Source organism: Alnus glutinosa, chromosome 8 (genome assembly GCF_958979055.1).
Source record: "Alnus glutinosa chromosome 8, dhAlnGlut1.1, whole genome shotgun sequence".
Lineage (NCBI taxonomy): Eukaryota > Viridiplantae > Streptophyta > Magnoliopsida > Fagales > Betulaceae > Alnus > Alnus glutinosa.
This window is the reverse complement of record NC_084893.1, coordinates 17,198,703-17,270,791: the sequence shown is the minus strand read 5'-3', so window position 1 is coordinate 17,270,791 and position 72,089 is coordinate 17,198,703. Positions and strand designations below refer to the sequence as shown.

At 38.2% G+C, this 72,089-nt stretch overlaps 5 protein-coding genes across 11 annotated transcripts in view; 2 read left to right on the top strand and 3 right to left on the bottom strand.

Annotated features, from left to right (window-relative positions):
• Positions 1 to 30,036: 30,036 nt before the first annotated feature.
• On the top strand, positions 30,037 to 35,270 carry LOC133876408 (interactor of constitutive active ROPs 1-like). Of its 5 annotated transcripts, XM_062314688.1 has the most exons (4): positions 30,037 to 30,358; positions 31,996 to 32,023; positions 32,443 to 32,510; positions 33,769 to 35,270. In XM_062314688.1, exons 3-4 carry the CDS (start codon positions 32,497 to 32,499, stop codon positions 34,976 to 34,978), a joined length of 1,224 nt encoding a protein of 407 aa, XP_062170672.1. In that variant the 5' UTR covers positions 30,037 to 30,358; positions 31,996 to 32,023; positions 32,443 to 32,496; the 3' UTR covers positions 34,979 to 35,270. The 5 variants fall into 5 exon arrangements, with proteins under 5 accessions (XP_062170672.1, XP_062170670.1, XP_062170674.1 ...); XM_062314686.1 differs by lacking the exon at positions 31,996 to 32,023; XM_062314690.1 differs by lacking the exons at positions 30,037 to 30,358; positions 31,996 to 32,023 and adding an exon at positions 32,040 to 32,058.
• Positions 35,271 to 37,705: 2,435 nt separating this feature from the next.
• On the bottom strand, positions 37,706 to 41,228 carry LOC133875679 (protein FAR1-RELATED SEQUENCE 5-like). 2 transcript variants are annotated; one of them, XM_062313883.1, is made up of 4 exons: positions 40,666 to 41,228; positions 40,382 to 40,442; positions 39,344 to 39,492; positions 37,706 to 39,228 (listed from the first exon to the last, which is right to left on the bottom strand). In XM_062313883.1, the coding sequence occupies exons 3-4, from the start codon at positions 39,480 to 39,482 to the stop codon at positions 38,576 to 38,578; spliced, it is 792 nt and encodes a 263-aa protein (XP_062169867.1). In that variant the 5' UTR covers positions 39,483 to 39,492; positions 40,382 to 40,442; positions 40,666 to 41,228; the 3' UTR covers positions 37,706 to 38,575. The 2 variants fall into 2 exon arrangements, with proteins under 2 accessions (XP_062169867.1, XP_062169866.1); XM_062313882.1 differs by having other exon boundaries at positions 40,382 to 41,226.
• Positions 41,229 to 47,397: 6,169 nt separating this feature from the next.
• On the bottom strand, positions 47,398 to 57,132 carry LOC133875339 (E3 ubiquitin-protein ligase DA2L-like). Of its 2 annotated transcripts, none has more exons than XM_062313445.1 (10): positions 56,866 to 57,132; positions 56,641 to 56,757; positions 54,354 to 54,556; positions 54,028 to 54,079; positions 53,901 to 53,946; positions 53,746 to 53,827; positions 53,489 to 53,633; positions 53,244 to 53,358; positions 51,056 to 51,122; positions 47,398 to 48,174 (listed from the first exon to the last, which is right to left on the bottom strand). In XM_062313445.1, the coding sequence occupies exons 3-10, from the start codon at positions 54,543 to 54,545 to the stop codon at positions 47,632 to 47,634; spliced, it is 1,242 nt and encodes a 413-aa protein (XP_062169429.1). In that variant the 5' UTR covers positions 54,546 to 54,556; positions 56,641 to 56,757; positions 56,866 to 57,132; the 3' UTR covers positions 47,398 to 47,631. The 2 variants fall into 2 exon arrangements, with proteins under 2 accessions (XP_062169429.1, XP_062169427.1); XM_062313443.1 differs by having other exon boundaries at positions 56,641 to 56,743.
• Positions 57,133 to 64,161: 7,029 nt separating this feature from the next.
• LOC133876170 (VQ motif-containing protein 1) lies at positions 64,162 to 64,416 on the bottom strand. The gene has a single exon (XM_062314454.1). It carries the CDS (start codon positions 64,414 to 64,416, stop codon positions 64,162 to 64,164), a length of 255 nt encoding a protein of 84 aa, XP_062170438.1.
• Positions 64,417 to 71,757: 7,341 nt separating this feature from the next.
• LOC133876169 (exopolygalacturonase-like) overlaps positions 71,758 to 72,089 on the top strand; it is a 31,992-nt gene continuing 31,660 nt past the window's right edge. Inside the window, exon 1 of the mRNA XM_062314453.1 lies at positions 71,758 to 71,869. Within this exon, the coding sequence (XP_062170437.1) occupies positions 71,758 to 71,869 (112 nt within the window). The remainder of the gene's footprint in view (positions 71,870 to 72,089) is intronic.

The following is a 72,089-nucleotide window of genomic DNA, read 5'->3' as shown; positions in this document are numbered from 1 at the left end:
TTCAGTTTCCGTTTTTTAGTGTGAATGGTCCAAACGGTCTCCTCTAAATCTGGACAGGTGCAGCTCAGAGGGCCGGACAGTCAGGTGGGCGGTTTTGTCGTATGCTTATGTGGTAGACCGCATCCAGATGGGTAAGTGATATGCATCCGGACGGTTACCCTATAGGTTTAAGTATCACATTTCTTCCCTATCCGCCGCATCTCCCTTTTGTTTCTCTTGATTTTATCTTGATATTTTTGCCTTTTTACTTCCTTTTTCTCATGTTTTCTCACGTGTTCTTGGCATATTTTGTCCTCTTGTGCACTTTATCTCATTTCCAGGTATTTTTGTTTCATCTTTTACATTATTTTCAGTTTTATTTAACTGTTAATCTTTTTAATATTTTGGAACATATTTTGAGATTTGTTAGTTTGTAATTGGCCACATTCTGTTGGACAAAATCACTTTGTTGTAAAGATACTTTTTAACAAGGATTCCACTATTCAGAGTACTTCAAGAAGATTCTGCGCAGATTACAAGTCAGAAAATTCGATTCCCTGTCAGCCGTCCGGACGACGTGTCATACCGTCCAGACGCCCAGCTGTCCAAAGCTTCAACCGTCTGGACGACGTGTCATACTGACCGAACGCTCATCAGACTATAGCATCATCCGTCCGGACAACGTGGATTCCCGTCCAGACCTTCCTCTATGTCGAGAAGCTTCGAACTGCTCCAGCTTGCATCCGTCTGGACGTTTCAGCAGCCCGTCCGGACAACTCTCAGTGTTTGACCAAAGCTTCAGATTTTCTTTCCAAAATCAAATATGGGAAGATTGCTGCAACTGTCTGGATGACATGGATTCCCGTCCGGACGCGCTACTCCTTAAGGCAAGTTCGTAATTCAAATTCAACCGTCCGAATGCTAGCCTACCATGGCCCGGACGCTCGTATGATAGATATGGAAATTGTGTGTAGCAGATCACCCGTCCAGACAGCCATCCTCCGGGTCCGGACGGGCAAAGCCTTTATAAGGAAATTACTTGCAGCGGACGTGTGACCGTCCGGACGCAGCTCTCAAACAGGAAAGATCTTTAGCGAAATTTTTAGAATTTCGGTCGCACAGTTGTTTGTTCGGACAGCCTATGACCACCTTTCGGACGGGGCCCAACTTTATCAAGCCAGACGCTCATTTGAGCCCTCAGCTTATAAATAGAGGCCCCTGTGCTTGAGAATTGAAAGAATTCGGTATTGAATTCCACTATTGCTTAGAGAGTTATTTTGTGAGGTTATTGAGCTGAATTGTTCTCTCTAAAGCCGTTGCTATGTGTGCTGTTGCTGCGCTTAAACTGAAGTCTATCTTAGGGGTCGGCCCTAAGCTTAGAGTGCAAGGTACGACCACTGCATCAAGGATATGTGAGTGCTACTATCTTGTAACTAGTCTTGTCTTCTAAATAGTGGATATCCTGGGATTGGCTGCCCCGGAGTGGTTTTTCTCATCTTGAGTTTCCACTTCGTTAACAAAAATTCTTGTGTTGTTTATTTTTCCGCATTGTTAATTTTTGTTAACACTTTGTGCACACACTTGCCTTTATTTTAGAAGTCAATTTCATTTTTCAAGATTAATGTTGGATATTCTTGAGTTTTTTCTCTGCTGTTGTGATTGGAATATTTGCTATATCATTTATTTGGACTATGTTGGGATATTATTGCATATCTGTTTATTTTGGGAAGTCCATTTACTGTCATTATGGTTTTAAAATTTTTTTTGGGACTAACAGGAACTAACTTCATTGGTGTTAATTTTTTTTTGGAAAAATGGTTGAATTTGCTTTTACAGAATCATGTCTGCCGACAGTTTACAGTGCAGAGTTCACCAGAGGACATAGGAAGGTATTGTTGCTTCCAAAGCCAGAATAACAAACAAGTCAATTATTCCAGAGAGGAATGTTGTCAAGGTTGATGTTATGGTAGCACCCCTTGATGTTATCAATGACATCATTCAGACATATAACTAGTGTAATGTTGGAGATATTTGGTAGTAATTAAAATACAAAATTTAGGTAAATAATTGATAGCAATTAATTTAATGTTATTAAAAATGAAAAGAAAATAAAATTTTTAAAAAAAATTAAATAAATAAAATAATAATTATATATATATATATATATATATATATATATATATATATATATATATATAAAGAAGGATGAAGGGCCGTATGGCCCTTCATCTGAAACTGTGGGGCACACATTGCGCCCCATGTGAAGAAAAGGAGGGACAGCCCTCCTCAAAAAAGAAAAAAATATATAAAAAAAAAAAAAAATGGTAAGGTGCACTGGCGCCTCACCTTAAGAAAAAAAAAAAAAAAAAAAAAAAAAAAAAAAAAAAAAAAAGATAAGAAAGAGAAGGGCGCACAACCATTCTCTGTAGAAAAAGAAGAAAACAAAAAGGAAAGAAGGAAAGAGAGAAGAGAGGAGGAGGGTTTTAAGGCTTTTTTCAAATCTACGAAGATCTAAGCTCCCAATCTCAAATCTAACTTCGGAAATGTGATCTACACGTGTGGATCTACGTTTTGACCAGTTGTTTTGAGGTAAATTGCTAAATTTATATTTTTGGATTTTTGGGTAAAATCTCATAAATTGTGAGTTTAATCCTATTGTTTTTAGGTATTGGGCTACTAGGAGGTGGCTTGAGGCTACCCAAAGCTTGGATTTTGGTTTGGTGAATTTTAGGTAAGATTTCTCTAACCCTAACTTTTGGGTATAATTATTTAAGTAGTGTTTTATGTGATTAACCCTAAGTGAATACCCAAGAGTTAATATTATTGCAGTTAGATTAGCATTTTTAAATTATGGGTATGTGTTTAGAAACCCTAAAATTTTATGGGTAATTTATGACATAGCCTTTGAGTGATTCAAAGTGCTACTTAGTGCGATTAATAAAAATGAAGCTAAATTAGTGCAGTATATTGTGTTTTAGTGGCGCATTGCGAGTTAAAATTAGAGTCATCGGAATTGGTGTGCGAACGGCCTAAGGTGAGTATTCTACTTACTGAGGAACCCTAGGAACTTAGATTTACGTATTGTTGTGTTTGGTTGCATTTATGATTATAGAATTTGTTGGTGAAGATATATGTAATTGAATTGTGAGTTATTGAATTAGGAATTGTGATGATAAGTTGATATTGATAGTGTTTGGTTGTATTTATGACTATGGAATTTGTTCATAAAAATGTTTGTGATTGAGTTGGGATATTTTTTATTGTAAATTGTATTGATAAACGGATATTGATGAATCTTGGATGTTTATGACTATGGAATTTGTTGATAAAATTGTTTGTGATTGAGTTGGGATATATTGGATTGTAAATTGTATTGATAAATGGATGTTGATGAATCTTGGATGTTTATGACTATGGAATTTGTGGATAAAATTGTTTGTGATTGAGTTGGGATATATTGGATTGTAAATTGTATAGATAAATGGATGTTGATGAATCTTGGATGTTTATGACTATGGAATTTGTGGATAAAATTGTTTGTGATTGAGTTGGTATATATTGGATTGTAAATTGTATGGATAAATGGATGTTGATGAACCTTGGTTGTATATGGTTATGAAATTTTGATGAAGACATATATATATTGACGATTGAGTTGTGAAGTGTTGAATTAAGAATTATGTTGAGATGGTTGAAATTGATATGTGGGAATTATTAGGGATTGAATAACATGATGCTGGATATATATATAGATGTATGTGGTGGAATTGCGGATGTTTGTAGAAGGAAAAATTGTTTGGACATATATGTGTAACAATAGGGGTATGATGAGGTAATTTGGTATAATGAGAATTTGTAGTTGATAGATGGTAAGTCCAGTGTGGTAGTATCTGGCACAGTGGTAGGTCAGAGGGTAGTAACTCTTGGCTGAGATATGTGGTAAGCCTAGCATTGAAGTGCTAGCACACGTGAGATGTATGCCCTGCGGGTCGTAGCTTTACGGGTGGTGTTGATGGTAAGCCTAGCATTGAAGTGCTAGCACTTGTGAGATGTGTGGTAAGCCTAGCATTGAAGTGCTAGCACACGTGAAATGTGTGCCCTGCGGGTCGTAACTTTACGAGTGGTGTTGATGGTAAGCCTAGCATTGAAGTGCTAGCACTTGTGAGATGTGTGGTAAGCCTAGCATTGAAGTGCTAGCACACGTGAAATGTGTGCCCTGCAAGTCATAGCTTTACGGGCGGTGTTGACTGTAAGCCTAGCATTGAAGTGCTAGCACTTGTGAGTTGTGTGGTAACCCTAGCATTGAAGTGCTAGCACACGTGAGATGTGTGCCCTGCGGGTTGTAGCTTTACGGGCGGTGTTGACAGTAAGCCTAGCATTGAAGTGTTAGCACATATGAGATGTGTGGAATATTTTTATGGTATGCGTGGAATATTGTTAGTAGAAACCATGATAATATATAAGTGTGTGAACTTAATGATTTGTGAATAGCGCTATTGAACCCTGCATGTAATTATGTTTGTGTATATTGTATACCTAGTGAGTTTTATATTACTGAGGCCTCAACACTTCTTATTGAGGCGGTGAACTCACACTTTCACCTATATGGATGTGGCTACCACCACAACCGTATAGATGGAACTTCTTTGGATGCAGGTATTGATGATGCGGAGGATGACTCCGTTGCACACTATGTGGAGTACTACGACTAAGCACGTCGCTTTAGTCGTAGGAGTGTCTGACTCGGATAGTCCCTTTTGTGTATTTTGTATATGGCTAGTGTGACTTGTAACACATAGATGTAGCCATTCTTTTGTATGCATAATTTATGCTTAAGTCCTTTTTGTGTATTTTGTATATGGCTAGTGTGACTTGTAACACATAGATGTAGCCATTCTTTTGTATGCATAACTTATGCTTAAGCCTTAAACAGATAGACATTAATAGGCTCTTCTGTGTAATGAACAGTTTATGATTATAATGTTCACTTCCGCAGTTAGATTTTGTATTCCGCTGCATATATTATGTAACTATGATATATCAGGTACATGTTACAGAATGTGTACTACGAGTTGGCTTAGTGAAATGTAGTCATGCCACTATGATGACTCATTTGTATGTTTTCAAATATATATATATATATATATATATATATATATATATATATATATATATATATATATATATATATATTTGGGTCGTCACAACTGGGGCTACCTCTACAATTGTGCCTGCATTGTGCTCACCAGGCTGGTCAGAGAGTTCTATACACATCTGGAGGTTGTTTAGGTCGTCACAACTGGGGCTATCTCTATATGCGCGCTCATCTGTTAAGGAAATTGCCGATTTGACTTCAACCGTCCGGACGTCTTCCTCTCATGGTCCGGAAGCGCGCATAGCAGATATGGAAATTGAGTGTTGAAGTTCAGCCGTCCAGACGTTCATCCCCCTTGGTCCGGACACGCGAAAGCCTTATATGGAAGTTACTTGCAGCGGACATGTGACCGTCCGGACGTCAGTGTCTCACCGTCCGGACGCGGCTTTTAAACAAGAAAGATTTTCAGCGAGATTTTCAAAAAATCATGTCGCACTTTTGTCCGTCCAGACGGCCCAGGTTCACTGTCTGGACGGCGTCCGTACATATTACTGCAATCGCCCATTCTGCACCTCAGCCTATAAATAGAGGCCCCTGGGCATTGAGAACTGCAAGAATTCGGTATTGAATTCCACAAGAGCTCAGAAAAGTTCAAGATCCCTCTGAAGCCGTTACAAGTATGTTGCGCTACATCTGAAGTCTATCTTAGGGGTTGGCCCTAAGGTAAAGGATTCCATTAAAGACCCCATCAGGTAGGAGACCTGGTTGGGAAGCATTCGTGTTAGGTTACACATCAGAGAGCAAGGTACGACCACTGCATCGGGTTAATGTGAGTGTTACTATCTTGTATCTAGCTTTGTCTTCTGAATAGTGGAATTCCTGGGTTTGGCTGCCCCAGAGCGGTTTTTCTCTTGATTGAGTTTCCACTTCGTCAACAAAAATCTGTGTGTCTTTTATTTTCTGCTGTGCTTAAATTTTTGTTGACACTTGTGCACACACTTTATTTTTAGAAGTCAATTTCAATTTTCACTGTGCTTCATATTTCTACTAACCCATTTAATGTGGTTGTGGAGGCTTCCACTTTGGATGATCTTAGGGAGTTCTTTAATGCTATTTCTCTGGGTGAGGAGCGAGCTACAAATATTAGAATCGGTTTTTTTTCTCCCCTGCACCGCCTGCTCATGAAGATTGTCCAGTATAATCTTTGGCCTACTATTCGTAGGAGTGATCTGATTCAGAAGAGGGCTCAATTCTTATATGCCATTATCATGAGGTTCCCTTTTTGCTTGTGCAAGCTTATCTTCAATATTATGCTGGAGCCTGAAATGAGAATACTATAGGACTTCCTTTCGCATGCTTGATCACGCAGATTATCATTCAGTCTAGTATAGACATCTCTAGAGAGCCCAAGATGAAGATACAGGACCCCCTCGGCAATCAGACCTTGATGAAGTCCAATGCCCAACTAAGGCATAAAGGCCAAGATGAAGCTCCTCAGCCTCCTCTTATTCATGTTAAGATGCTTGCTGTAGCATCATCTTCACAAACTACTCATTTGCCTCCCTAGTCTGATGCGGTTTTTGCTCAGATTCTAGCTTCTCTAGAGTCACTTCATGGAGGTATGAGTTCGATGCAGCGGGTGGTTCACTCTATTAACCTCCATGTGGAGAAGTGCCAGCTGGATATCCAGGAGTATCTCTAGCACCATCATCTGTCTCGTGATGACAAGGATCATCCTACACTTGCTGAGGAGGATTGATTTTTTCGGTGTTTTGTTTGACTCATTTTGAGACATTTTTTAATATTTTGTTTTAGATTATTGTAATATTTTTATAACTCTGGATTAATTTACTCTATTTACCCTTGTCTTGTTGAGACATTAAGGGGGAGTAATTTTATTTGCTAGTTTTTCTTATGCTCTATTTTATCCTTTGCCCTTTTGAGACAAAAAAAGGGAGTATTTTTTGATTTGGACTAGGATTGTATTTTTAAACCGGTCAAGTGATTTTTGTCCCAGAATGTCCAAAAGGGGAGTTTGTTAGTTTGTAATTGGCTGCATTCTGTCGGACAAAATCTCTTCTATGTAATGTTGTTTTTTAATCAGGGATATTGTTTATATTCAGAGTCTACATGTCGGTTATGTGCTTCAAGAAGATTGTGTGCGGATTTCAAGACAGAGAAGTTGAATCCTTTGTATTCGTCCGGACATCCCTGTCACCCGTCTAGGCGCTCATCAGTCAAGCAACATCCATCCAGACGACGTGGTTATTCCGTCCAAACTCCCATCAGTGTCCAGAAGCTTCGAATCATTTAAGGTTGCATCTGTTTGGACGTCTCAGCAACACGTCCGGATGCCATTCAGTGTTCAACAAGTAAAAGGATTTCCTTCGCTGACACAAATATGGGAAGACAACTGCAACCGTACGGACGACAGGTCTACACCGTCCGGACGCTATCCTTGATAAAGTAAGGCATGGAGAAGATTTGCAATCATTTGGACGACAGGTCTACACCGTCTGGACCCCAATCCTTATTATGGAAATTGCGTGCAGCTAAAGCCCAACCATTCGAACGCTAGGGCAACACCGTCCGAATACGGTCCTATTCAAGATAGGATATCAGATATTTTGGAAAGCCGGTTGCACAGTTGTCAATCCGGAAGCTCTCAGCTACCATCCAGAGCTTACTTGAGGCTACCCAAACTTTGGATTGAAGTTTAGTGAACTTGGGTAAGTTTTTCCTCAAACCCTAACTTTTGGGTATTTGATTTTTGTGGTATTTTATGAGATTAACCCTTAATAAATGCCATTGGGTTAGTAATATTCTGATTGGGTTTAAGTTTGGGTAAACCCTAATTTGATGGATTAGATTAATTTAGAGTTTTTAAGTATTTAAAAACCTAGATTGTTAATTGTGATTATAGTGATGATTAATTCCAAATTAGCTTTGGGTTTTGTAACTTGGTATTTATGGGGTTAAGTTTTGATGTTAGTAATTTGTATTAAATTGGGGGGGAGTTTTATTTATAAACTTAGGAATATTGTTAAGTATGGGTTTAGGCAATTAACGGATAAAAATAGCATTTGAGGGATTCAAAGTGCAAATTGTTATGGTTGTTGGTTATATAGCTAAATGGTGCATTGTGTTGTGATTATAGCGGCACATTGCGGGTCAAACCTAGGATTGTTGGAATTGGGAGTACGAGCAATCCAAGATGAGTATTCTACTCACTGAGAAACTATTATTTTTATGTATTATGGATTTGCAAAATATATATTGTTTTATAAATCCGAACCGACTGTATGTTGAAATATATGTTCTAGATGATTTGAGTAGTTTGATTATGTTCAACTATATCAATGATGTTTATGAAATGATGCCTGAATGAAGGATGTTGAATTGATTTTAAGTGTTTGAATGTATGCTGCGGTTGGGACTTAAATTATGTAAAGTAGAATGATAACAATGCATGTTGATTGATTTATTGTTTGAAGAAAGCATAATTTGTAAAGAGTAGGTTATAGAGTTTGAATTATAAAGCATAAAGCATGAACATAATAACGAAAGAGAAGGTAAGCCTCATAATAATGAAGAGAGGGTAAGCTTCATAATAACGAAGAGAGGGTAAGCCTCGCAAAGAATAATAAGACTATCATGAGCATACATAGCATAGTTTACATGTGTGTGATGTTTTTATGGTATGTATATTTCTAGTTGCATGATTTGAGGCCATTGAACTTGGATGTACATGGGTATTCTTGTTCATCGGATATAAGTAATGCAGTGTCTTGGGAATAGGTAGGCATAATGTTATTGTTCTCTAGTAAGACGTGCTTGCATAATGGAGTCTCACTCTAGTTTTCGCATGATCATTTGGCGTTCAAGGCATGACGCCGTAATACCCTAGAATTTGGTGTTACCAGTATTCGGGCAATGATGGTATCTTTGTATTGAAGAGAAAAGTATCATTGTTTTAAGCTTGATATACCTAGATGTTGACGTTATTGGTTGAGGTATTAGTGTGTTTTGGGAGTAGGTAGATAGATTGTCGTTGGTACACCAGCAAGACGTACTTGTATATTGGAGTTTCACTCTAATACTCGCATGATCAACTATTGTGCCATAGTCATGAAGTCGTAATGCCCTGAGGCATGGTGTTATTGATGTTAGTAACGTTGGGTATTTGTGCGTTTGGGCTACCAACTTTAAAAGTAATATAGTAGGTCGGTTTGTATGTAGTTGCATCCAAGAAATTGGAACTCCTACATATGTTCCCAGCTACATAGTATGCTTTAAATGTTTTCTATAGTCTGTGTTTGCTATATCAGCTATGGAGACTTTTTTTAAAAAATGCTTATAAAATTGGTAGTTGTTATAATGTACGCAAGACTAAAAAGGAAGAGTTGGTTCTTTGCAAAAACTCAATCAGTTTTATACCACTAAGGTCTTGGTATGTTTTAAACTGAGACGGTGAACTCATCCTGTTAGTTTTTGTGTTGGCTGCAATCTGTTTGACAAAATCACTATTATGTATTGTTGCTGCTCTCACTGGGATGCCGTATATTTTAGAGTCTTTAGATATTCAGAGTTTATTTCTCTGATATGGAAATAGCCTTATTATGATAAGTTCCAGTGTCATAAGTATGAAGAAGGCTAAACCAGTCGAATGCTCATCAGTCAATAACATCCATCCGAACGACGAGAACTTTATGTCCAGACGCCCATCGGTGTCGAGAAGCTTCGAACTGTTCAAGATTGCATCAGTCCGAACGTAATAGCAAATCGTCCAGCCGCTTTTCAAAGTTCGAGAAGAATCCAGCTTTCAAGTGTATCCGTCCGGACGACGTGGTTATACTATCCGGACGCCATTCAGTGTTCGACAAGCATTAGAGTTTCTGGCTCAAGACACAGCTATGGGAAGACGGCTGCAACCGTCCGGACGATGTGTGTTCCCGTCCGGACGCTATCCTTGATAAGGTAAGTTGTGCATACATAGTTCAACCGTCCGAACGTCAATCTTCATTGTCTGGATACTCAAAGCCTTGATATAGAAAATGCGTGCAGCTAAAGTGCAACTGTCCGGACGCTAGGGAAACACTGTATGGATGCAGCTCAATTCAGGAAAGAATTTCAGTGAATTTGGAAAGTCGATCGCACAGTTGTTCGTTCTGACGCCTTATGTCTACCGTCCGGACGGCGCCTAGGAAAACCTAATCATACGCGATTTAGATCTTTTGTAGCCTATAAATAAAGGCCCCTAGACATGTTGATTGTAGGAATTCAGTGGTGAATGCTTTGTAAGCTTAGAAAGGGTGTTTAGGGAGATATTGAAGATCTACTAGCTCTCTAGCTGTTGCCAATGTGTGATTTGATCAGCTGTGAAGTCTATCTTAGGGGTTGGCCCTAAGGTAAAGGATTCCATTGAAGACCTTTTCATGTAGGAGACCTGGTTGGGAGGTGTTTGTGTTGGGTTACACGTCAGAGTTCAAGGTACGACCACTGCATCAGGGGTATGTGAGTGCTACTGCTTTCTAACTAGCTTTGTCTTCTGAATAGTGGATATCCTGAATTTGGTTGCCTCGAAGTGGTTTTTCTTTTAATTGAGTTTCCACTTCGTCAACAAAATATTTGTCTCCTTTAAATTCCGTATTTAATATTTTGATGCACACTGTTCACACACACTTGTTAAAATTAGAAGTCCTTTAATTTTCACATCCTTTCATCTATACAGATGTGGCAAACCCCCACAACTGTATAGATGATGTTCCTTTGACTGCAGGTACACCTGACTTGGAGGATGACCCCATAGCTATGTATTTGGGATATTACGACTAGAGCTCGACACGACGATTGTAATGTGATGGATCGTGGGTTGTCCATCCTTTTGGTATATTTTGAATATGCCTTGTGACATATGTGTCACTTTTCTTTTGGATAGCCATCCTTTTGTAGTAGTTGTAATGTTATTAAGCCTTAAATAGATAGACATGTGTATGGCTCTTTTGTGTAAACAACAGGTTTATTTTAGATATGCTTTTCCTCTGAGATAGTGATTGTATCATTATGTTTTCCGCTGCATAGATATAACTCCGATTATCAGGTGCATGTTATAGGGCATGTGCCATATGTTGGCTGAGCAACACGTAGTCGTGCCACTATGATGACTCGTTTTATATTTTATAAATTTTTTGTATAAAAAAAACAAAAAAAAGGGGTCGTGACACAATTGGTTGTTAGTGGGTAGAAAAGAAAGAGATACTACCCAAGATTCCACAAGATCACGAATGAAGTGAAGTCTGATGTCGATATGCTTGGTACGAGAGTGCTAAACTAGATTCTTAGAAATATTAATGGCAATTGTATTGTCACAGTGGATAACCATGGTATCCTAAGTGAATCCATAATCACACAACAACTTCTTCATCCATAACAGTTGAGTACAATAGCTTCCAGCAGCAATATATTCGACCTTAGCAATTGAGAGGGAAATTGAAGATTGTTTCCTACTCATCAAGCCACAAGATTATTCCCCACATAGAAGCATCCTCTAGAGGTACTTTTTCTGTCATTTGCATTGCCAGCCCAATTGGCATCAGAGTAACTTGCAACCACAAGATTTGTTTCCCTCGAATACCAAATGCCATGAAGAAGAGTATCATTTACATACCTGATGATACACTTGACTGTACTGAGGTTTGATTCTTTAGGATTTGCCTAAAATCAAGCACATACTCCAACACTGAAGGCAATATCTGGTTAGTTGGCAGTGAGGTAAAGAAGACTCCCGATCATACTTCTGTAGAGAGTAGGATCAACTTGTTTGCCTGTAAGATTAGCACTTATCTTGACACTTGTGCTCATGGGAGTACGAGCATGTAACGCCCCGCTTTTGCAAAAAGCGTAAGTGAAATTTTTTGAATTTTCACGTGACATTACGATCTCATTAGAGTTAAATATTGGCAATGGAATATATAAATATAATACAGACTTAAGAATTAAATAACACTTCAGAGCCTCTACTAAAATACCTCAAGATAGATTTAGTAAGTTAACATAATTATACAAAAGTAGTAGTAGTCATGCCTCACAGGGCATATATAATTATACAAGCCAAAATATTACATAACAGTAGAAATGCGTAAATATTGTCTCTGAAACTAGGTTAGCTAACTACATCATAGTAGTTCCCAAAAAGGAGGCAGTTTAGCCTCAAATACTAGTATCAGGATCCATCTAAGGGTCTGAATAGTCCTGATATTCTTCCTCTTCATAACCTGATTTAGCACATAATACAAGGAGAAAACAACAACACAAAATACTAAAGTGAGTCTGTTGTTTCCCATAATAATATGAATGTTGATTCATTTAATAAATGCAACATAATACAATGGCTTTATAATCACATTTATACACAAAATATAATCTGTGGTCGCGAAGCATAGACATAGATTGAATATAAACATAATTATAAAGTAATGCCAGTTTTAAATGCAGAGTTTTAGGTATTTTCCTTTTTCCACTCCTATGTTGGTCTTGATGCGGTTAGCGTTTTATTTGAAGCCTTGGCTTCCTCACTTTTACTTTTAATTATATTATTTTGGACCCTAGGCTCCTGGAAACCTTGGTTTCCCTGGTGACCTTGGTACACCAGTTTTTGTATTTATTATTCTCTTTTCAGGTACTTCCTCATTCACCGAGAACCTTGGAGCTCTAGTGAAGCCTCATGTACTCACTGTGGATCTTGATCCAACAGCTTGTTATTAGACAAATTATTAAAATAATAAAATATGCAAAGTCACATGTGCAAACAAGTAAATAAAGCAGTAGACATAATATTATAGAAAAAATCAACCAGCTTTGTCCTCAGTAAGTATAGAAATACTTGTTTGCTTCAACAGTTATCCTTAAAAACTACATAATTTAAGCCATGCAATAATAATAAATTAGTGAGAAGGCACTACAAAAGTATTTATTATTATTACAATAATTATTCTCAAGAAATTAGCGGCTACAGATTTAAATATATTAATCATTCTAATACTTTCATTTATAAAAATTGAATGGCATAACGGTATTGATGTTTTGTTTTCTTAACTAGAACGCCATTTTAAATTACTGAGTAATGAAATGACACTAATATAATCAAATATCTTCTTTTTATTAACCATTAGCTCCAACGAGTATATATATATTTATATACATATTAAAATAACTTACACACACATACACTACCACTCTTTTATAAACACATGCACATCTTAATGCCATATATATACTTTTATCAATCACCCATATTACCCACTCACACAATAACACACAGAGGTTACCTGCACTTATATATATATATATATATATATATATATATATATATATATATATATATATATATATATATATATATATATATATATATATATATATATATATATATATATATATACACAACCAATTAAAACATCCTATGATAGTAATACATGCAAAACTCTTCAAATGTCCTTGTAACTTCTTCTCTCTTTTCTATCCCCATAACCAGTTCTTTCCTTCAATATACATATTTATTCCTTAAATTATCCTATTCAATACTCATTGTTTTGCTATTGATGATCGGTTATGTCTCTAAAAGGAAAAACTCCTCTGTTGAAAATAAAAGAGAAGGTAAGGAGAATTATATCTATATCCGGATGTTACAACTTCAAGGGAGAAAGGAAAAACAGAGCATATATTAAGGGAATGATACACTAAATCCAGAGAAACAAAATGAAGAATTACTTACTGGAATTCGTACAGAAAAATCCAATGAAGAAAGAAAGCTGGTCTGAAATAGAACATTCAAGATTGAGTTTGGAGGTTGCTGGTTTTTGGTTCAAAAATAGGGAAGGAATTTAGATGTTGTTTTCTAATGTTTTGTTGGTGTAAGAGAGGTGGTTGAAGGCTTGATTTCTGGCTTCATGGGTACTGGGAACATAGAGTTATCAAGAGAATTCTACAACTCAAGTTTCTACATTAACAAAAAATAAAACAGAGGATGGTGTTCACGTAAGAGACTTGCTGTATTTTTTCTTGTTTCTTCACACAAACTGATCATCCAAGGCTCCCTTATATAATAATCTTGAATGGCTAAGATCATACTAGTACATACTCCTTCAATGGCCAGATTTATGACAGCTAGATTGAGAAAATCTTCAACATGATTTCAATATATATTTTGTAAGATTTCATATTGTATCTTATGAAATAATTTCACTGTTCAACCAAATCCAGTTTCTTTTGGACCAAACTGAGTTAACTAAGCTAATTAGATGAGGCTATGATCATCTGGAACCAAAAGCATGGTGTGGGTTCAAGTTTTAAGAGAATATAATCGACATTAATAACTTTCACGTAAACTGCATCGCACTGGATAATTAAGTCGCTCGATCGACTTCAACCCAGAATCACTCGATCGACTATAAAGTCGCTTGATCGATTCCATTTACCTACAATTATTATGTCGCTCGATCGATTTAATATTCGATCGATCGACTTTGGCTGAAATATTTTTATTCATTTGATATATATATATATATATATATATATAAATCTAATTAATCTATAATTAGGGTAATTAGGTATTAAACCTATGTACTCATATGTAAACATTAATATCTATTCCTGACTATTCTAAGTGTAGTATTTTTGGGGTATTACAGAGCATGACTCTTCCTATCTAGACCAAACCGCTTGACCAGATCCTTGGCATAAATGGATTGAGAGATGAATATTCCTTCAAAAGTTTGCTTGACTTGAAGCCCCAAAACGTAGTTCAACTCACTAATCATGCTCATCTCAAATTCTTGCTTCATCTCCTCAAAAAATTCATGGGCTTGGGAATCTAGAGTTGCTCCAAATATGATATCATCAACCTAAATTTGAGCAATGAGTTTTTGATTACCTTGATTCCTGATGAACAGAGTCTAATCAGCCTGCCCCCCTGTAAACCTTTTTGCCAAAAGGTATGTTGTCAGTCACTCGTACCATGCTCGAGAAGCCTGCTTCAGGCCATACAGTGCTTTCTTCAGCTTGTAGACATGATGGGGATGATAAGGATCTTTAAACCCTTTTGGTTGTTCTACATACACCTCTTCTTGAAGTATGCCATCCAAAACGGCACTTTTAACATCCATCTGATACAGCTTGAATCCAAGATGACAAGCAATGGAAAGAAGAATTCTGATGGACTCTAACTGGGCAACTGGAGGAAAGGTTTCATCAAAATCTACCCCGTCACTCTGAGTGTATCCCTCAGCTACGAGGCGAGCCTTGTTTCTGATCACTGTACCATGCTCATCTGATTTATTCTTGAAGATCCACTTGGTGCCAAAGGCATTGTGATCAGCAGGTCTAGGAATAAGAGTCCATATATTAGTTTGTGATTGGCTGCATTCTGTTTGACAAAATCACTTGTATGTAATGTTGCTACATATTCATGGATACCGTTTATTTCAGAGTCTTCGTTTCAGAAATGTGCCTCTCAAAGTTCAAAGAAGGTTCTGTGCAGTTTCCAAGTTAGAAGAAATCGAATCCCAAGCTTCCATTCGGACAGCCCAGTCATGCGTCTGAACACCCATCAGTGTCTACTGTTCAAGCTTCCATCCATCCAGACATTTTAGCAACACGTCTGGACGCTCTTCAGAGTTCCAGAAGAATCTAGTATCCAAGTGCATCTGTCCGGACGACATGGCACTACCTTCCGGACGCCAGTCAATGTTCGACAAGTAAAAGGATTTCCTTCGCAGACACAAATATGGGAGGATAGCTGCAACCGTTCGAACAACAGGTCTACACCGCCCAGACGCTATCCTTGATAAGGTAAGACGTGGAGAAGAATTGCAACCGTCTAAACGTCAGGGCAACACCATCCGGACGCCAATCCTTATTATGGAAATTGCATGCAGCTGAAGTGCAACCGTCTGGGCACTAGGGAAACACCGTCCATACGCAGCCTTATTCAGGAAAGAAAATCAGCGCTTTATGGAAAACCGGTTGCACTGCTAACCGTCCGGACGGCTTCAACTTCTGTCTGGACGCCGCCTAAAGAAAACCGAATCAGAGTCAATTTCAGTCTTCTTCAGCCTATATATAGAGGCCTTTAGGCATGTATTATTTACAAAATTCGGTATTGAATTCTTTAGAGCTTAGAGAGTATATTTTAGGAGTTGTTGTGTTGATCCGCTTGCTCTCAAGTCGTTGCTATTGTGCACTGTTGCTATGGTCGTCAATTAAAGTCTATCTTCGGGAGGAGCCACAAGGTAAAGGAATCCATAGAAGACCCCTTCAAGTAGGAGACTTGGTTGGGAGGCGTTCACGTTGGGTTACATGTCAGAGTGCTAGATACAATCGCTGCATCGGGTATGTGAGTGTTACTATCTATGTACTAGCTTTGTCTTCTGATAGTGCATTTCCTGGGTTTGGCTACCCTTGAGTGGTTTTTCTCTTAATTGAGTTTCCACTTCATTAACAAAATATTTGTATCATTTAAATTCCGCATTTACAATATTTTGTTACACATTGTGCGCACACACACAGTAAATTGGAAGTCATCTATTTTTCACCATACATTGTTTCCAGTAAACTGATGTAATCTTCATGCATGGCAGCGATCCAGCTTTAATCTTGTAAGGCTTCATCAACCTTCTTCAGCTTAGTTTGTGCAAGATAGCAGCTATATGATACTAGATTGGCTACTTCATTTGATGGCTAGATCACTCTGTTTCTCAACCGACGCCTTTCTTCAAGATTTCCAATGAGCTGCTGGGAACCCATGACGTTTTAGGAGGATTTGTGGATTCATCCTCATCTTCAGAAGCACTGGCAGTATTTCTAGATGTTACATTTACTGGAGGATCTGGAAGAGAATCAGCTGTTGCAGGAATGATAGAAGTTTCTTGGGTTGAGGAAGATGGCTTGACCATGTCAGCTGAAGGAGTAGGTAGCTCTTTAGCTCTTTAGGAGTGGGCTGAATTTCCTCCCCCTTGCTAGATGCTTCAACTTCTTCATCATCAATTACCACATTGATAGACTCCATCACAATTTCTGTTCTTTTATTAAACACCCTGTAAGCACAACTGTTGGTGGAGTACCCCAAGAATATCCCTTCATCACTTTTGGGATCAAATTTTCCCAGATTCTCCCTGTCTTGAAGAATATAACATTTACTTCCAAAGATCTAGAAGTACTTGACTGTGGGCTTCTTTTCTCGCCATATCTCATAAGGAGTCTTGTTGGTCTCTAGCCTCAGGTAGACTCTGTTGATGATGTGGCAAACAGTGTTGATAGCTTATCCCCAAAAGTGTTTAGCTAGATTCTTTGAGTGGATCATAACTCGAGCCATCTCCTAAATAACCTTGTTCTTCCACTCTACAACCCCATTCTGTTAAGGAGTAATGGGAGAGGAAAACTCTTGCTGAATGCTGTATGAGTGACAGAATTCTTCAAATCTAGCATTCTCAAACTCTCTTCCATGATCACTGCGGATTCTCATTATGGGGCAGTTTTGTTCAATCTGAATTTTCTTAAACAATTGTTGAGCTACATCAAAAGCATCAGATTTTTCCCGGAGAAGAAGAACCCATGTACTTTCTTCCAAATCACAACCACCAATATGTACTTTCTTCCACCTAGACTAGTAGTTCTAGTGGGACCCATAAGATCCATATGTAGTAATTCTAAGTTTCTGGAAGTGAGAATACCTAAGGTTTTCCTGTGAGCTGCTCGAGTCTACTTTCCCAGCTGGCATGGACCGCACACTCCTTTCCCAGGTTTCTTCATCTTGGGTAGATCTTTGACTATCTCCATGCTGGCAATTTCGAGAACGTTTGTAAAGTTTAAGTGTCCCAACCTTTGTTGCCATAGCTCATTGTCATCAATGTTTGCCTTGTTACAGATTGTTTGAGGCTCTAAAGTAAGGCTTGGGAGGCCATGGCAGTTGTCAACAATTCTTTCTCCTCCCATTAGCCACTTCCCACTGTTGTCAAAGATATTGCATTCCTTTTTGGAGAATTTAAGAACTAGGTCGTTGTCACAAAATTGACTGATGCTGAAGAGATTTGCCTTAAGTCCTTCCACATATAAGGCTTCTTGAGATACTCTCAGTCCCGAAATATTAATAAGTCCTTTTTCGATGACCTTGGACTGATTTCTGTCCCCATAGGTGATTCTTCCTCCTCTGCCCATCTGAACATCCTTTAGAAGTGTCTTGTCACCCGTCATATGTTTAGAGCATCCACTATCCAAATACCACAGACAAGTATCAAGTACTTTCAAGTCAGTATGAGCAACTAGACACAAGTTGTCCTATTTCTTAATCCAGACCTGTTTAGAGGTATTCTTCTTTTTATTAAGCAGAACAGATTTCTTCTCATTAGGGGTAAGGCTTCCTAGCTTTTCACTAATAAGTTTGACCTGTTCACTTAAATTCTTAACTTGGTTCTCAATACCAGGTTCATCTTTCCTAGGCACATGTTGTTTGTCCCAAGGTTTCTAAGAATGTATCTGAAACTAATTAGGCCGAATATGACCACTAACACTACACTGATGACAAGTAGGGATAGAATTGAGATTTTTATGCCTAGTCCCTTTAGTACTTTCCTTTTATCCCCACAAGTAGAATGAGTATGATGTTGAGACATGTTAGGTTTAACAAACATAGTTCTATAAGCAAGCATAGCATGTGAAGAAGAGACAGCACTATCAATACTCAAACTAGAGTCAAACGGTTTTTCGAAAGGAAGTTTTGATTTCACTATAGGATCTTCCAAAGACTTAATTTTTCCAATAAGAGTATCTTTTTCTATTTCAAAATTTGTAAGTCTTTGTAGATGATCAATGTTAGAATTTTTAAACTCTTCAAATTGATTGAATAGTTTGACGTACATCTTGAAAAATTGAAATGACTTCTAAAAGGAAAGTGTGTGCATAAGTGTCAACAAAAATTAAAGCACAGCGGAAAGTAAATGACACAGAGATTTTTGTTGATGAAGTAGAAACTCAGTTGTAAGAGAAAAACCACTCTAGGGCAGCCAAACCCAGGAATTCCACTATTCAGAAGACATAGCTAGATACAAGACAGTAACACTCACATGTACCGATGTAGTGGTCGTACCTTGATCTCTGACGTCTAACCCAACACGAACGCTTCCCAACCAGGTTCTCCTACCTGAAGGGGTCTTCAATGGAACTCCTTTACCTTAGGGCCAACCCCTAAGATAGACTTCACAGCTGATCAAATCACACACTTGGCAAGGCTTTAGAGGAAATATCACGTCTCTAAGCTGTAGAGAATTCACCACCGAATTCTGTGTTGAAAGCATGCCTCAAGCCTCTTATTTATAGGCTTTGGAAATCCAAAATCGACTCAAAAACGGAGTTTGAAACACGCGCGTCCGGACGGGAGCCAAGGCCGTCCGGACGAGTCAAGTTTTTCTTGTCCGGAAAGTAATTCTGGAATTTTCTGCACGCAAATATTTCCGTCCGGACGGAGGCCATCAGGAAGCTTCTAGGGTCCATCCGGACGCTCACATTACATCATTTTTTCTAAGCTTTCCAATGAAGCCGATTTCGTCCCAATCCGATATTTGAATAAAACGTTATGACCAAAATACCCGAGGGTGTCCGGACGGCTTGACCGAGCATCCAGACGGTCAACTGCAACTGCCTCTCCAAGATAGCGTTGAAAGCTTCCATAACAAGGCCGCGTCCGGACGGTGTTGCCCTAGCATCCTGACGGTTGCACTTCGGCTGCACGAAATTACCATAATAAGGCTTGGAGCGTCCGGACCTTGAAGGCTAACGTCGGGACGGTTGAACTGGTGCACACAACTTCCATATATGAAGCTTGATCGTTCGGACCATGAAGGCTGACGTCCGGACGGTTGAACTTGATATGCACGTTCTTACCTTATAGAGGACATCGTTCGGACGGGATCACACATCGTCCGGACGGTAGCAGCCGTCTTCCTATAACTGTGTCTTGAGGCAGAAACCCTATTTCTTGTCAAACACTGAATGGCGTCCGGACGGTATAACCACGTCGTCCGGACAAATGCGCTAGAACACTGGGATTTTCTCGAACTCTGAAGAGCATCCGGACGGATGCAATCTTGAACTGTTCGAAGCTTCTAGACACTGATGGGCGTCTGGACGTAAAGATCTCGTCGTCCGGACGGATGTTGCTGACTTATGAGCGTCCGAACGGAATACCACGTCGTCCGGACGACTGACAGGGAACCGAAATAAATCCTTGAAAACTTCACAGAATCTTCTCGAAGAACATAGCTGAAGAGTAGACTCTGGATAAAGCAACATCCCTGTGAAAGCAGCAACATTACATAGAAGTGATTTTGTCCAACAGAATGTAGCCAACACAAAAACTAACACATCCTTTGGAGTTCACCTTTTTCTATCAAATCAATATTGATAGACATGAAAAAGATATTAGAAGTCAAACAAAATCACACTCAAGAAATAAATCTAACCAGAGTGTACCAAGCTCTGATACTAATTGAAAATTAAAAGACTTCTAATTTGTCGTGTGTGTGTGTACAATGTGTAACAAAATATTGTATATGTGGAATTTAAAGAACACAAATATTTTATTAACAAATTGAAAACTCAATTAAGAGAAAACCCACTCCGGGGGAGCCAAACCCAGGAAATCCACTATCAGAAGACAAAGCTAGTACATAGACAATAACACTCACATACACGATGGAGCGATCGTATCTAGCACTCTGACACGTAACTCAACGTCAACACCTCCCAACCAAGTCTCCTACTTGAAGGGGTCTATTTGTTTGTAATTGGCCTCATTCTAATTGGACAAAATCACTTGTATGTAAAGATGCTTTTCAACAGGGATTCCGCTATTCAGAAGTGTTCCAGAGATTCTACACTGTTTGCAAGTCAAGAAAAATTAGTTCCCTGCCAGCCGTCCGGACGCTCATCTGTCCATAGTTCCAGCCGTCCGGACGACGTACCATACCGTCCAGACGCCCGATAGACCAAAGCATCATCCGTCCAGACGACATGAATTTTCGTCTGGACCCTCCTCTGTATCGAGAAGCTTTTGCTCCAGCTTGCATCCGTCCGAACGATTCAGCAGCCTGTCCAGACGACTCTCAGTGATCGATCAAGCTTCAGATTTTCTTTCCAAAATCAAATATGGGAAGATTGTTGCAATCGTCCGAGCGACGTGGATTCCCTTCTAGACGCGCTACTCCTTATGGCAGGTTCGCAATTCAAACTCAACCGTCCGGACGTCAGTCTGCCATGTTCCGGACACGCGTTCAACAGATATGGAAATTATGTGTAGAAGATCAACCGTTCGGACGCGCGAAGCCTTATATGGAAATTACTTGCAACGGACATGCGACCGTCTGGATGACAGTGCCTCACCGTCCGAACGCGGCTCTCAAACAGGAAAGATTTTCAGCAAAAATCTCAGAATTCTAGTCGCACAGTTGTCCGTTCGGACGGCCCATGTCCACCGTCCGGACAGCGCCCGTATTTATTAAAGTAGTCGTCCATTTGAACCCCTGGGCATTTAGAACTGTAAGAATTCGGTATTGAATTCCACTAGAGCTTAGAGAGTTATTTGTGAGGTTGTTGAGCTGATTTGTTCTCTTTAGAGCCATTATTGTGTGTACTGTTGTTGCTCTTAAACTGAAGTCTATCTTAGGGGTTGGCCCTAAGGTAAAGGATTCCATTGAAGACCCCTTCAGGTAGGAGACCTGGTTGGGAGGAGACCTGGTTGGGAGGCGTTCGTGTTAGGTTACACGTTAGAGAGCAAGGTACGACCATTGCATCAGAGGTATGTGAGTGCTACTATCTTGTATTGAGTCTTGTCTTCTGAATAGTGGATATCCTGGGTTTGGCTGCCCCGAAGTGGTTTTTCTCATCTTGAGTTTCCACTTCATTAACAAAAGTCTTGTGTTATTTATTTTCCGCATTATTTTGTTAACACATTGTGCGCACACGCTTGTATTTATTTTAGAAGTCAATTTCAATTTTTCAATTGGTATCAGAGCTTGGTACACTCTGAGAAGATTTATTTCTTGAGTGTTATTTTTGACTTCTAATCTTTGATATGTCTCAAACTCTTAATTATGTTCCTGCCTTTGATGGCTCGAACTATGGCTATTGGAAAGCTCGCATGCGGTTCTTTTTAAAATCTATTGACTGTTGGAGTATTGTTGAAACTGGTTGGACTAAACCAGAGGATACAACGCTTGAACTAGTCCCTCAGGAAAACGCACGACTTTCCAATGACAAAGCCCTCCATGCTCTGTGCCAAGCACTTTCACCATCTAAATTTGCAAAAATTTCAAATTGCGAATCAGCCAAAGAAGCATGGCAAATTTTGGAAACAACATATAAAGGCACTAAGCTTGTAAAATCTGCCAAACTTCAAATGTTGATTTCGAAATTTGAAGAAATTAAGATGTTAGAAGAAGAGACATTTGGAGAGTTTTACTCCAAGATGAGTGACCTAAGAAACTCCATGGTGAGTCTTGGGAAGCCTGTCTCGGATGTAAAACTCATCCGAAAGATTCTAAAATCTTTGCTTGAGCGTTTCAGGATCAAGGTGACCACCATTGAAGAAAGCAAAGATCTAGAAGAGATGAAGATTGAAGAGTTGGTGGGATCTCTTCAAACGTATGAGTTGTCTCTACCCCCGGTCAAGAAGCTGAAGACCATTGCCCTAAAGGCTTCCAAGAAGAAGGTAGAAGCTTCATCTGAAGATGACTCTGAGGAGGAGGAAAAAGCTGGGGCTATGTTAGCCAGGAATTTCAGAAGACTTATGAGAGACAACCGATTCAAAAAGAAGTTTTCTGAAAAGGTGAAGAAAGCTCCCAGAGAAGCTGAACCTGAGGAAGAAGAAAATAAGGATCCTAGAGGGCTCAAATGTTTTGAATGCTCAGGTTTTGGGCATATCCGAGCCGATTGTGGGAATATTAAGAAGGGCAAGGGGAAGGCATACAATGTGACTCTCAGTGATGAGTTAGAAGAAGAAGCTCCAGAGTCTGAGAAATTTCTGGCCTTTGTAGCCCCACACGCTGAGGAGGAAGACTCTTATTATTCGGAGTATAGTGATAATGGGGAAAAGCTCAAGGAGGCTTACAAGACACTCTACATAGAGTATGAGAAGCTAAGGGAAGGTCATAAGCAGCATCTTTATGATCTGAACAGTTTGCAGACTGAGAAGAGTTCATTGCTGCTCAGAATACAAGAGCTCGAGGAAAAGCTACTAAAGACGCAGCTCCAGTTAGAAAGTGTCACTGATGAGAAGTTGACTCGTATGCTGTCGATCCAGAAGAGCCCTACTGACAAGACTGGTCTTGGGTATGTAGCTCCCTCTTATGATGCTCCCTCTACTTCAAAGACTGTGTTTGTGAAACCTGCAGTCCTAGAGCCTCCTCCCACTACTGAAGATAAAAGGAAGGACAAGATCAATGATGATGTTCCAGGCACTCAGAAGCCTCATTCCATCAGAAGATCTCCGATATGCCATAACTGCGGTCTAAGTGGGCATGTTCATCCTTAGTGCTCCCTCCTGAAAGCACAGAAAGCCAAGGCCAAGAAATAAGTGCCCAGACAGGCTAATCATGGCACCAGACATATGGCCCAGTTTCAGACTCCATGGTTCAAGCTCCTTGGTCTCAAGCACCATAATACCAGGCATCTCAGCATCAGCGGCCTCAGCAGCGATTTGTACCAGCCAATCACAGTGGCAACTCCAAGAACAAATTCAAGCAGTTTAGAAGGCCTCAGAAGGTGAAAGAAGATCAATATCACAGTGAGCCACCTATCTGGATGCAGAGCATGATGGAGTGGATGATGTCCTGCCAGCAACCACCCTCAGGAAGGCAGGCTTGGGTTAAGAAGCATAGTCACCCCATGAGGGGGAACAGACGCACCTAGCAGGTTCGGGTGTTCATGCCTAGGATTTGGTTCCTAATCCTACGGCATCAGGTTTGATTGCTTATCTTCTTGCTATATTTTGTATGCAATTTAGGAACCAGTTGTGTTTTTACCCCCTATTTGTCTTGAGAGAACTATGCAGGTACTTGTTGGGGGAAGACATAAAAAGCAGGTCGAGCGACTGCTTTTCTGTATTGGCATCATCAGGTTTGATCTTGCATTGCTTATGATGTCATTTCCATATTGCATGTTTTTAATAAAAGAAAATAATAATTGGGGAGAATTTGCAGGATTTTTTTTCTTGGCATATCAGATAATTGCATGTATTTTCTCCTGATATCTCAATTCTTTGGGTATTAATTTACTTTGCTTAGATATAATTGAGAGTTCATGACTATAATTTGCCAAGTGTTTTCCTGTATATGCAAAAGTAGGATAGCTTCTTTCCTCATGCGATGAAAAGTGTGCACTATCCACGACTCCCCTAAAAGTACATCTTTCCTTCTCTGACTTTTTGTTTCTAGAAGTTTTGGATAAAGAGAAGAGGTCTTTGATAAGATGGCCAAATTGACCACATGCTAGTTGAACCTAGAACCTAAAAACTCTGGCATCCTCTCTAGGTTGCAACATCATAAGAATCAAGCAGTAAATCTTATATATTATGCGCTCTAAGTGTATATTCACTACTCATGTGTTGAATTTGCAATATGCCTTGCCCTTTACGTGCAAGTAAAAATTTACCTTGTCCTTCATGGTACAAGTAAAACATTTGTGTGCTGCATCCTAGGGGGAGTGTATCAGATGAGGGTCGCTAGGCCCTAGTAAGTTATAAGGTTTGACTTTTGCCCAATCTGTCATTGATTTTCTCTCTTGTCTAGAAAATCTGGTTGCTATCTGTCATGTCATTGAAAGTCATGCCTTGTGGGTTAAGTCTTCACACACACATGCATTGCATGAGTTGAGTCGTCTATTTAAATTTTCTGTGTCCAGAAAAATATTTGTGCTGATTGAATTCTCAACTCTCTTTTATATCTCTGCTTAGTTTTGAGATGCTCTCTGATTGTGTTATCAGTGGATTATACATGCGTGTTCTGAAACTGGCTTGAGAAAAATTAAATTCTGCAAATTTTTCTTTAGTTTTCTGTTTTTCAGTGTGAAGCGTCCGGACGGTCGCTATTGGCATCCGAACGGGTGGAGATTAGTCGTCCGAATGGTTCAGATTTCGTCTAGACGCGCGTGACCTGTCCTCTTGTTTCCAATGTAGTGCACGTCCGGACGGGGACCCCATAGACCCTATATATAGTTGGTCACCGCAATTTTACTCTACCCCACCAAAATCTCTCTTTTTGGCATCTTGTGAGTAATTCCTTGTGAGCTTTTGGACTTATCTTGCTCCTTCTTGTCTTTTTGCGCATTATTCTCACATACCAGGTATTTTTCCAGTTTTTTTTTTCTCTTCAATTTTTTTTTTTTTAAAATGTTAGAATATTACTGTCTTTTATGAATGTTTTTGATCATGAGACTACAATGCGATAATTTCTATCTATATTTTTGAAAAGTCCTTTTTACTGCTGTTATAATGCCCAATTTTTGTTGTGACCTAACAAGAATATTTTTGGATTATTTTTGGCTATCTTGTTGGTCTCTTTTTGCAGAATCATGTCTGCAGGCAGTCCACAGCGTAGAGTTCGCCAGAGGACTGAGGGAGACAGGGCCGCCATTAGAGTCAAGATCATGGACCGCCCAGTCATTGCCGAATGGAATGTGGTCCGCTCTGACATTATGGTGGCACCTCTGGATAGTATTCATGACACTATCCAGACTTATCATTGGGGGTATCTTCACTCCTGTGCCTGTGTTGTCTATACCAGGCTGGTCAGACTCTTTTATGCAAATCTAGAGGTGGTGCAGGACAACGACCATGGGTTGGTGATTCAGTCCACCGTTGCCGGCCATACCAGCACTGTTGATCCCCAGATCATCAGTCACTTCATTAGAGTACCTGTCCTTGAGCTGCCTGGCAGTCCTTATAATGAGGTAGTGCTTCCTCCTTCTATGGAAGATCTTCGAGAGTTCTTCCACGCAGTCCCACAGGGAGAGGAGCGTGCCACCACCATCAGGATCGGCGCCCTATCTGCTCCTCATCGCATGTTGGCGAAGATTGTTCAGCACAAACTCTGGCCGACCGTCAGGCGTAGTGACCTGATTTTGAAGAGGGCCCAGTTCGTCTATGCCATTCATCTCCGCTTGCCTTTCTGCCTATGCAAGCATATTTTGGGCGTTATTCTGGAGGCCCGCGATGAGAGCAATACCGGTCTACCCTTTGGTTGTCTGCTTACACAGATTATTCTTCAGTCCGACATCAGTATTGCTGGAGAGCCGAAGATGAAGATTCAAAATCCTATCGGCAAGCAAACTTTGATGAAGTCCAATGCACAGCTGCAGAGAGATGATTTTGATGACGATGTGCCTGTTGCCATGTCTGTAGGCTTTCCGGATATGGCTTCCTCCTCACACACCGTCCCGCCTTCTGAGCCGAAAGTCAATTATTCTTAGATAATGGAGGCCCTGGCTGCCATTCAGGGAGGGATGAGTACCATGCAGCTCTCTATGTCCTCCATGCAGCAGTCCATCACTACTATGCAGCAGGAGGTGCACTCCATCAACCTGCTTGTAGAGCAGAACCAGCTGGACCTCCAGGAGTGTCTCAAGTTCCATCATCCTGCCATCAGTGACGATGAGGATGATGCGCCTAGGACTGCTCCTATGGCAGAGGATGCTTGACTTTCCTTTTGTTTAGTTGTCTTTTTGTGTGTGTTTGAGACATTTGGTTTATTTTCTGCTATGTTTGTTAAACTCTTGGACTAATATTACTCTGTTTACCCTGGTCCTTCTGAGACCGTTAGAGGGAGTAATTTTTGTTATGATTGGTTTTCATTACTCTATTTTACCCTTTGTCCCTTTGTGACAAAAAGGGGGAGTAATTTTTATTTTTGGATCGGGAATGTATTTTCAAACCGGTCAAGTGATTTTTGTCCCAGAATGGCCAAAGGGGGAGTTTGTTAATTTGTAATTGGCCTCATTCTGATTGGACAAAATCACTTGTATGTAAAGATGCTTTTCAATAGGGATTCCGCTATTCAGAAGTGTTCCAGAGATTCTGCACTGTTTGCAAATCAAGAAAAATCGGTTCCCTGCCAGCCGTCTGGACGCTCATCTATCCATAGTTCCAGCCGTCTGGACGACGTGCCATACCGTCCGGACGCCCGATAGACCAAAGCATCATCCGTCCGGACGACTTGGATTTCCGTCCGAACCCTCCCCTGTATCGAGAAGCTTCTGTTCCAGCTTGCATTCGTCCAGACGATTCAGCAGCCCGTCCGGACAACTCTCAGTGATCGATCAAGCTTCAGATTTTCTTTCCAAAATCAAATATGGGAAGATTGCTGCAATCGTCCGATGACGTGGATTCCAGTCCAAACGCGCTACTCCTTAAGGCAAGTTCGCAATTCAAACTCAACCGTCCGGACGTCAATCTGCCATGATCCGAACGCGTGTTCAACAAATATAGAAATTGCGTGTAGAAGATCAACCGCCCGGACGGCCATCCCCCATGGTTCGGACGCACGAAGCCTTATATGGAAATTACTTGCAGCGGACGTGCGACCGTCCGGACGACAGTGCCTCACCGTCTGGACGCAGCTCTCAAACAGGAAAGATTTTCAACGAAAATCTCGAAATTCTGGTCGCACAGTTGTCCGTTCGGATGGCCCATGTCCATTGTCTGGACGGCGCCCGTATTTATTAAAGCAATCACCCATTTGAACCCTCAGCCTATAAATAGAGGCCCCTGGGCATTGAGAACTGCAAGAATTCGGTATTGAATTCCACTAGAGCTTAGAGTGTTATTTGTGAGCTTGTTGAGTTGATTTGTTCTCTCTAGAGCCATTATTTTGTGTGTTGTTGCTGCGCTTAAACTGAAGTTTATCTTAGGAGTTGGCCCTAAGGTAAAGGATTCCATTGAAGACCCCTTCAGGTAGGAGACCTGGTTGGGAGGCGTTCGTGTTGGGTTACACATTAGAGAGCAAGGTACGACCACTGCATCAGGGGTATGTGAGTGCTACTATCTTGCATCTAGTCTTGTCTTCTGAATAGTAGATATCCTGGGTTTGGCTGCCCCGGAGTAGTTTTTCTCATCTTGAGTTTCCACTTCGTTAACAAAAATCTTGTGTTATTTATTTTCCGCATTATTTTGTTTACACATTATGCGCACACACTTGTATTTATTTTAGAAGTCAACTTCAATTTTTCAGGGTTTTCTATGGATTCCTTTACCTTAGGGCTTCTCTCTAAGATAGACTTTAGTTATGAGCACAGCAATAGCACCACGACAACAGCTAGAGAGTTAGCAGATCTTCACAATTTCTCCCTAAAATATACTCTCTAAGCTCTAAAGAATTCAATACCAAATTCTGTAAAAAATACATGCCAAGAGGCCTTTATATATAGGCTACAAAAGTCCTAAATCGACACTAATTCAGTTTTCTCTAGGCGGCTTCCAGACGCAAGCTGAGGCCGTCCAGACGGACAACTGTGCAACCAACTTTTCATAATGCACTCCACGCAATACCATATCAAGGCCGCGTCCGGATGTTGTTGCCCTAGAGTCCGGACGGTTGCACTTCTGCTGCATGTAAATACCATAATAAGGATCGCATCCGGATGGTGTTGCCTTAACGTCCGGACGGTTGCAATTCTTCTCCATGTCTTGCCTTATCAAGGATAGCGTCCAGAAGATGTTGCCCTATCGGTCGAACAAATGCAGTTGTCTTCCCATATCTGTGTTTGAAAAGGAAATCGGATTTCTTGTTGAACTCTGATGAGCGTCCAGACGTATTGCCGCAACATCCAGACGGATGTAACCTTGAACTCTTCAAATCTTCTAGACACTGATGGGCATTCGGACGCATGACTGGTTCGTCCGAACGGAAGCTTGGGATACGACTTCTCTGACTTGAAATCTGCACAAAATCTTCTTTGAGCATTTTGAACCACTTTTATGAAATGAAGACTCTGAAATAAACGGCATCCCTGATTATGTAGCAACATTACATAAAAGTGATTTGTCAAACAGAATGCAGTCAATCACAAACTAACATTTTTTTTATTATTATTATTATTTTTTTAATTTTGAGGGTATTTTATGTAAATTTTGATTTTAAGTTAGGGTAATTGAGTCTTTTCACGAATTTCACTGTCGGAAGGGGGTAACGGTATGAAAATGATAGTTTCATGCTTTTTTTTGGTTGAGGTGTCAGTTCGTGGTGGCATGTTGACAATGGTTGGTAATTAGTGGGAAAAAAATGTAATTATCCCTTTTGATTTTGCTTTCTTCTTCACCATCATAACCTAACTTTCGACTCATTCATCCATTGGAAGTTGGAACCTAAAATTCCTTCCAAAGACCAAAAGCAACAACCCATTTTGGGTGGCTTTGGCGGGGTCGAGTTGGTGGATCGGATCTTTAGGTGCTTTTGAAGAACCATGTTTAGATCCTTCCGATATTGGTACCATGGTATGATTGCATTCGCGGACAAACTTCAAGACACGGATTCAAACTTTTCTCGCTATATACATTTTGCATAATTTCCGCATGCTCTTTTAATAATATTAATAAATTTTTTTTTTTTTTCACATGCTTAAAAGATAAACAACATTTTTTTAGACTAATTTAAAAGAATTTCTACAAAACCTATCGTATAGGAATTTTAAATCCTTTTCTTTTCAACTAATATTTCTTTCTTGTGGTTGCCAAAAAACGAGACGAAGTGTTGGAGAATAGAAAACAAAATAGGTTTGAAATTTGAAAAGAGACAAATATGCAAGAGTTAAAACACTGCAAGAGACACTGAGACAGGGTGGATTTCCCGAGCTTTAAATTAGTACTATTTTATTTGCCCGTTTCTTTAAAACTACCCTTCTGTACTCTTCCTCTTGCTCCTTTCTTAGCTTCATGACTATCACACAGTCCCCAGCTTTAATTCAAACTTCACCTCTCTCTCTCTCTCTCTCTCCAAAGGTTCTCTCTTCTTTCTAAAACACTTTCCTTTCTAGCTTAAAATAGGTTTGTTGATACAGTTCTTACCGCCCAGTCCATATCTTTCCAAAAAACAGAACATTTCTCATTGTCTCTTTTAGTCGCTGATATACCTTCCAGTGTCTGATATTTGCAAAGTGGGTTTCTCATGGAGTTCTCCCAAATGCTGCTCAGATCCTAAAAGAGAAGTAACTAAGTGTGGTAGCGTTGTCTTGTATAAAGATATCAAGGTGAGATTCACTTTCTTTCAGCTTCTACTTTACCATCAATCTCTTTCTTGTTTTGATGTTCGTACTTTTCTTCTTTAGCATGCCTCTGCTCATCTTTGGTATGTTTAGATGTTCCGAAAGTGGTTGATAAGAAATTAAGAGGTGGAATCTGAAGACTACCCACAATTCCAAATCACAGGACGTTGTAAGATTCTTAGTCCAAATCGTCTTGACTTGTCATTCCTTTGCTCAGCTAACAAAATCATAATAGACGAATACATAGGGTGAGGGGGAGAGATGAGATCTTTGTTTCACCAGTTTTTTCGTGCGTTTTGTTTGTTTTAGGTTGTTCTCTTATTTAATTATTTTCAAGATGTTAGTTTGGTCAAGTCCCTTCCTTTCCTTTGGATCCCAAACTAAAACGAAACACCAATAGAGGGATGAGACATGCACATCAGACTTTCAGCCGTTTATCATTTCACCACTTGCCCTTGAAATGAGCTACCTTTGTCAGGAAAAGCTGATAAGAAAATGCCTAAATGACATAATTGCCCTGCCCTTCCTTCTCAGATTTTGAAGTCTCTGAGATTTTTTTTTTTTTTTTTAGTTATTAAATGTGAATGACCCCAATGCTTTTACACTGTCCCAGAAGCACCCCACCAGAGAAAATGGGAAATACGAGGAGGCCCTAGAGTTTTGCAAAAAAAAAAGTAAAAATCAAGCAGTCAAATTATAGGGTTTAACTTCTTGTATTTATTTATTATCCATATGGGAAATGATTTGTGGGGACAAAAAATCGTTCCCCACCTCTTTCTTTGTGGTTTTTAAATAAAATAAAATAAAAAAATATCCTTTAATGTAACATCAAATGACACTTTTTTAATTTTATATTAAAAAGAGAGTGATGGGACGGTTTTCCGTCCCATGTATCACCTCTCCTTATGCTTATTTACTACTACTATTTCTTTTGTTAAAAAACGTTTTGAGTTAGTGCTTCTTTAGGGGACTCCTTGATGACACTATTTTTGTATACTATACGCCCTTTCGGTTTGTTTAGAAGAAAGTTGGTGAAGAATATTTAACTATCAATGTCTATTTCTGTCATGGTTGAATAACAAAAATTATCAGTAATCCACCATAAGTATTTTTTAATTGCATGGCCTTTTAGAATTAGAAAGCTTTGAATGGTGGCATTATTGAGAGAGAGAATAAAAGGAGGCGGATCCCACTTTTGTTTCTAAATAGAACCGCCAAGTCCCACCACCACCTGTCACGGCTGACTTCAAAACTTTGTCTTTATGTTGGGGCGTTGTGTTTCTTCTATGCTTTTAATAAATTTCCATTTGACAAGTGGTTTTCCTTTTCTAACTTTGTCTGAAAAGAATTAGGTATTAATTCTTTTAGATGATTGAGTTGAAAACCTTATGGGGAGAGGGATGGAGAAATAAAAACCAGTGGTTTCTTCTGTAAATGTATAGAAACTACTAGTTTTTTTTTTTAAAAAAACTTTTTATTGCATTTCAGATCTTTCTCATTTTTAAGGCCTTTAAAGTTGTCTGTACACTATCTGGACCCAATGCTAAATATTTTTCGTGTGAGATGGCCTAGTAAATTTTTTATTGCATTGTGTTTAATTTTTGTTTTATTTTTAATATCAGGGGAAAAGGAAAACATAGTGCCCAAAAGGTAGCAACATCAAGACTTGTTTGGTTAGTGTTTAGGTAAAAAAAATTCGCCTTTTGAGAGTGGAAAGGATAGAATACTTTCTAAACTTTGATACCTTTTATGAATTTTCTTCATTAATAGCACATATTTGAAGATTACTACCACATTATAAACTGTTTCCATTTAGATTTTAGATGGTAAAGCGAGAAAAGTTTTACTCTGGGTGTTGTACGTAAAAGGGTCCAGGTCAGTTTTCTGCCTTCTGTTGGGATGTCAATGGCAGGTTAAAGCATTTCCAAGAGCTCACACTGACTTCTACTAAAATAATACCTTCACCTTCTGTCAGATTTTCACTATATTCTACAGAATTTCACTAATTTTAATGCGTTCAATATTTCCACCATCTGATATTCCATTTGATCACTGCTTGTATTCTGCAGATCATAAGCTCTTTTTGATCTATCTTCTTCTATCAACAGTCTTTAAGCGAATCAATGCCAAGATCAAGGTTAGAGAACATAACACTCCCATATATATGCAATTTTCTTTGAACAAAAAATGCAATTAATAAAATGGCTTTGTATTTGATGTTGCATGCTTCAAAACCAGTTGTCTGAATAGTGAGATCCTAATGTCTTCCACTGTGCTCCATATCCAAAGTCTGTGCTTTATGTATGTATAACCTCTAGCTGCAAGCTAATTCCAACTTGAACAAAATTCTTTATGAGTAATGCTATTTAGTAGACTGTTATACGATTAATATATAATTTGATAATATGGCAGTGAAAATTAGTTATTGAATCAAGTTGATTTTCACTGTTACGTCATCTCAGTTGTATAGCAGCCGTATAACAATTTACTAAATAGCATACAAAAAAGCATTAGCTATTCTTGTTTGTTGTTTGTTAGTGGACATAACGACAGGTCTGGAAGAATGTCCTGTTGGATCAGATCATATTTAGAAGAAGAAAAAAAAAAAAAAAAAAAAAAAAAAAAAAAAACTATGCAGGTCTCTTGTTTGTGCAAACTCTTCATCACTGCCTATATGGAAGAGTATATTATGTGATCGAGTTGCATAGTCCTTGGCTGAATATCTTCAACTATATGAACAAGTGCATAGCATCATTTAATTTTTGAGGTCCCATAAACCAAATTGATGACATCAATTAGGTATAATTCTAAGGAGATTTAGTTGATCATATTGTAGAAAATGTTGCATATCATCAGAATAAACTCGAAACATCAGTTGCAGCATCTTGGACACTTGTGTTGAGCCTGTAATCCACCATATGTAAGCTAAAAGTTGTAATTGTTTAGTGTCTATTCACTAATATGACTTTAGTTATATGCACACAAAAATGGCATTCTGTAACAAAGTTTGAGATCTGTTCTTATCATTTTTACTTTCAGTTGATCCTAACATAGTTTCTCTTGTAAGTAATCCTCAGTCAACATAAATTACCAGGACCTCTATAAGATCCTGGTTAAGTCAATCGTTGTATATGATTTCCTTGTACCCTTAGCAGTGGTGTGGCAGTTCCTGAGGTTGATGATTCTTGCAGTATAACCTCAGTGCAAACCATCAGATTTAGATTTGTAATGGTGTACTCAGTGTATAGAAGATAATCTTCCCACATCAAGCTATTACAGGAATTGCCTTATGAATAGTTTCTTCTTATATATCTGGGATTTATGATTTCCTCTTTAACTATGTGAGTGGATTTTAATTAGATATTATTTACTTCCTTAATCTTTATGATAAACAGGGGAACTGAAATGCCACAGAGGCAGTCTCCTCGAGGCCCACATCCACTCAGGACATCAAGTTCTGATTCTGATCCACTGCATCATCGACCAACTACTGAACGGAGTCCCAAGCTAGCGGATCGTCGGTCCCCGAGAGGTGCCCAAACTGATTCACTAAGCCAGAAGAAACTTGGTACCCGCATTGCAGATTTAGAATCTCAACTTAGGCAAGCACAAGTAGAACTAAAGGTTCTAAAAGATCAATTGGTTTCAGCTGAGGCTGCCAAAAAAGAAGCTGAAGAAGAATTGGAGAAGAAAAGCAAGAGGCCAGTTGTTTCTGAACCAGTGGAAATCCAAGGAAAGGATCCTCCTTCAGAAATTCAAGAATCTAAGAAAAGCAAGAAGCTAGTTGTTCCTGAACCAGAGGAAATCCAAGGAAAGGATCCTCCTACAGAAATTCAAGAATCTAACTGTAACAAAAATGATACCAGTGCTCCAGATGACAAACAACCCGAAACTGATGTTTTTGAAGTTCCAGTAGAAAAAGTGACAGTTGAGCCCAAGATTGAACACACCCATCTGACCGATCAGGTTGAAAAGGAAACCAAGCCCATTGACATTTCAACAGAGACACCGGCAAATCCTGAGCCGGAGAAACCATCCTTCCATGACTTGGCTCTGAATAATGACGAGATACATATACCAAAAGCCAAGTTAGAAGAGAAGGAACAGGAGCTAGAGGTGTTCATTAAAGAAAATGAGAACCTGAGAAACCAGGTGATTGAAGCAGCTTTAAAAATATCATCTGCTCAAACCAAAGAAGAAGAAACGGTCTTGAGGTTGAGCCAACTTGGAGAAGAGCTGAAAACAAGTAAAGCAAATGCAGCTCAGCTGAGTGAGAAGATGAAAGCTGTGGAAGAAGCAAAGGAGGCATTGGAAGAAGAGATGAAGAAGCTGAGAGTACAGACAGAGCAGTGGAGGAAAGCAGCGGATGCTGCAGCAGCAGTGCTTGCTGGGGATATGGAGATGAATGGGAGGATCTATGAGCGATGTGTCTCCATGGATAAGCAGTTTGGTGGTGTATTTGAGCCACCAACTGGTGGATACGCTAGTTTTGGCGGATCACCCAGGATGGCTGGTGATTTGGATGATGGTCCTGGAAGTGGAAAGCGAAAGGGTTCTGGGATCAGAAAGTTGGGACACTTGTGGGGAAAGAAGGGCCAGAAATGAAACTCTCTCTAAGGTGAGTTTAAAACCTGCTGCACTCTTTCGAAGTATGTATAATGGGAGCGAAATAGTTGCTTGCTGTTTCGCAGGTGATATGTTTAATGTTTTAGGGGTTCCATCATTTTCTCCATCTTGTTCCCAGTAGTTGGTGCTTGTATATTCAAAGCTTTATTGGGATGTATGTTGTATGGACTATGTTTTTGGAAACCCTTACTGCCAGATATGGTTCATTTTGGATGTCCTATTGTTAAAACAATTATTTTCTAGCTAATCTAATATCTACAGTTCAGTGCAATCAACCCTCTATGTATATAAACTCTTGGACACCTTCTCCGATGCATGCAAGCCAGTTTTCAATAGTAAGTTTTACATAAAGTTTGTATCATTTACTATCAGAGTCAAACCATCACGTCAAGTATAAAATCAAATACAGCTCGTCAAGTATGAGAATTAAATAGGTTGCGGCTTTGTGGTCGAGTCATGAAAGGGGCGACCTATATGCTAGATTAAAATGTTTTGGTACTATGTATGGGCATAATGTCATTTTTTTTTTTTTTTTTTTTAAGTGAACTTGTAAATTCATATATCATCAGACAAATTAAAATCAACGTTTACAGTTCCAGATAAGCCGGAAGGGTAAGACTCAATCCACTCATGATTCAAATGATTGACAATTGCATATTTGGCAAGACAGTGGCTGCCTTATTGCCCTCACGACCAACATGTTGGAATAACTCCGACCCAAAACAACTGAGGAGACCCTTGGTTTCAATAACCAGATTACCGAAAGAACCCGGCCCCCTCATCATTTTGCAGCGCCAAAACAACTTCAAGCGTATCCCCTTCTAGGATCACATTTGAATAGCCCATAACTCGCCCAAAATCAGCCCCTTGCCGAGCCCCCCACGCCTCTGCAGGAGTAATGATAGGCAGGGGCCACCTTGCCGGCCCCTACCCGGCCATTTTCACTTTTAACCTTTTTTTTTTTTTTTTTAAGAAAAAAAAAAAAATTCAAAAAAAAAAATTCAAAATTTGAAAACAAAAACCAATAAAGCATCCCATTTTTTCATTTTTGTTCCCCGACTTCCCCCCAAATTCTCCCTCCCTCTCTCCATCTTCCCCAAAATCTTCCCACCGTCAACCACCGTTCGGAACCCGGCACCGTCGACTACCACGCACGACCCGCCACCGTCGTTCTCTATCTTCGGCCAACGTTCGTTCTCCGTCGTTCCGGCGACCATTTTCGCACGAGCCCGCCACCGTCGCTCTCCATCTCCGACAGAGCAACCGTCGACGAGGTCCCCCAACGTCTGACGACCCATACCCAACCACCGGCAGTCTTCCAGTTCGGCCCTCTTCCATCTCCGGCCAGATTCTAGTTCCGGCAAACCAGCCTTTTTATTTTTTTCAGCTACCGTGACCCAGCTCTGCCACCGTCGACCACCACGCACGACCCACCACCGTCTCCGGCCGTCTTTCATCTCCGACAGAGCGACCGCCGACGAGGTCCCCCAGTTCCGACGACCCATTTCCGGCCCAGATTTCCCCCATTTCCGGCTCTGGTACCGATCTCCCCCATTTTTTGGTTTTTTCAGTTGTTTTCGGATTTGCTTTTTTTAGTTCCTTGCTGTGATTTGTGGTTTTCAGATTTGTGGTTATAAAATTCCTTCTTACATGTTTGTTTATGTGGATTGTGAAACATTGTAAACCGAAAAACTCCCATGGGGCATGATGTTTCAGAATGGGATGTTGATGCTGGATTTGGGTCAATCTCTGAATGGGTATTGGTTCTTGCTGCCTGATTGGATATTGTTTGATTGTTTGTGGTTTTTTGATTGTTTGGGGGTAATGTAACCGAAGCTCCTTAGAGGAGATGTTGAAATTCTTGAAGCATATGGAGTACCCGATTTGTTGGAAATTGTTTGTGGTTTTTGGATTGTTTGATGGTTTTTCCATCTAGTATGCTGGAAGTTCACAAGAAAGTTGCATAAAGCATTAATTTTAATTTTCCATAAAGAATTAAAAAAAAAAAAAAAAAGAGGAGGAGGAGGAGGAAAAGAGGTGGGTGATGAGTGTAATTGAATTTGAATCAGGTGAGCTACACCCACTGGACCAACAAAGCATTAATTTAAGGATATGGTATTGAATGCAAGTCATGCAATCACTGATGTTAACAAAAATAGGATGCTAATTTTTTAATGAATGTTCCAGCTGGGAGGAGGAGGAAATATCATGATGATGTAACTGTAATTCAGAAGAGGTAAGCCCCTGCCTCCAATTTCACTTTGTTAGGGAATTTCTGGTAAAAAAGGATCAAAGGAGGGAAGGGATGAATAGCAAAGAAACGTGTGATTTAATTAATTATTAGGGAAATGCTGCTCTCCACCCAACACAAAAGTGGTGTGGGATTTAATAGATCCAAACACCAGAACACAGGGGATTCCTTCCCCATTTTTTCTTTTCATTCCCTCCCTTTTCCCGTTCAAACACACTGGAAGTTTGCTGCTATGTATCACGTTTACCATCAATAAAAAATAGTATAGTCAATTTGCTTGATCATATGATAGAAAATTGTGTACTACATTAGTTTCGTGGAATACTAAAATGATTTTTAATGGCTGAATGTTTGTGTGCGCGCTCTTGTGCAGGTGCGAATATATATATATATATGTTTTTCACTTCATTGTACCCATATAACCCTGCATGACAGAGCTAGAATATAACATATGCTTTACTCATTGAAAGGAGCCCCTAGGTTTAAAGCAGTTGAAACAATTGTTACAATGTGTTCTCTCATCCTTACAGCAAAGCTCCCTGTGCCAAAATCAAAATCCAGACCTATCCTTATCAACCCTGGCTTGATTGCCAAAACATCATTTATCAGAAAATCTACATGAAGTGAGCTATTAGTCACCCATTTTAGCTTTTCCTTTTCCATTTCAAAACACCCGATACACTTTGAATAACCCTGCTTTGGGTTCTTGCTTGATAAACACTCAAAATTCTTGCATTGGTAATTGCTCCACCTTACATTTCTGTCATCTGGCAATCTCCACAGAGACTCATTGATTGAATATGGCTTCTGGTAAATAAAACACACGCATGCCCTATTGTGTTGTATATCCTCTCTGTTCCATATATGTTAATCTTCCGAAGTCTATTCTCTTTTGGGGTTATGTACTTCCTAATCCCCCCAATTCAATATACAGAAGATTTTCAGTATATGCCATAAACAAAATCTATGACGGGCATTCGGAAACACCTTATTAATAGCATTTTTCATGGCCCTATCTTGATCTGTAATAATTGCCCTTGGCGCACGGCCCTTCATGCATTTCAACCATGCCTCAAACAACCAAACAAATGACGCCGTATCCTCACTTGAAATTAATGCCGCCCCTAAAAGAATTGATTGACCATGATGGTTTACTCCCACAAAAGAGGCAAATGGCATTTCGTATTTGTTAGTTAAGTATGTTGTGTCAAATGTAACCACATCACCAAAATCTTCATATGATGCCCTACTTCGTGCATCAGCCCAAAACACATTTCTCAGCCTACACTCATCATCCACATCTATATCAAAATAGAAATCATCATTTACTTTCCGCATTCTATTGAAATAGTCACGAAGTGCTGCGGCACCGCCTGTACCAAGGCGAAGGCGTCTTGAGTTCGCAATATAATTGCGACACTCTCTCTCTCCAAAAGTAAGATTCTCATATCCCCCGCTTCAACGGCTAGTGCGTTATAAATTTTATTCGTACGGATTCCAGCTCTATCATCTATATCAAGCTTTCTCTTCGTAGCAGGATCCAACTTCTTGTTACACCGAAAGTATCTCGCTTTACCTGGGCTTAAGTCGTGATTATGCCCTAGATTTACATTTGTCACATACCACGATGTATCCACTAACGTTGCATTCAAAGTAGCCTTACACCCCGTTTTGCTTGTTTTGCTAGCCTTGCAAAGGTTATTACTTGAATTGGATGATGCTTTGCCTCCGCGAGCACATGTCAGGGTGATGTAATGTACATCTCCATTTTCAAACTTTTTCTTCTTCTTTTGTGTCACACCAAAACCCACTTGCTTTCCATAATTCCTATAATAGTCAACGACTTCCTCTATTGAGCCAAATAGCATACCGTTCTTAGGCTCCTCAACAACTTTATCTCCATCTATGAGCTTGGCCTTGGACCGACAATTATCCACACCATCATTCAATTGGTCATTAGCAACAATTTCATTTCCATCTATCACAAAATGAAAATAAATAAATAAATAAATATGGTGTAAAGAACCCAACTATAAATAATAACATTTATTATGTTACAAAAATTAAAGGTAAGCATGAAGTGTCCAACATACCATTTTGAGGGTCCATTTCGATGGGCACAACATCATCAAGTTCAATATGTGTCAATGAACAATCATCATCAAGTTCAATATGTGTCAATGAACAATCATCTTCGTGTTGTGAAATCAAGTCCAATTGCGATAAATCCATTTAAAAGTTTCTGTAACAAATAAAGATTCATATCAATGCATTATCATTTAGTTCATAATTACAAGAAAAGCACTCAAGAAACATAGCACTCAATAAAGGCCTAAGCATAAGAACATACAATAACTAATTAAATATTATCATTGAGAGTGAGCATGTGTGTTTTTCTGTGTGGCTGTGAGAGTGAGAGAGTCCAATGATAATATAGTGTTTGTATTCCCTCCAAATGACTCAACTTTCTGAAATTCAGTATAAAAAGAAGAAAATACATCAAGAAGAGCAAGGAACATACAATAACTAATTAGCATGTGGGGGTTTGGAATTTATAAAAGGAAAACGCAAAAATGGGGGAGGGGGGAATCAAAAAATCAAAAAATAAAAAACAAAAAAAACCATAAACAATATCCAATCAGGTGTTTTGATATATCCCCCCCCATTTCAAATTCTTGTTATCATCTCTTGCTACACTACAGTTCAATGACCTGCAAGAGTGTTATTTGCAAAAAAGGTGGGATTAGAATGGACAATCTCACAAACAGGTAAAAAAGGGACACAAATACTGTTAGTAGAGAAAGTTATAATCCAGGTCTTGATGATTTCCTATCTGTGCTGACTACCTTTACCCGATACAGGTACTGGCTTTTTGAGGTATTGATTTAAGTTTTTCATATTCAGTTCTTTTTGGGAAACACTAACGATTTATCATACAATAACTATATAAATTTGTAAATTATAATGCTACAGCTTCAATTATCGGTTAGAATAACATATGGAAGTTTTGCAAATAATCATTTTTCCTGCAAATAATCAGTTTTGCAAATAAACATCATAATTCCATAATAAAGACAAACCAATGAGACATCAAAGCCAAAAACCAATATTTGACAACCAAAAAATGGTACCCGGAACTAGAAGACAGCCGGTGGTTGGGTATGGGTCGTCGGAGATGGCGCCTGGCAGTACCTAGTGGCCGGAGATGGAGATGGAGATGGAAGTAGGCAGTGGTCGACGGTGGTGCTCGTGCGAAACTGGTCGCCGGAACCGGAAGAACGACGGAGCTCCGAGGCGGGTAGTCACAGTAGCTGAAAAAACCAAAAAATGGTACCCGGAACTAGAAGACAGCCGGAGATGGAAGAGGGCTGGAACTGGAAGACTGCCGGTCGTCGGAGATGGCGCCTGGCAGTACCTAGTGGCCGGAGATGGAGATGGAGATGGAAGTAGGCAGTGGTCGACGGTGCTCGTGCGAAACTGGTCGCCGGAACCGGAAGAACGACGGAGCTCCGAACGGTGGCGGGAAGTACGCGGTGGTCGACGGTGGGAAGATTTTGGGGTAGATGGAGAGAGGGAGGGAAAATTTGGGGGGAAGCTCGTGAAACTGGTTTGGTGAAAAATGGGAGGTTCTGAACTGGTTTGGTGAAATTTTTAATTTTGAAACTTTTTTTTTTTTTTTTTTTTTTGAAAAAAAAAAAAAACATTAAAAGAGGCATGGCCCTTTCCACGTAGGAAAGGGCCGGGCAGGGGCCGGCAGGATGGCCCCTGCCTATCACTACTCATAGCTTCGATTCCTCAGCAACGTAATCCCATGCCGGTTAGGTGGTCCAAACCTCCTGTAGGAGTTATCAAGCTGAATTGGGATGCTGCTGTGAACCGACTGAAGAAATTGGTGGGAGTGGGGATAATTGCACGCGACTCTTGCGGTAAAGTTTTAGCATCACTGTGTTCTGTCCAACATTATATAGCTGACCCATCTACTGCAGAGGCGTGGGGGGCTCGGCAAGGGGCTGATTTTGGGCGAGTTATGGGCTATTCAAATGTGATCCTAGAAGGGGATACGCTTGAAGTTGTTTTGGCGCTGCAGCTTTCCTGTAGTCCTCCAATGTTTCAGCGGCATCTTTCATCGAACGGATGGGGGGTGGCAACATTCCTTCAAAAACATAGCTATTCCGGCGAAACCAAACTTGTTGAGCCACCATCACAAACAGCTCCACCTCCGCCCTACCCAGTCTACCAATCAACTGACCGAATAGAGACAGTACATCCACTGCAGAGAAATTACACTTGCTAATCCTGCGTGGGCCCTCTGTCCATATTTCCTGTGCTGCAGAACAGCCCCATAAAGCATGGTAACTAGACTCTACCTCCAGTTTGCACATTGGGCAAAGAGGATCATCCACCACCCTCCGTTTGTGGAGCTTCTCTTTTGTTGGAAGAATTTCATTGCACGCCTTGTAGCCGAGCCTGCCGCTTGCGTTCCAAATGATAAGCGCTATGCACTGAAAAGTGCCCAGTTGAAGTCCCTGCCCAAACAAGCCGATCCTGCATCACCAGAGGGCTAATGGGTATGTTGCATATTTACTCCACAATCTCCGCAGGGAAAATTTGCTCAATTAAAGGTATGTTCCACCATTTGGTATCAGCATCAATAATTTCGCATACCTTTGCATCCTGCCTTAGAACATGACTAGGTGATTGGATAATGTGTGAATTACTTGAAGGGATCCAACGGTCCCCCCATATTTTAACTTGTGTACCATCTCCAATACTCCATAATAACCCCTCCTGCAACACAGGTTTTGAGTTCCAGATGCTGCGCCAGGCGAATGAGGGCCGACAACCGAGAGAGGACCCCAAAAAATCACTGGTCGGGTAGTATTTTTCTCTCATTACCCTTGCTGCTAGAGTCCCAGGGAACTTAGAAAGTCTCCAGCCCTGCTTAGCAAGCATCAATAGGTTGAAGCTCTCTAATTCCCGGTACCCCAATCCACCCAATTTTTTATTCCTGCCTAGACCACTCCAAGCCATCCATGAGATTTTCCGATTGTTCTCCTTATGCCCCCACCAAAATTTTCCAAACAAAGAGTTTATTTCTCGACATAAAGTTGTAGGAAGCCAGAATACACTCATCGTGTATGTAGGGATAGCTTGAAGAACCGACTTGATAAGAACTTCCTTTCCCGCATGCGACAAGAACTTCTCCTTCCAACCATTTATCCATTTCCAAATTCTGCTTTTGAGGCTATTGAAAGTAGAAATTCTCGACCTTCCAATTAAAGCCGGCACACCAAGGTACGTTTCATAATTATTAGTAGAGCCCACCCCCATAGATTGTAATAGAGTATCATGTACCTCCCCGCGGGTGTTACGGCTAAAGAAAATGGACGTTTTCTCCCGATTGAGTTGTTGGCCTGAAGCAGCCTCATACCTTGCTAGTAGCCCTTGTATGTGCCTCCACTCCTATAAATTAGCATGGCAAAAGAGGAGACTATCATCCGCAAATAGTAAATGATTGATTCTAGTACCCCCTCGGGATATAGGAATCCCAGTGATGTCACCTCTTCTTACAAAATTATGTAACATCGAGCTCATCGCCTCCGCACATATGATGAAAAAATAAGGGGAGAGAGGATCTCCTTGACGGAGCCCTCTTTTAGGCACTATGTGACCATGAGGCTGCCCATTAATAAGGATGGAATAAGTCACTGTACGAACACAAGGCATAAGGAGATGACTCGCAAAACCGAGCTTAATCAACATAGCCTCCAAGAAATCCCAATCGAGTCTGTCATAGGCTTTGCTCATGTCCAATTTCATAGCCATAAAACCCTCCTTCCCCTTTAATCGTGTGTCCATGGTGTGAAGCGTTTCGAAAGCCACCAAGATATTATCTGTGATGAGTCTCCCCGGGATGAAGGCACTCTGTTCGAGGGATATAATAGAGGGTAGAACAAGTTTAAGCCTATTGGCAAGCACTTTGGAGATGATCTTGTTAAGAACATTGCATAAACTGATCGGCTGATAGTCCTTAACAAGAGTTGGTTGAGGTGACCTTAGGAATAAGGCATAAATTAGTTGAGTTGATAGCAGCTTCCAAAGGACCCCCATTAAGGAAATGCAAAGCAGCACGAGATACATCCGACCCCACTGTATCCCACGAGTTTTGATAAAACCCCGCTGAATAGCCATCCGGACCCGGCGATTTCAGTGGGTGCATTTGGTTTAGAGCAAACCGAATCTCCTCTTCAACAAAAGGCCGAAGGAGCCTTGAGTTCATTGCGGTAACTCGTGGTTCCAAATTCTCCAAGCATTGATCAATTCCTGTCGGACCTTGAGAAGAGAACAGGTGCTCATAATAATCCAGAAATTGTTTACTTACCTCTTGTTTCTTTTTCCAAACCCGGCCAGCATCATCAGTAATGCTCCGGATAGTATTTGTCTTTCTGCGCTGGTTCACCCACGAGTGAAAGTACTGAGTGTTCCGGTCCCCATGCTGGTACCAGTTTTGCTTTGAACGTTGCTTCCACCTCATGTCTTCCCTCTCCAAGATTTCCTCAATTTCTGCTTGAAGGGTTTTGATGGCCCCTACAAGAGTTGGATATGCACTCCTTTGAAGTGACAATAACTGTTCCTTCTTCTTCTTCAAAGTATCAGCAGCCCCCCGAACTTACGTCGACTCCACATCGAGAGGGATTTTTGACAGGATGTCAACCTGCACTGCACATCCACAATTAGACTTAGCCTTACACTCCTAGCTTCCCGAGCAGTACGGATAAGAGCTTGGTACTCTTCATCCTTCACCCAACCAGCCTAAAATTTAAAACCACGTTTGAATGAAAAATGTTCAGCCTGATAAATTACGTGGATAGGGTGATGGTCTGAAGTGCAAGAGGCTAGCACATGGACTGTGGCTGATTGAAAACGGGAACACCAAGCACTATCAGCCACGACTCTATCTAACCTTTCTTTCGTAAAAGAGCCATCCATACGATGATTACACCACGTGAACTTGGGCCCTAAAAACCCCAAATCATCTAAATCACAAACTTCCAAAGCTTCATGAAACCCCACCATTTGTGATTCTCGTCGGATAGCCGCCCCTTCCTTCTCCGACTATTCCACGATCTCATTGAAATCCCCCGCGCAAAGCCATGGTAATGGGAGAAGAGTTTTCAAATGTTTTAGAAGGGCCCAAGACTCTCCCCTACGGGCACAATCAGGATTACCATAAAATCCTGTAAATTGCCAAGATGAAAGCTCCTCTGCATCCTTGATAACTGCATGGACGTGAGACCGAGAATAGTTGTAGATTTCTAAATCCAGACCTTCCTTCCATAAGAACGCGAGACCCCCACTCCTTCCAACCGGATTCACAACAAAAACCCCTTGGAACCCGAGTCTACACTGAATAACTTCCATTTTCTTCTGCTTGCTAAGTGTTTCCATAAGAAACACAAAACTGGGTTTCTTTTCCTTCACCAATTGATGAAGATCGCGAACTGCTCGAGGGTTCCCAAGCCCACGACAGTTCCAACTAAGACAACTCATTGTGGCCGGTGGGGCTGAGCTTCAGCCGCCGCCTTTGCCAACATATCATTTTTCCTGTCTTCAAGCTTGCACTTCTTGAGTCCCGACCCTTGAATAGACGGGAGTGGTAGGAGCGGATCAGCAGGATATGAAAGATTCTCACCTACTGGGATGGAGTCCCTGGTTACCCCTCGAGCCTTCCTCTTCCATGAACGGGTTGAAGTCGGTTTTGGGATGGAATCCACACCAGAGGCCAGAAGAGATTTAGCAGTTGGTGAAGAGTCATTCACATGGAGATGCGAATCTGCATCATCACCCTCAGAACCCCCCACCAACATAACACTAAGGAGAGGGGGGCTATCCTGGATTGGTCCCACCCTGGCAGCATGTTGCATGGGGTTGGTGACGTGGGAAGAACTGGGACTGGGCATGTGGGAACCGACCACAATAGGCCCACTCGAAACATGAACTCCCACATTGACCGCCACGTACCCCTCTACATCAGGTGGGAGTGCTTTGACGTGGGTGTCTACAATACCCGGGGATATATCAGGTAGCAGTTGGATAGGGAAACTATCATTGGGTGGGCTAGTCATCAAACTCCCTTTCTGACGCTCCACATCACCCCCACTCTGTGAACAAGCCGAAAAAATAGGGGAAGGAGTTACAAAAATTGGCAATGGCCGTAGAACTGTTTCCGAGACTCCGTGATTGCGGAAAGATGGTGGTTCCTCCATAGAATCGGCAATGACACCACCCCCCTGCGAACCAGCAAATGCCTGGCTAACCAATTGTATTTTAGAACCCCCCACAGGTGGGGAACTCCTCCGGTAACGAAGGTCGTCAGCCCGCAACCAAGTTCCCCAGCACTTAACCGAATTCTCTCCATTTAGGCGAAAATCATTACCACCTGTGCAGTTAAATTGGCCATGCACAATTCTTCCACAGCGATAATAGAATTGAGGGAGTTTTTCATATCCGAAAGAAACCCAGACAAATTTACCATTAATAATAAGAATCTCACACGATTTAAGTACAATCTTAACGATACGATTTAAGTACAATCTTGACCATACGTATACAAACCTTTCAAGGTAGTTTCAAAGGGTTTGTCATTTTAGTGTCCTGTTTAAATAGTGTATCAGATTGGGACAATATATTGTTGATACTAAGAAAAATTGGAGTATATTGGGAAAGGAGTTCCAATGAAGCTTATCATCCAATTCTGAAGACATGAATAGCAACCACTCTTATTCTGATATGTACCCGGTTTTGATCAACTTCCATGTCCTAGCGAACTAAAGTTTTGAATGACGACAGAAGTTGACAGAGCTGCGGGGTGGGCAGTGGCAGACCCGTTAAGGGGCCAGGGGACCTTGGCCCCCCAAGCCCCGAGATTTTTTTTCAAAAAAAAAAAAAAAAATTAAATTTTATCCCCAAAGTTTTATTTTTTCTTTAAGTTTTGCTCTCCCTAATTTTTTATTTTGTTTTTTTGTCAATTTGACCCCTCTAAATTGTCAAGTCTGAATCCGCCACCGGGGAAAACCGTGAAAGTTACTGGAAGTTTTATGCACGCATCAAGCTATGTATCCTATATAGCCTATACCCTGTAAACCAAATTAAGATTACTAGATTAGCAAAAAGAAATTGACTGGCACGAGTTTGCATGGGGAGACACGTGTTTATTCAAGAATTGACACGTGATATGGCTTATAAGACTTACGAGGAACCGTACAACCACTTGTTTTATAACATTCAGGTCAGGCTGGCTCATCAAATTTACTTTCAAATTTTTTTTTTTTTCCTAGAAAAAAAAAAGAAAAAAAGAAGAAGCAAAAATTCACTCTTTCTTAAACCATCTGCATCGTATTCAGCATTTTAAATGTACTTTCATAACTTTATCTAAATATTAATTTTTAAAAATTTCTTTATTCTTTCTTCAACAATCATATTGCGCTGTCCTATATATTTTAATGTAATTTTTTTTTTCTTTTTTTTTTTTCTATTTAGTAAGGACAGTATTCACCAAAAATATCACAACCAAAACGAAGAGCCTTTTCTCCCCGTTTCAACGTTGGCCAGTCAAAATAGCCTGCTTTGAATGCTTGGTCTCTTTCTTATAATGCTTTTTTATTTTATTTTATTTTATTTATTTATTTTTAATCAAAGGGTTCGCAGATCTTCCAGTACTGCATTTTTACCCGGGGCCTATCTAATTTGACTACCTGTTGGATGCACCAAAAATATGAATCAGGCGGCTGTAAATCTATATAGCGTTGATCCTCTAACAAGAATCTTTTGACATGCAAATCAATTCCCACCAGGGTCCTAATTCTCCACAGTTTTGCCGATTGTCAATGTAAGCTAACAGGGAAAGTACAAGATCTAGGATCCTTGTTTGTCTCTCCCACTGGCAATCTTCGTGTCTGCACTTGTTCCACCGATATGATGAGGCTAGCAGCAAGTCACGGAAGGCTGGTTTGGGATGTAGCTTGTCCTTGATGACAGTTTAAATAATACATATGGGCCATACACAGCTATAGAACAAGCATTTAAAACAACCACGTTCCCAAGGGGTTTTCAGGACAATGCTAGAAAATTATTGTATATGAATCACTTTAATAGCACAAGGCAACAAGCTTTTCATTCACTTAAAAAATCCGTTTTCCATTCACATCTGCATGAAGAAAGATATGAGTAAAGGGGAAGAGAGAATCATCACTACCTTGAACCCCGAACAAGTTTCATGCAGCTCCTTGGGCACTCACCCTAGCTCGAGACTCAGCTAGCTAAACAGCCGTGGCCAGCGCTATCTTGTAACAGAGACTATCACTAGTAGCTACACCTAAAACTATTGCCAGGAAACACCAGGTCCAGTAGCCATAGCTCGAGCTTCAGCTAAAGAAACCGCCATAGCTAGCATCATCTGTTCCTCGAAACTCTCGGGAATAATGGGCTCTGCAACATTTTGAAGGCTGTCCTCAATTTCTTCTGGCAGTCGCAATGCAGAAGTGGCTTCTGTGCCATCAGAGCTTGCGTAGCTGGTGCCTGCTTCAGCCACATCCGATCCACGGTCCCCATAACATTCTCTGTCATCCTTTGCCATTGTCATCCTGCCATCAGTTGATGACTCGGTGCCTCTCTCTGGATGTGGGAAATCTGCGATATCTCCATCCACCCTGTTGTAAAACCTGCCAGCTTGGGGAGCTGACATATTTCTGTCAGGGATTTGCTGACGCTCTGCAAGGGCCGCTATGGCACAAGCAAGACCACCAGATGGGGAAGATGATGATCCAGCTGGTGGACCCATAGCAGGTGAGGCATTGTGATCAACGGCATATTGCTCAGAAAGAACATCACCACCATACACCGGATTTCTTTGTCTGCTTTTCTCCTGTAAAAATCATTTCAAAAACATTCAAAAGAATTATGGACCAGCTTGAGTAAAGGAGAAACACTACAGAAGTCAAATGACCAAATTAAAATTAAAAGAAATATCAATTCAAAAGTAACTACAATGGCTTCCTCAGTCGTGATAAGAATATATATATATATATTATTTTTAATTTTTTTTATAGAAGTAATCAAAATATCGTTGAAAAGCGCAAAAGGCACAACCCAAGTACCCAAAGTATACAAGAGATACACTTAGCTAGAAAGAGAGAACAAGTTAAAAATGTCATGAAAAGAAAATCAAGCGAATTAAGATCTAAAGCAGCTGTCCAGCGATATAGAGTTCTGAAAAAAGAAGACTTTAGTACCATCTTCTCATGGTTTTCAAAACTTTTATAATTTCTTTCCCACTAAAGGAAGACTACCGTCCAACCCTCTCCAACAAGCAAAAAAATCTACTACTCTTCTTGGCATGACCGAAGCTAACCCAACCCTCATGATAAGAATAATAAGTTTTCCTTCAGCACTAAATAAGTAATCGTTACATGGCTAGCCTTTACAGAGATATAATCACTACCATTTTTATACCATCTTCAGTTAGGAAAAATTCTATGCGTATAATAATATGCTCACTTCCGTGAACGGAAAAGCCAGTCAAACTCACTGATTAAGATTAGCTGAAATAATTGACTAGACTGAAGCAAGAAAGCACAAACACCAAAATATTACTAATTGACAAAAAGAATACAGGGGCCAATTAGACAATACATAGAAGAGCACCTCATAGAAACACATAAAGCATGTGTGTCACATGCAGAAACTTGGGGGGGAAAGGATATCCTGACTCACAAGAAAAAAGTTGAAACCCCAAGTTTACATGGTCTGATAAGAAAATAAAACAAAAATATCCAGCTTTTACAATCAGCTGTTCACCAATTATTAAATGAGTGGTTGAATGCTGGCAGCCACAGAGTAAGATGGTTTCACAATTTCAATAATTACTTGATATATGACTTATATTGATTCGAATTCTTGTGTTGTCTGCAAGAAAGAGTTACCTATCAAATTTAAGAGTCACAAGTACAGACCAAGACAACTAACAAAAGCATCACCCTTAGAACCATAAAGTACTTGAACACATTCATCAAACCACCAAAAAAAAAAAAAAAGGTGAACATCTTTTACACTGGAATAGTAACAGGTAAAATGTGGCAAATGGCCATCTAGTTTCACCAGAAATGGAAAGAAAAAAAATAGGACATAAAATTTGATGACCATGGGTATGAACATTAGACTATGATTTACCCGCTTTATTTATTGAAGAGTTCACAGTGCTAGACCTTGGAGCAATGTATTTTTATAGATATGTATTGTATGTAGTTGTATTTTGTAGTTGTAAACACCACCCTCCAACACAGAAAGAGCATCTCAAGGTATTTTAGGAATCCCATGGATAATCACCAGTACAAACCACATCAATCTACCACAACAAATGCTTTATTGAAATGAAAAAAATAAAAGATACCATAGAATTCGAACAACTAGATTCCTAAACTTAGTTTCACCTTAAAAAGAAGACTATGCAAAATTATCTATCAATATGTAGAACTTCAAACACACAGCATCCTTATATGAAACAAGAATGGGGAACACTGAGTTTATATTGATGGCTGAGATCATTCAAGAACTGAATCTAGCATGTGTAACAAGATCAAAATTTTTATGCCACATGATTTAAAAATCGTATTCAGCTTGTGTAGAGACAGGCCCCCACCAAAATCTAGTATCCCTTGCAGAGAGATAAACTTCGAACAAAGCCAACAGCTGGGCAACAAACACCTCACGAATGGCTTTCATTTATTTATTTCTCTCTTATGGCAGGCCACAAATGTCTTACTCGTAATCGAGACCACATTACTCGGAAGCCTATTCCCCTTGACCATAAACTTGGCAATTTACCAAGGCAAAAATAATAGCTGATCTAAAATGTAATACCAAATTGTCTACCCCCAATTCTGGTTGTGCATAGACCATTCTGCAGCAGGGCACTTCACAAAATTAATAGACAATAACTCTTTAATGCAACACATAAGGGCACAACTACAATTGCAACACATTGACGCAAAAGGAACAGCAAAATCTCAAAAGTCAAAGTCACAGATCATAACTCTTTATTGCACATGAACTTCTCAACAGTATCATGTTCAAGAAATCAATTCTTATAGCCAATCAATAATTGCAGCAATTACTAGGTCCTTGTGGAGGCACTTAATTTTTCTTATTATCTAAATTTAAGAACACTCAAGTAGTCCAAAATGAAAATGCTTTGCAGCATTTCAATTTCTACAGCACACAAGTCTCCATACAAACAACTAATAAAAAAGAGGTTTCCATATCTCTTAGAGCGCACAGACTGAAACAGATTTCAATATGTTTTTTTTTAAGTAATAAGCCAATCTCAATAAAACAGATTTCAATATGTTTACAAATGTAATCCTTAAAGGGACTCTCTTGTCCTTACCCTGTGCACTTAGTTATCTCTTTTTTCTTTTCTTTTTTATTTATGACTAGGAACCTCTCCAAGACAAGGACACCTCGTGTACCTATTGGGTAAACCTCAGATCCGTGCAAAGCGTCCCCCCAAACGGATCGGGTAATACTCTGGCTATGCTGGCAGGCTGGCCCCAATGAATTGTTTACACTCAAGGGGATTTGAACCTTAGACCTTGGAAATGCCACCAAGACCAAGGCCCTTACCACTTGAGCAAACCCTTTGGGGTTTAGTTGTCTCTTTTTACATTAACATATTATTGAGTTACTAAAAAATAAAACTAATAAGCCAAAATTCTTTCAAATATTAATCATGAATTAAATTAATCTACCTGAATGGAAAGCCAAATTGCTTCCATGACCATTATGTCCTCAAGATCCACATCAAAATCGCCGTCCCTGCAATTCCATTATTTGATATATAAATTACAAAGATGCCATGAAAATTATTCATCCAAAAATAAGAATTTGCAACATCAAATAAACCAGTACCACTGGATGCAGATTTGGAAGTCTCAAATAAACAAGCTAAACAACAAATTATGATGTGGCATATCCATAAAACCATGCCTAAAAAGTCAAATTACTGTGCAACAAAGTGAAGCTAAAAATTGTAATAATCACACCAAGCATGTAACACACATGCACTCATGTTCACTAGAAGTGCCAACAAACATTCTAAAGTACCTTAAATGCAACTTTTTGTCACAGATTTTATAATGACATCACATGGAAGATGCTCAGTATTGGGCACAACAAGCACAATCGCATATGGGTTAGCAAAACCAACACAGGTAAATGTCAAATCGTCTTACATTTTACTTCTAACATGATCATATCATATACAATGTTCTTTTTCATTCATCAAAAATCTTTTTTATTCATCAAAAAAACTCACAGATTACAAGACATCTGACAAAGAAATATCTTATACTATTTATGGGCTCAGCAATCCATCCATTGAGGCATAGCTTCCCTATTAATCAATCCAAAACCAATAACCCAAATATCATTTGACCCCCATCACTTGACATCCACAGAAATCTATCTCTTCCGTCCCTCTAAGAACTATGTTGAAGATCACTCCAATAATTAAACTCGTTCAAACACTAGAAATACATAACACCAAGGTTTATAGCAAAGTGGTAGCCATTTCCCTTTAAATGGAGGCCAAAGGTTCAACTATACAAGGGAAGGGATCCTGGCTAGTCCAGTCTTCAGCACGTAGCATATTAAAGTCATTAATAGTCTTAGAATCTCTTCTGAAAAGAAGCCTTTTTTTGTCAATAAATATGACAAGAAAAATTACCAGCCTTTGAAGTACTTAACTTGATGAGTGGCTTATTATGCTCAATTGACAATTTGAATCCAAGCCTTACTACTGGTTCAAGTAAATTTTTTTCTCCATCCATACTTCCATAGAGTTTTTACATCTAAAATATTTAAAGTCCCTATTTATTTTAAACTTTTAGTTTAAGTAAAGAATTGCTGAAGCCCCAATATCAAATATCAAGTGAGATCACATTTATTTTTTTTGATAAGTAAATCCTGCAAGACGAAGTGAGATCACATTTATGCACACATTTGTTATTTATCAAATAAATAAATGACACATTTGTTGTTGTATTCACATAGGTAATCTTGATGTTACATCCATTGCTCCTTTCGCCCAAAAACTTATATCCTATTAGGTTGAATTCCCTTATGCTTAATATAACACTGTAAATAGGAAAAAATGAGAAGAAACTTATGCATCACTGTTCTTTGAGGTCTACCACCAGATTACAGATCATACAATCTGAGAAACAAGCAAATCACTGCAGAGCTATTCTTATTAAGCTTGTTACGCAATCTGAAGTCTCCATTTAAGAAAAAGCATAAGTTTCCCACAAACCCCCCCCCCCCCCCCCCCCCCCCCCCCCCCTCCCCCCAGCGCAAGTCCAAACATCAGCTTGTCCTTTTCAAGTCATGCAAGTGTTCTGCCAGCTAAAACTAAGAATAAAATGTATCGGCAGTGACAATTGACACCTCTAAACTAATCTTTTTCAAATTTTTCCTTATAGTATGCTGCCAAATCTGCTATTACTTTTTTCTCAGAAAGCAAAGACTTTCTAATGGCATCATATTATGCCATAGTTTTTATCGCTTCCCATCCCTCCATCTCTTTCAACCTCCAATTTAAATTCATAAGCATGCATACCGCCCCCACTTGATCTCTATTCTCATAAAGTTGACAAATAAAGATCTAATGAAGAAAAAAATAAAAATAAAAATAAAAAACTATCAGAGAACAATCTTTCGTTTGTATCCAGATGCTGATGCAAGTACCATTTTGAATCATGGAGAAGTAAAGAGTGTTATTTCAGACATTTTTCAGCAGTAGGCAGTGTCAAATTTCCCTCTCTTTGTTTTCATTGACATATCCATTTAATTATATATTTATTAATTAGAAAATATAAGGAAAGCAAATAGCATACAAACACAGAATTTGACGTTGTTCTAACCAAGAACACTGCATACCGGTTTGTCCTAGGAAGTGGGGGCGGGGTTGGAGGTGCTCTAATCGTTGGGGAAGGAGATGAGTCCAAAGAAGCAATAATTTCCTCACTTTCGACAAGAGACCTAAAAGATGGAACTGCAAAGAATGGAACAGAACATAGTACATACTAATTATCTTTTTTTTGATAAGTATGGTAAATACTAATTATCTAATCACAATATACTGAACCTTAAGATACATACAGAGCAAAGAATCGAAAAAATACCTGCTACTGAGCTATATTCATCCTCCACAGATGCCATATTTCCACTTGAACAGCTGACTTCTTGCCTTTTCAGCATTCTCTCTTCTTCAGCCTGAAGTTCCTGCTGCTGGATCCTAATTTTTGCTTCTATAACGCGTTGCTCTTCCTGCATAATTTCAAATCATATAAGTGACCTTCAAAACCAATTCTGTAAGCAAAAATACCAGAGGAATCAAACCAAAATAATATGAAAGTAACTGGTGCAAATCAAGTCTTACAATCTGCTCCAAACCCTTTTCTTCCTTCGTTTTCACACCCCGATACTCCACAGCATAATTTGCAGTTTTGCAGAAAGGACACCTCATAACTGTTAAGTAATACAATAGAAAAGGAACTGAAAGAGAAACAGGCATTTATTGATTATGAAGGATACTGTGTAGGACGAGTTGAATTGGGAACTTTCATCTGTAGAAAACACTCTGATTCAAAGAAGACAAGTCAAATCGCATGTGTATTCTAGTAACTACACTTATCATTTGTGACAATTGCTGAATAATCACCTGTGCAGATGCTTTTCATGCAACATCTTGACCGGTTAAGACTTGGATAATACTAATCGAGAAAAAAGAAAAGCCAACGGATAATTAGAAAAGTAACATATAAAACTCCAGTACATACCAAAAAGAACTAACACTAATTAAAGAACAGAAAATGAATAAATACATTATGCGGCCATGTATTTTTGGAGCACTTATAGATCCAAATAAAAAATTAGTGAAATCTTCAGCTTTCTGTTTCACAGATCCCAAAAAGCCATCTGAAAACAACTATTTACATAGTCTGCAAAACTAGAGCATATAGAGACATTAAACTTAAATTTTCTAACCAGAAAACAAATAGGACACTCTTCATGTTCGCAAGCGCATTCTTCATCTCCAGGATAGCATGGAGCTAGCTTAGATTCAAGTATTAGCTTCCGAAGCTTCTTATGATCTACATCCTTATGATTGTACAGTCCTTGCGGTCTGGTGTACTTCTCATCTACCACTTGTCTTCTCCTCCCAAGCTTATTACCCATCCCCCACAGCCCTATAAATCACAAATCAAAAGCAATAATCTGAAAAGTTGAACAAATTATCCAAAGAAACAAAAGAAGAAAAATAATTCCAATATATTACTAAAAATGATCAAAGCTTCAGATTTCTCCAATTTTGTTTCAATCTGTTTTTGTATAACACTGCAATGATTATATTAGAGACAAAAAGGAAAGCAAAAACTTGACATAACACCTGAATTCTTTATTATGAAGTTTTAGCAACAGAACCAGTAAAAAACACAAGCAATTTATGAGTAACCAAATGCATATATTATGATACCAGGGTATAACACATGCGACCCTATTGATGACCTCAATTTTTTTTTCCCATTTGTGAAGCACAAGTTAATTAAGAAAAGTGCAAAAAGGAACCAACCCTAGCACACGGGATGTATTTGAGAGAAACGCCACAAACCCAAGGAGAAAATGGAACCTAAGTTCTAAAAATCAAGAGATCAAAGATGTGAGGATTAAACAATCACTTGCAGCCTTCCAATGGTATAGAAATCTCAGAAACATCAACTTAAACCCAACATAGAAATTCTACAATCCTCAAAACTATGAGAATACCTCTCTGTCCATGAAACTCGACATAAGACGGATGGAATACCGTCCTAATCCTACCAATCCTACACCTGTAAAACCTAACATTCCCACAAACCAATAGCTCAACCCACATTCTTAGGCATACGCCATGCAACTCCAAAGAGAGAAAAGATGACTTAAAGTAATTCTCTACCAACGGAACAATGAAGGACAAGATGATTTACTAAATCTCCACTTCTCTTGCACATACAACACCACATAGGCACCATATTCCTCCACTTCTCTTGCACATATAACACCACATAGGCACCATATTCCCTTGTCTAAGATTGTCCATTGTGAGATGTTTATCCCGAGCTTGGGTTCCACATAGAAAAGCAACCCTAGGAGGTGCTTTAGTTTGCCAGACACTCCTCCATGGGAAAGCCAGCTTCCTTGTTGAAAACCATATAGCACGCTTTTACCTCAAACTCATGTATAACCACAAATCCTGAATTAGAACTCTCTGAGGTTCAATTCACAATAATTTCCACACTAAATGACCCCCATCTTCAAATCACTGGTAAGAAACATTGATAGAAAAGTAAAAATAGAAACAAGAGCAACAGATATTATAGAACATAAAAAATGCTAATTTCTCCATATTCAGGTCAATTGCCTGAAATTTGGTACAACAATCATATTAGAAACAAGAATTGAGCATAAAGCCAGACTTCATCCCAAAAATATAGTTCAAAAAGAAAAAGAAACAAACAGTACCAGCAAATAAAGCAACTGATGCATAAAATACAATGTGCAGAATTCATTCCAAAAATTTAATTCAATGAACAGAAATATAAATAGAATCGGCAAATAAAGCAAATCCTGCATAATATAAAGGTTGTTTGTTTTAATACCTCAATAAAGCACATACAACGCTATCAATAATCCCAATCTCAAATTACAAAACTCTTTTAAGTCCAATTTGCTATCATTTTCACACTACAACACAGTGAACAGTGAGTTCTATTTGGCTATGATTTTCTGCCAAAAAACATTGCCCGGATCACAAGAGCAGGAACCAAAAAAAACAAAAAAGCAAAAAGGAATTGGGAGTGGGGGGAGAAGAGCCTCATATAAAACAATGCAAAAATCTGATTAGTAACAGAAACAAGAGGAAAATCGAGCATAAGTCTGAATTCATTTCCCCAAAATTAATTCAAATAGAAAATAGAAACTGAACGAGAAAAATGAAGCAAATTATGCATAAAAACACTGAATTCGACTAATACTAGAATAAAACACAAACAGCAATATCAATAACAAGACACTCCAATTGGCTATCATTCCTATCCTACAACCTGCAATTCGCTACAAATAGCTGCTAAAAAAAAAACTAAAAAGAACATCGCTTAGGATCGGAAAAGTAAAAAAAGGAGCAACGAAATTGAGCGAAAACAACCAACGGCATTACAGAATTCTTCCACCATGAAAATCAAGAGCGCAAATACTAAATAAAAAACCAGGTAGGAATTGAGCCTCGAAAACGAACCTCGAAAAACCCTAATTTCCGAATTACAAAAAATCTCAGGCCCAATTGGCTATGGTTCCAACGACAGAACGCTCTCTAAGCTTCAAACCGCTTCAACTCGGTGCTGAGAAAACATTGCTAGAATCATAATCACAGAAACAAGAGCAACAAAATAAACAAGTGCTGAAAATGAAAAACACGCGGGCGAAATAAGCAAACGGAGAAGAATCAAGATTGGAAACGAACCTCGAGAAAGTGTGACGAGAGAGAGAGAGAGAGAGAGACCGAGAGAGAGAGAGAGAGTCTCTCTGAGGTAGAGATATGCTAACAAGAACAGGAACAGAAGCTTCTCAGGCAATTTAGCGAGATACAGGGAGAGGGAGAGAGGGAGAGAGAGAGAGAGTTATTAATATATTAATATTCGTGTTTCTCCTTTTAGTTTTATGTATAATTTGTGTGTTCGTTTCTTTGTATATCGGCTTCTGTGCGGTCTATCCGACGGAGACTTTTGCAAATGTGGTGATGCAAGGGAAGCAAGGCACGGACGGTGGAGTAGTAGACGAGGAAAGAATCATCCATCCACAACCAAAAGTTTTCATGGAGCCGAAGCCCACCGCTTCCTCTCTCCACGCGCTGCTCAACCGCGTCTGCTTCCCACCCCCTGTTTCCCTGGGTTTTTTTTATTTTTTTTTTCATACAATTTTTCAATTCAGTTTAAGGACATAAATTATTAAATTTTCTGTAAAAAGAAATGTTTTTTTATTTTTATTTTTTATTATTTTTTTTCTATTAGGTTGTAACAAAATTGCTTCAACACAATCTCTAAAACACAAAGATTTGGGATAGAGTTCTTTTTTTTAAAAAAAGATTTTGTATAGGGTTTTATTTTTTAAGAAACTATCTCTAATTCAATCTATAAAAATGACACGTGTCTTTTGAGAATGTGAAAAATAAAGGTTTTTTTTTTTTTTTTTTTTTTTTTTTCACTAGTATGGACAAAGTTAGAAGAAATTTTATTACAAAAACATATAATTCTCACATGCTAAGAAACATGTATAATTTTTATAGTCCAACTTAGTTTGAATGAAATCTCCGTCCTTTTATACGCAATGAACTATGTGGATAAAAATTTCCTACAAATTAGGTTATAGGAATTTCTCTAACTCAATTTGTAAAGGTATCATGTTTTTCTTGAGAACATAAGAAATATGTATTTTTTTATTAATACTATTAAAAAGCAAGTTAAAAGCACGTATTATTGTAAGAAATTTCCATCCTATCAACCCAATGCCAAAAACATTTATTAATGTTTGTTAAAATTAAAATTTCCTCAAAATAAAAATATTAACAAATAATTCAAAACACAAGATATGCTTAAAAATAAATAAATAAAAATAATAATTTCCAAATTTATGTCGCTTTTAAACAATTTTAAAAAAAAAAAAAAAAATCCAAAACAAACATACATTATGCTCGTTAAAATTGTCTTACTGGCAACTGTGTTAAAATTGTTTATTAGAGGGCCTCTTTGCATGAGTAAACTCTTACAATTTTTGCCCGACAAAATCATGATGTTAATTGAACTTCCCAATTATGTGGTATTCCCATTTCTCTAAGGTCCCAATTTCCTTTTATTTTATTTTTCTAATATGTCCCAATTTCATGTTATTGACCAATAATATGAGATTTCAAAGTTCATTTCTTCTAGAAAAGAAAAGAAAAAATCAAAATTAATAGAGAATCCTAATGCAAACAAAAAACAAGTAGAAAAAATGAAACAATTGTATGGGCCCACTCTTAGTTCTTGACTCTTGCCTATAAAATTTATGAAGGGTGGTGCTTTTTACGCACCATGAGTTTGGGTGGGCATCAATTTTTTTTTTTTATTGTTCTTAAAGAAAGTGGTGTGGCCCATAAAATGGTTGCCTTTGTCGAGATTATACAGGAGGTGGACTAGAATATGATATGGTTAAATTTGTTGAACAGAATTTTAGATTTTAGTATAGATAATTAAATAGTGTATGTCCATTGTATAATAATAAGATTTATCCATATATATACAATCCAAGGGTCCTGCACAATATAAATAATATAATATATAACCACGTAATTTCCTTTGTTTCTGTAAACAAATGGCTAAAAGAATGGCGTTAGGTTCACCCAATTTGTTATGGAGGGTTTAACAACGGGAAGTATGTGTCCTATCCTAGCAGAGATTAGAGAAGCTCCTTGCCTAATGAAAACCTAACCATACTACCCTTTACTGGACTTTGGTACATACATGATCTCATTCAGAAGAACAGGTCTTATTCGGTTGCCAATTTTCTTCTTTTTTCTTTTAACTTACAGAAAAAAGAATAAAGAAATCGTAAATAAAAGGACAAAAGAATTGAAGAAACCGTAAAAGCATGTTTGGTATGCGAAATAACTATTCCACAATTTTATTTATTTATTTTTTTAAAAAAAAACTATTATCAAGAATTTAAACAAGTTGAAATGAGTAATAAGTAATGGTATTAACAAGTTTGATCGTCAAATTAGTAACGAAACTTTAATATGCTCTTTTGTCAAAAAATTTAAATTAACAGAATATAAATTTTTTTTTTTTTTTAAAAAAAAAAACAACACCCCACCACTAGTGAACGCAAGCCCACCTCCAGCAATTATGGGCCCTTGGGGCATGGACCAGATGATCTCCACGGCATCCGGCGAGTTCATTATGAGCCCTTCTACACATCCTCTTCCCATCCCCCTCTTATCACCCTTTTATAATAAAAAAATTGATTTTTATCAAAAAGTTATCTTTGATGTGACATCAAAGACAACTTTTTAATAAAAATCAATTTTTTTAAGGAAAAGAGAGTGATGAAGGGGGATGAATGGAGGATCTTTAGCATTTCCTGTTCAATTATTACGAACCATGGCACCCCCATCCTCAACAAGATGGAGGTCCTCCGGCTACCAATATTGTAACATTCCACCCAATTATATACGAAACTCAATTTTTATTTTTTTTGAAACGTAATAATAAACACGAAGGGATTTACAATAGTAAGTATATGGAGGTAATAATAAAGGTTAATTATCTTTACCAACTCAATCTGACACTCATTTACAAATTGCCTCTATGAACTATGTATCACTTGTCGCACTCAGCCTACATGAGCTACTATTCGTTAGCAAACCTCCCCCTTATGTTAAAAGATCGTAAAATGATGAAATTAAACTACCTTAAGTTCAGAAATTAAATTTACGTGAATAAGAATAATTTTTATAGGGACTTTGCACAAATCAAGCATTTTGTGCCTTCTAACAGAGAATGACACATCAACATAAAACACCAAATATAATAAACTAGAAAACACCAAATTTTTCTTCAACTCATAGTCAAAACATCATATTTTTCTTCAACTCGTCAAAATCCCTTTTTCCCATTCAACACCATCGAAAGCCACTACGTACCCTCTCCTCCATCGAATGTCATCTCCCTAGTTTATCCCCGTTCCTTCCTATGGGTGCATTCTCTTTCACGTAGTTGAAGCATTAGCAAACAAAAGAAAGGTGTATAAGCACTTGAAAGCATGCTCCACAACCAACTCCATCTTTGTAAAGGGAAGGAACACCAGCTAGCTGCATGTTTTCCACTGTTGAAGCCTTGCCAAGGACCCATATGCCTACAACCACAAGCCCCAGCTGCATTAAATCCACAAAACAAGAACTACCCACTTAATATTTCACAAAAATATCATCTCGTTCAATGTCGCTTTCTCCATTTCAAGGTGAATTATCATACCAGCATTAATCATATCAATAAAAAACAAATATGAGATACCAATAGGAATTAACAATAAAGAATTGCATCTTACATGAAAATGCTTAAGCTTTAGAGAAATAGGCAGCCCTAGTTTGGTTCACGCAACGATCACAAGCAATTGCAGATGAAATAAGAAAGTTATTTCATTGATATTTTGATTAGAGGTGAGTGCTAAGGAGGAGCAAGGCATGAGGAAGCAGATTAAAAAAAAAAAGCGCAAAAACAAGAAATATTGAATTGAAGAACGTATGGGTTGTGGGGGGAGGTGGCCCGAAATAGGGAGAGGTGGGAGGAATGTGGGAGAAAAATTTCAAAAACAAGAAAAAGATGCACAAATAGGGAGGAATGGGGGCGGTGGAGTTCCGCGAAGGAACTAGGGAGGTGGCGTTTGGCTGAGGAGAGGACCGTGGCTTTTGATGGTCTTGAATGGGGAATAGGAATTCTTATGAGTTAAAGAAAAATTTGGTGTTTTCAAATTTATTATGTTTGGTGTTCCATACTAATATATCATTCTCCCATTTGAGGACACGAAAGGCTTAATTTGTACAAAGTCCTTATAAAAGTTATTATCTGTATGAATACATTTAAATGAGGAAACTCAAGAATATAGAAAATCTTAAAATTACAGAAAGTAAAAATAAAAAATAAAAAACCTCAAAAAATGAGAAAACCCTAGTCATCATATAACTTGCAATACATGAGCCCCATCCACTTGGAGAGAACTCAATCTCAACTCTAATCTTTACCAATCCATTGGAATATCAAATAATACCTTCTAACCTCAATCTTTTTTTGCATCATCCTGCAAAAATCAAAGAAGCATTAATAGCCTTATTATGTTAATAAGAAACACTTTAGATTAACCTTGAGCTTGTAAATTGTTTGTGAATTTGTAATATGAGCAATATACATCACGAGGAACGAATAACCCTTGTCTTTTAACCATATGACCCTGAAATCCGTCCAATTTAATCTCTTTCTATAAAATCTTCTCAAATATAACGACCAATTATCATTTAAAATTTGCAATATCACGACTATGATACATCTCATAATTCGTTCACACGTCAATATAACATATATATATGTAGACATATTATATTAAAGTTCTATCCTCCTTGTTAATTAAAATTGGTCTCTCTATATATAGTTCGTTACATCAAACATTTGAAGTTCAAGGCATAATTTTCAGTTTTAGGGCACCCATCAAACACGTGGCACTGGCACACATCAACATCATACCTAATAATACATTAATCTTAATTTATTTTGCTAATGCCTGCGTATAATGATGACAATCATCATAAAACTGGTGATGTCTGCTCTCCTACAAAATTATCACACTTAAAGGGCCTTTCAGTACTCCACGATTCTATTTAACTGTTGTTCTTGAGCATGCATGGACGACATCAACGGGCCTTTCACTCCACGATTTTCATCACTAGATCGTACGTGGATGTTTGTTTTCAGAGAAAAAAATAAAGAAGTTCTAATACCAACTGATGAACTAGAAGCGACAACAAAGAGAAGAACACTCTCTCATTTTTTCAGCCGTTGGTTATTAAAAGAATAGATGGTCCAGCCTGCATGCGACAACCCTCCGCCAGTTACTTAAGATGTATCTGATAGAGTGTGCTGTCCAAGCCTAAGTTGAGAACAAATCCCCACAGATTGAGTTCATGTAATGAAGAGAAGATCATTATGCCCGTTGTTGTCAACCTTATAACATCCAAGCTAGTAAGGAGAGATCCATGCATATCCAATCTCCAAGAATGGCTCTACGAGTGTACGTAGTGCTACTCAATCTCATAGAAGATCTAACATTCAAGATATTAAATTAGAGTCTAAAATACAAATTAAATTAATTAAATAAATAAATAAGTTCAGAATGGAGAAGAACAGTTAGAAAATTGCTCAAGTATGAATTTCTGGGATGTGTGTTCGGGCAAGGCAATCTCTGTTTCTGAACGGACAAGTAAATAGGTCTCAAGATCTTTTACAATTATCTGTCCGAGTTTAAGAAAATTCGAGCTGGTGATTGTGAGAGACCACTTATGGGATCTACCTGACTGGGTAAGTGGTTTGGTAGCTAATTTTTATTTGGTCATGTAGGTCCCATAATTAGTCTCTCACAATCATCTACCTGAATTCTCTCAAATTCGAACAAATAATTATAGAGGATTATAATCTCACCTTCCTGACAAAATATTCTCTCATTGTCGCGAATTTTTTTCTTCAATATTGTTAATATAAAAATGAGTGGAGGAACATTGTTGTATTTTAATAATGAATAATAAATAATTAAACAAGATATTTATCGTGATAGTAACTCAGTTCATTAAATGAGAAAAAGTAAAAGATTCAAGCGTTTATGGGACAAGGATTCTCTCCGCAGTTCACTTGAACTAGAGAGGAGTCGGTAAGTACAAACATGAGGGCAAAATTGTCTTTTCATATTTTTTGGGACAATTTTGCCTTGATGTTTGTAATGACCGGCTCCTCTCCAGTTTGCTTGATCGAACTAGAGAGAATCCAAATGTGCGCGTTTATTAGGGGCAAGAATTAAGCTAGCTAGTCTCTTTTGATTGCAAGACTGTGGCCAGTCTTTTGATACATAAAAGTTGATCCTCAAATTTATAAGGAGAGAGATTATATTAATTTATATCGTATGATTTTGATGATCCTAAGTCTCTACTGGCCGGTCAGTTAACTAAATAAAATAACATTTATCAAGCATTTTTTTTTTTTTTTAGCTTTCCCGCACTTCTGAATGAGCTATTGTGAGAAGACATATTATGAGGCCTATCTGCCCAAAAGGGTCATCTCACAATTGCTTGCCTAAATTGCAAGTAATATGGGTAATTAATAGTAATGGATCTCAATTCTACCCTAAAAGGCATTTTATTCTTACACTCTCTTCTTCTGCTACTCCTCTTTGCTATCTCTTTCTTTTTCGCAGTCCCTCAAATTATATGAAAATATTAAAAATACTTAATAATTATCGGTACAAGCCAAACATAAAAAAATAAAAAAATTTAGAAAAACGATTCAAGCAAAAAACGACAATTTTAGCGCCACAACAAACTGAACCTGAGTGTCGAATGCAGGCCGGAAATGGGCCAATTCATGGAGATTGAGAGGTGGAGATATGAGAATCCTGTGCATATCACCCATTCTCATAATTGGGTTTTTCAATTGAAAGTTAATTACTCATTAACATACTAATGACTCTCATCCTTGGAAGGGATGGATTTCATTTGCAACAAAAACCAAATTATATATGCATCTAATTAATTAGGCCTCGACTTCGACGGAACTTCATCATGAATGATTCCTTCAAGTAAACTTATAACCAGGCCTCAAGACGTACAATAATATTTTACATACATTATTATTCAAACACTTTGGGCCAAAGAAAGGTGTTTAATGCTGATGATCTGGTGAAGTATTTTTTTTTTAGATGAACGAATTTCTATTAACAACGTCAAATCAACAAATCAAAGATGTACAAAACTCTCCAGCAACATGCTGGACCAACATATATTAATTTTTATTACACAAAGATGAATGAATTAATTTCAATTGCTTATAACTTTCAAAAGTCAAAGAATACTGCATATATAATAGATCGAGCATATAATAATAATAAATGAAGAAATGAAGAAACATACAGTTGTATATATATATATATATATATATATATATATATATATACTTGAATTAATTAATCATTCCCATAGCTCATGTATTAATGGCGGCATCTCCCTAAGCAATCTATCAAACTCCTTGAAGGACGTCGTCGAATCTGCTGTCATCAAAATTCTTTCTCTGAAAATCCTGCTCTCTGACTCTTGCTGATCATTCGCTAACGTGGAATCTTTGCCGGTCAGCTTTTGCACGACAGATTTGAAGCTGGTTGCATCAGTTTCTACGTAATGGGTGTTGATTATCACAACCTTCATCGGCTTCCTAGTGCTGGTCATGCCCGGCATGGAAAATGAGTACTGAAAAATTAAGCTGCCTGTTTGTTTCAAAGTTGTGATTTTGTTATGAAGCTTTTGAGAGGTTTTAGATATATATATATATATATATACATAGCTAGGGAGGTAATTCATGGGACGACTTTTACTTTTACGGTGGGGTTGACATTAGGTTAAAGGGGGAATGGATGAGACAAGTTGACCGTTGTATTGTATTTGTGGAGGTAGTCTAGAAGGACCTGGAAGATTGATTGGGTCGAGGCACGCAATTGAGGAAATCATCGTCGTCCACGAATGCATGGGACATGAAAGCATCAAAGTCGTACCTACGCTCCGACTGGAAGCAACTCATTAATTAGTTTCAAAATTCATATTAATTATTCTTGCAGTTGTTGTACGTACACACGAAAACGTCCATATATATATATATATATATATATATATATATATATAAGTCTGTCATAATGCATCTTCACGAAGTCTACATGCCATAATGCTTCTTCATATAATACAATTCTTTTTGTTAATCGTCACTATAATAATAATTGCAAAGTAAAAGATAAAATTAAAGAACTTAATATTGATGATAAATTAAAATCTCAACTCTTAAATATATTATCAAAATCTGATACAAAATCTGAAGAATTATTACAAATCGATGATAACAATACTACATCCTAAGATGATGAATATTCTGACTCAAGTGAAGAAAATGAAATAGGATTTTATTTCTGTAAAGATAAGAATGTGTGTACCTGTAGAAAAGAAATAAATACTTTAACAAGAGAAGAAAGAATAATATTAGAACTAATAGATCAGATTGAAGATCCAGAAACAAAAATAAAATATTCATTACAAATTAGTCAAAAGGAGAAAATTATTGCTAATGGCATAAATTATATATATATTGATGTTCAAAAAAAAAAAAGAAGAAAAAAACCAAAGAGGAAAACGTACATATTGAAAAACTGACCTATATTATGTTCCAAATTTAAATTATAGAAAGAGCCAATCAAAACGACGATAGTCAAATACGTACTTTCTGAGACCCCATCTTGAGGCGATAGCCAAGGGCGACTCGAGAGTGAACCGGTCCCAGCTGACCACGAGATTGGAGTTTATAGAAGAAGTCAAGAAAGCTAAAGAGATCATAGCATTGGTAACCGAGGGGGCTACGGTTTCCATTCTGCAAGAGGTTCCCGAGCCATTGTAACCAATGCTGGAGGAGTTTCGGGTCATCATACCTGAAGAATATGCCCGAAGGACTATAACCTGGCCATGAGAGACATCACGACAAAAAATATGCATTTTTTGGCATTTTTTTCTTAACCTTTAATTTAAATGTCAGTATCCTATTTTTTTTTATTGTGACACATTGTTGAAAAATGTCAGAAAAAAACAAAAAAAAAAAAAAAAAAAAAAAAAAAAAAAATCATTCCTGACCTTTTACTATGTGCCAGAATATTTAATTTTCTTAACACATAATTTGATGTGCAAGGAAAATTGTAAAATTTTTTTTGACATTTAAATATATGCCAGAATATTATAATTTAATGACATATAAATTAAAATTTTTGTCACTTACGCATGTGCCAGGAATTTTTTTTTTTTTTTTTTTTTTGCAAAAATCGAAATCCCGCCTAATTAGTTTTTGTTTGGCACTTGATATTCTACTTAGACCACTTTTCTTTTAATAACTGACATTAAATCTTCCTTTACTTTGATAATTAGTCGATCATCTCTCTCCCTCTCTCTCTCTCTCTCTCTCTCTCTCTCTCCTCCAGGATGCAGCGCTGCCCTCAACTCGCCGCCGCCGCCCCCACCGACTCCAGCCGCTGCCCTCATCTCGATCTTTCAACAAATCTTTCCATCGGTATGTTATCCCCTCTCTTTCTCTCTCTCTCTCTCTCTCTCTCTCTCTCCCAATCTCTTCCACTACTGAGGATTTCGATTTAGGGTTTTATTCTTCTGTGAGGTAAAACTCATGATTATGCTGTAAATTAAGATTTTGTTACATGTTCTATGTAATTTATGGTTTTATTCTTCATTGGAGAGAGTGCATTTTTTATGCTAATGATATATATTCGCTAGAGATAGGTACTTTACTCAAATACCCTTGAAGGTTTTAAGGAAGTTGGAAATTGTACTTTTTAAGGCTTTCGAGTATTTTCTTGCTTGAAAAACTGATCTTAGCTTGTGACTTTGGCAACTTTTATGAATGAAATTTACCATTTTGTCAATCGGAGTTTTCTTTTAATCCTCTTCCTCTGTTTGTGGGTTTATTGAATTCTTCATTATTTTCCTCAGTACTCGAACTAATTAAGTTGTAGATAAATTGTGTTACTATATGGTGTCTATGATGTCTCGTTAAATATTTAGATACATCAAAAAATAAGATTGGATGCAAACTAGAAGTTGTTGTGGGCCTTGTGGCCATGTAAATTGTGTACGTTTCGTTTGATTGTAAAATATTTTGTGTTTGTATGATGTTAACGGTTGGTATATATACATTACACCTAAGATGAATCATCGATACATGATGATTAGCCATATATTTACACAATCTGCATCTCAACCTTTCACGCAAATCCAATATATTAATCAACCTGGATCGATCAAAACCCGTTCAATGAATCAATTTGACCTTATATCAGCAACTAAATAGTTATTGAGAAAGTTACAGAAATACCATTCAATTATGTGCCGGCAAACTTTGGTTCCTGGCACATAATAACAGGAAAGCAAATTTCTTGACACGTTTATCATGTGCCAGCAAACCAAATTTCCTAGCACATAAGTTATGTGTCAGGAAATTTTCCTGTCACATAAGTTATGTGTTAGGAAACAAACTTTCTCGACTACAAAGCTGTGACGTTAGAAATATGTGAAGAATTAAAGGTCAGGAATGATTTCTTGACTTTTAATGTCTACTTTCTAACACATAATAAACACCGAGAAAGACCTTTTTTTTTTTTTTTTTTTTTTTTTCTTTTTTTCTTTTTTCGTAGTGCATCCAGCACTATATTGATCACTTAGTGCCAAGAGCTAGTCTCCCAAACCTTCCAAATTATCAGATGAGCTCAAAGGAGAATGTCATTATGCAACAACAGGTAGAAGGGTCGATAAAGAAGGGACATCTTTGGGAAAACATGAGCCCATGTGCCGTATCAACCTTGCTAGTACCGAAGAAGAATGGTAGTTGGCGTATGTGCGTAGATAGCCAAACTATAAACAAGATCACGATGGAGTATCGGTTCCCTATTCCCAGAATATGTGATATGTTCATATGCTATATGGAGCTTCGATCCTTTTGAAGATCGATCTCAGTAGTGGATATCATCAAATCCGTATACAATTGGGAGATGAATGGAAGATTGCATTCAAAATGTAACGCCTAAGAGAAAATATAAATAAGAAGTTTAGCACAAATAAGTTATATTTATTAAATTAGACGGGACTAATACTAGATTTAAGTGATTATATTAATATATTTATATAATTGAACTAATAGGGGTTTAAGGTAAAGTAATGAAATTAGAATAATAATAATAGGATTGGTGTGGTAAAATCACACTTGAGGATTTAACTAAGAAAAGTGAGAGAGAGAGAGAGAGAGAGAGAGAGAGAGAGAGAGAGAGAGAGAGAGAGAGAGAGAGAGAATCAGAGAAAGGAAGGAAGACAAGGAAGAAGGACGAAAAAGAAAGAGAATGAAAGAAAGATAGAAATGACGCGTGAAAGGAGAAAGAGAGATGTGTTTTTATTATTATTAAAATAATGTATGGGGTAGCTACAGTGCTACCCAATGTATTGGGTAACACTATAGTTACCCAATGTATTGGGTAACACTATAGTTACCCAATGTATTGGGTAACACTATAGTTACCCAATGGTTTAGGGTGTTTGTAAGGCATCTGTTGTGAGAACTATTTTGTAATTATTTTGAAAATTTTCCAATATTTAAGGAAGGGAACCATCTATAGGGCATCTTCTACTAGTGCTCTTATCCTTCCATCTTGGCATACGTGAACCACCCAAAATCTCACTCTCTCACACACACGCACCCACCCCTTATTTCTTCCATCTTTTCTTTTCTTCTCCCCCTTTCTTTCCCCCACGCTCTCATCTCCCTCTCCCTTTCTTTTGCCTAGCCGAGCGACAACCCGAGAGAGAGTGAGACGCTGAGTTTGAGAAGAAGAGAAGAAGAAGAAAAGAAGAAAAGAAGAAGAAACTGGTTGATGGGTAAATTCATGGGTTCCGGCCATGGGTTGTTTGTGAGGTAAAATCTCAGGATTTTCTTTGTTATTTTGCTATACCCATTGTGTATTGAGCACGAAAATCATGTGGGTCATTAGAGATTCGCTTAGGTCTAAATTTAGGTTAAAATGGAATTAGGTTTGTTTTGATTAAACCCTTTGATGGGTATTGTTGTTTTGGAATGAGTTTCGGGTTTTTGAAGATTATAGTTGATTTTGAGTGGTTTATTAAGAGATTTAATCCATGAAAACTAGAAGGTTAAGGTTTGAAGCTTTTCATTGTAATTTCATTATACTTTTATAACTTGAAATCATATTGTTTGTAAAACTCCTAATTGGGTTCGAAATTAGGGTTTATGTTTGGGAATTTTTGGGGTCAAATGAATCTAAGGTGTTAACATATAATAATAATAATTAAAAGAGATATAAAGTGGTTAGATACATTCTAAGCAAGGTAGCTAGGTGCAAAAGTAAGGCAATAAATGAACAAAATAATGACTAATGTAAATAAATGAATAAAAAGAACATAGAATAAACAAGTAAATAAAATACATTAGCATAATGAAAGAATAAATCAATGAATAGGTAAAGTGATTAAAAAAATAGATTATGGGATTTTAGTCTAATATAATTAGAGATATTAAGATAACTTTAGAGTATAAATTGTTAAGGCTCTAGGTTGAATAAATGTTTGTGATAGTTACTCAAGTAGGACGACGAGTTAAGGGTTAGATTGTGACACGTTACTAGTACCAAGATGGATAGCGGTGCTTGTCTAATCTTTGGGAAGTGAGAAATGCTACAAGAGAGCACGTGGGTAGCTTTATATGAAATAGGGTCTAGGGTTCGATAGGTTGACCAAGTCTAACAATGCAATAATTGCATGCACAAAATATGGGATTGGAGGTTTAGGATTGAAACTAGTCCTCTAGTGTATCGTACAAGGTGATTGGATCGATGGAGATTTCCGAGTCGAGCAAACGAACGTGAGTATTCAAGTTGTGAGTCCTTCATAGCCTACAAAGGTAAGTGTAATTACTTACTGAGAATGTTACTATCTCTTTAAAATGCTTTAAGGATTTAAATGTTTTATAAATGAAATGCTTATTGAAAAGAGAATGGGTTTGACGTGCTTTATACGTGATATGAGATGTGTCAAAAATAAGTTAAAGAAAACATGCTGGATTTGATGTAATTGTGAAAGTAAAGAATGATTTCTTTTGATAAATGACATATGTTGAAATGTGAATGTAATGCATGATGAGAATGTGATAAGAAATGATGATGAAAGAAGAATACAAAACAACAAGTTAAGACTACAAAAACGAGAATGAGAGACTAATTGTAAAGACCAAGAAAATAAATAGAGAATTTTAGTGTTTAATAAATTATGTTTATTAAATAAGATAGGACTAATAATTAGATCTTAAGCAATAATATTTATATTATCGAAATAAAAAGAGTCTGAGATAAACTAATGAAAATTGGAAAAATAAAATACTACTAATGGGTTTTTAGGAAATAATAAATAACAATAATTATAGGTCATAGTTGAATAAATAATTAATTTTATAGGTAGAATGTTGTTAAATTATGTCACATCCCCGTTTTAGGATATAAGGGGAGACGCGAACTTAAGCTTATGAAAATTGAAACATCCACATAGTAAGACATATACAACATTGTAACAAACACATAATATAGGCTTAATTTTATATTTTCATTTATATATATATATACCATGTTATTTGGCAAGGAACAACGGGAACTTGCATGAGCATGTATGTCATTGTCTCTATGAGTTTGATGTTTTCATGATATGATGTATAGTAGTTTTATGCTAGACGTATTAGTATGCATATGAGTTTTAATGGACAAGAACATATCTATATTTCTATCGACTGGTTGCATGATTTAAAAGCATCGAGTTTCAATGTACTTAGATATATATGCTTCTAGATTGGGGAATGCAAGTTTCTTCGAGTAGGTAGGCGGACTATCATTTGATTTCCAGTTTAGGATTACTTACATACTAGGGCTACGCTCAAGTGCATGCATGACTAGGTCGGCATATCTAAGGCACTAAGTTGTAATGCACTCAGACACGAAGTTACCTATATTTGGGAATATTGATATTTATGTATAGCTAAGGCAAGATGTCTCTGTTTTCTTGCTTAAGGCTTAGGGGTATGTGTGAGCTCGTAATGTAGCAATTGTGTGAGTGTAAGTTTGAGCCACCGATTAAAGTAATATATTGTAGATGGGTTTATATGTAGATGTTTCCAAGGTAAAATGTCTGGAACTTCTATATATGTTCACAGCTGCATAGTATGTTTTAACATTTTCTTAAAAGTTGGTGTTTACTGTATCAGCTACTCGTGTTTTCAAGAAACAAATGTTTATAAAAATGAGTAGCTGTTATTGTAAACGTAAGACTAAAGGGAAGTCGATTCTTTGTGAAAACTCAGTGATTAGTATAGTATTGAGGTCTTAGTATACTTTATATTGAGATAGTGAACTCACAATTTCACATGTACGGATGTGGTCAACCCCACAACCGTTTAGACATTGATGCTTTGGCTGTAGGTACACCTAAGATAGACGATGATCCATCAGCATAGCACTTGGGGTATTACGAATGAAGCCTGACGCGACAGTTGTGATGGGTTGGACCATGGATTTTCGCTCTTTTGAGTATTTTGTCTATGGCTTGTAAAGTGTGTGTCACCTACTCTTTGGTATAAGCAATTCTTTTGTTATATGATGTAATTAATGTTAAGCCTTAAACAGATAGACTCATGATGGCTCTTTTGTGTAATTAACTGATGATATTATAGAAGTGATTTTCCACTGTTATGCAATTATAATTATGTGTTTTCAGCTGCTTAGACGCAACTATTATTATCAAGTACATGTCATGGGATATGTGTCATATGTTGGCTAGGCGACAAATAGTCGTGCCACTGTGATGACTCATTTTGTAAAAAAAAAAAAAAAAAAGGATCGTCACGCTAATGCATTGGGACTACGGACCCCAACATGTTGTGTGGAGTACCCACATTGTTGTTAACTTAATATTAATATTGGGTGCATGGACTCCAGACTGGGGAGTACGGGCCACAATGTTGTAATAAAGGTGAGAAAGATAATCGTGGGGAGTACAGGCCCCATCAACCGTAAACGCAGAAGAGTATGGGCCTCTGGTAAGCCTAAAGGAGTACAGGCCCTTATGTGAAAAAAGAAAGAACCATAACGAGAAAGTATAAGAAGAATAAATGAAAGTATTGCATATGTTATGTGTTCATATATTGTGAAATAGTTTTCGTGAGATAGAGATTGATGTTTATGAATTGTTCTTGCTTAGGTGTACAAATATGCTAGTGTTCCACTCAAGGATGTAGAATGCATGGTATACGTATATAA

Excerpts from the sequence above, each read along its gene's own strand:
- LOC133875679 (XM_062313883.1), bottom strand. The coding sequence starts at position 39,482 with ATGGATTTATCGCAATTGGACTTGATTTCACAACACGAAGATGATTGT. Across the intron at positions 39,229-39,343 it reads CGAAATGGACCCTCAAAATG|ATGGAAATGAAATTGTTGCT; the intron begins GTATGTTGGACA and ends ATTTTGTGATAG.
- LOC133875339 (XM_062313445.1), bottom strand. The coding sequence starts at position 54,545 with ATGGGTAATAAGCTTGGGAGGAGAAGACAAGTGGTAGATGAGAAGTAC. Across the intron at positions 53,947-54,027 it reads CATGAAAAGCATCTGCACAG|AGTGTTTTCTACAGATGAAA; the intron begins GTGATTATTCAG and ends TCTTTGAATCAG. Across the intron at positions 53,828-53,900 it reads AATTCAACTCGTCCTACACA|GTGTCCTTTCTGCAAAACTG; the intron begins GTATCCTTCATA and ends AACAGTTATGAG.
- LOC133876170 (XM_062314454.1), bottom strand. The coding sequence starts at position 64,416 with ATGACCAGCACTAGGAAGCCGATGAAGGTTGTGATAATCAACACCCAT.